This window comes from Glossina fuscipes, unplaced genomic scaffold (assembly GCF_014805625.2).
Source record: "Glossina fuscipes isolate IAEA_lab_2018 unplaced genomic scaffold, Yale_Gfus_2 113, whole genome shotgun sequence".
NCBI classification, from domain to species: domain Eukaryota; kingdom Metazoa; phylum Arthropoda; class Insecta; order Diptera; family Glossinidae; genus Glossina; species Glossina fuscipes.
The window spans coordinates 1,229,859-1,301,947 of record NW_023998456.1 but is presented as its reverse complement, the minus strand read 5'-3'; the positions used below and the strand labels follow the sequence as shown (position 1 = coordinate 1,301,947).

General features: G+C 34.3%; 1 protein-coding gene across 3 annotated transcripts; it reads left to right on the top strand.

The window, feature by feature from the left end:
* Nucleotides 1-16,095: 16,095 nt before the first annotated feature.
* LOC119639716 lies at nt 16,096-43,647 on the top strand. Of its 3 annotated transcripts, XM_038037324.1 has the most exons (8): nt 16,096-16,991; nt 17,142-17,410; nt 29,467-30,032; nt 33,892-33,993; nt 34,466-34,586; nt 39,207-39,383; nt 40,830-40,943; nt 43,438-43,647. In XM_038037324.1, exons 2-8 carry the CDS (start codon nt 17,314-17,316, stop codon nt 43,554-43,556), a joined length of 1,296 nt encoding a protein of 431 aa, XP_037893252.1. In that variant the 5' UTR covers nt 16,096-16,991; nt 17,142-17,313; the 3' UTR covers nt 43,557-43,647. The 3 variants fall into 3 exon arrangements, with proteins under 3 accessions (XP_037893252.1, XP_037893253.1, XP_037893251.1); XM_038037325.1 differs by having other exon boundaries at nt 16,096-17,410; nt 34,478-34,586; XM_038037323.1 differs by having other exon boundaries at nt 16,096-17,410.
* Nucleotides 43,648-72,089: the final 28,442 nt, after the last annotated feature.

Genomic DNA, 72,089 nt, shown 5'->3' with positions numbered 1-72,089 from the left:
TCATAAAAATAACGTCCAGTTAATATACTGGTTTTCCACTCACATCATAAGCTACACCCCATCCTTTCACGGCTTATCAATCGTTCAGTCAAAGCCATGGAACGACACAAGTGATCGTTAAACGAACGATGTTTGCGAAAGATATGTTAACTACACCCGAAATTAAACAAAGGGTAAACATTCGTAATAAAGTGGAAAAGTACGAATAGCAAAGTAGCTCGGATTCGCATGAACACTATTATTAAAATTTTTCATAAAATTATTTAGCGATCCATTTCACTATATGTTCTCAGTAATTTATATAGAAATTCCAATTCATACAGCTGTCGCATGTATAAAAATCGAATAGAGAATAAGCGTATAAAATTCGGTTGGGCGTATGTTATATACGAGCAGTCTTGCATAGTGTTTAAACTAGGAAGGTAAAACAGGTAGCTGAATTTATAAGGTTGCGACTAAGTTTATTTTCAATTTATAAACACAGCCGTTTGGTTGCGCCTAAGTTTTTTTCAATATGTAAACAACCATTTGGTTGTGCCTAAGTTTATTTTCAATATATAAGGTTGCGACTAAGTTTATTTTCAATTTATAAACACAACCATTTGGTTGCGCAATACCATAATCAGCTGTTTTCCCAAGAAAAAATTTTAAATTTTTTAAAAATGTAATATAAAGAACGTTTTCGGATTTATTGATTAAAACAAGCAGACAAAGGGCGAAATTATTAACATGATGGTGATCTCAAGAAATTAACCAAGTATATGTATTAAATTATTAAATGAGGATTAGATGAATACTTTCCGCAAAGTTAACCTGATTTTCAAGTTTCCTCGTGTGGAATTTGTAAGAGTGCGTTCGTGGAGATCCATCAATAATATAATAACACTACGACGTAAAAAATAACTCTGGAGTTTATAACGATTTTTCTAAAATTTTAAATCTTGATCAGGAGAAAGCGTCTGAAACTTTTGGACTGGATTCTGTTCTCACTCATCCATTTTTATAGTTTTAACGACTTTAAACGCGAATGGTATGAAAGGGTTTTTAACTGAATTTCGCTTTAAAAAGTTATAAATACCTCTATATATATATAGAACATTATCGTCGGGACGCTTATTTTTTTTTCATTTTCATTACTTCATATCTTATTGTAAAAGAGAGAATATGAAACGTCTACAAATTAATTGAAGCCTTTGAGCAAATACTGCCTACTCCCGCATAGAGTCGGAAACGCCGGAAACGACGGGGGAGTGTTTTTGTAAAGATTTAAATTAACAGAAGCTGTTTTCAGATATTAGGAAAACCTCTGCGTTGTTCTTCGAGCATCTTTGGAATAATTGAAACTTGAAATCGATTGCTAACCATTCAAACATATTGAGCACATATCTCATACCGTCAAAGATGAGTTATTGTCGATCATACTTTCTTATATGCCTTTTGAAATATGTTTGAAATTCTCTTTCTTGTTTCTCAAGTCGATCGATGATAATCAAGTTTTTAACTTAAAAGAAACCTTTTTAAATAAAAGTTTACCTCCAACACTTACTTGCTTATGAAAAACGAAGTTAGGGGGAGAAACTGCTTTAAGGAAAAGGGGACTCCACCTATTGGTTTGTCGTGTAACCACTTTCCTTTGTCAGCTACGATGGGTTTGTCATCATTCCTGTGTGTACTAACATGTGTATGATCAGCAAACAAACAGGAAGAAGAGTTCACAAAACTCAACTCAAGCCCAGACTTAACCTGTAAGGGACTTTTTCCCATCAAAAAGCAACATTTAATTGAAGAACACAAAATTCACGTCTTTTCATTGTTTGCAATCACTGTAGCTGTCAAGCAAATGATCGAATTTCAAAAATTAAATTGAAGTTTTATTAGGGATGAAGTTTATGTGCCAGATTCCGGAATGACTGATCGATGTGTTATGTATTTTTTATATGTGCGGTCTACGCATACGTTTTGTTATTACGAAATTCATGTTCGTAAAAGTTGAGATGAAAAGGTCAAATGATGAAAAATTTGAGTTTAAGAAGGCCGGGAAAAGGTTGGATATACTGAAACGGTGACGGTGGTTTCAAGATTCAAGATTTAGAGCGTTCGTTACTAACGGGGAAGCGGAAAAATGCGAAAAGAAGTTAACAGATGTTTGATCAGCGTTTCTGAAACTGGCATCTGTCAATAAGAAGATATTTAAAGGAATAAATATCGGAAAGTTTGTAAGTGCCTTTTAAAGGCTGGTCTGGAAATTCTAATAATGTCTCGGAACAAATTTTGTTCCAGGGTCTAGATTCCACGTCTTTTGCAAAGCTTTTTCAATTTTCTACTTTGATTGTTGTCGTACACTTGTGGGCATATTATGTTTAAACGTTCCCTCGAAAACCGTGCAAAAAAGAGAGTACAAAAATACATGCGACTTTGCAGATATGTAATAATGTAATAATGAAACCCATCTTACATATTTACAAAGTAGAAACAATGTTTATTAAAAAAAAAAAATTAATATTAGTGAAAATTCAATCCAGAAATTGGGAATAAAAATCAATTCGAAGCTATTCATCACTACTTGATGAGAGGCGTACACGTTAGTTACTGGCTGAACCAAAATTGAAGAATTCCAAATAAATTTTTTATTTTTGGAATTCGTCTTAGTCATGTATTTGTATTTATTAATGCAGGGGGTAAAAAGAGACCGTGTAAAATAGAGATCGGTATATTTAAAACGCTAACAGGCAGACGATTTCTTACCGTTATAAGAATTCACGTATAGCGTATGGAGGGTTATATGCCAAGATAGAATGCCAATAAAGGCTTTTGTTTGAGAAAATTAAAAGAATCTATGTACAAAGATCACTCCCATTTCTAGATCATCCACAAGGCGGTATGATTTTTTTTCACTTTGTCGTAACATGCACTTACTATCTTGTTGGACAGATTTTTAAATAAATATGTAAATATGTAAACATGTAATTAATAAGTAAAAACGTTAGAGTGGGACACGGTCCACCATTAAATACCCTTAACCGAGTTATTCCTATAAATATTTTTCAAAAGGCTTTATATTGGAAGTCTTCGGACAAGCGGTCTGATTTGAAACAGTTTGAATAGCGATCACCTTTAGACCAAAACATGGATATATATGAACAAGTATCATCAAAACATCTAGAAAATTGCAACCTGTAGGTTGAACACAAAAAAAAAGACACATAGACGAACGGACGGGCATACTGGCAGACAAGCTTCACAGCCCTTTTCTGAATCGATTGGCATGGTAGTAGATGGGTCTCTCTGAAGCGTGAGGTACAATATTGAAGTACACTTAGCTCTAGCTACGATTAGCATCTCATCGAATGTAAAATAATGCTGAAACGATTGGTTTACTTAAAATTGCGTGCATTTCAATTCTATTTATTTTTTGTGTTTTTTGTGTTTTTTTTTTGTTTTTTTATAACAAACATTTTTACTAAGTTAATATATTCTGCACTAACATGTTGTGGTTCCTAAACCGAGTTCCTATGCATGCAAATGTACACGTTTGTATAAATTTGTTTTGAAGAAAAACACGAACAACAAAGAAAACATATGTTTCTTTATGGAACACATCATCATAACAAAACATTCTGTTAAACTATGTCAATGTGTTAATAGTCTGCCAAAAATCTATTCTGCTTCATCTAGTGCTTGGTAACCCACATAAATATGTATGAACGTGTGTAACGCACAGCCGCATGCATGTAAGCATCGGAGCTGTGATCATGTGTGTAACGTAAGCAAATAAACATACATATGTAGGTAAAGAGCGGCAGCAAAAAAAAAAAAAAAAAAAAGGAAAAAGTAATAAAAAAATTCCATATATATTACGTTGCTATTAAGTGTGTAGGGATGTAATTGAAAGACTATTGAAATGATTACATTTTAATGAAGAAAAGAATAATCTTTGTATTATATACGTAGCTACGTGTGCCTTTATGTTTATTTATCTATAAAGCATGTACTGTTGAAATTGAAAAGAAACGAAGGAAAGAAAAAAAGAACACATACACACAGGCACACAACTTACAACTTTATAGTACTAAAGGAAGTCTGGGAGGATACCGTTTACTTACTGCTGCGTTATTATGCGCATGCCTTTTGTAAAACCCATTCAAATTAAAAATGGGACAATTTTCTCTTTCCTTAACTTTCCTATGTATTTGTGTGATTACGTTTTTTTTTTTTTTTTTTTCTATTTCAATAGCTGGGAAAAAAAGTGAAGAGAATAAAGAGAAGAAGACAATTTCAGTGCAATGTTGGTGAAATTGGTTTCCGTTGCATTTATTTGTCAATTAATCTGAAAAACCTCAGGTGTATTTGTTAAATTCGTTTATTGCTTTTGAAGACTTGATTTATTTTTGTGGTTTAACAGATTGTGACCTCGTCACTTATTCGTGTAATACATGTGCATTCATTTCATTCATTAAATTCACGTTCATTCTTAGCATTGTTTAGGAATAATTATTAATAGCAGCAATATATTTTAGACAAATTATACTTCAATTTATCAGGATATGAGTTTTTAGGCTGATTTACAGTTTAGCTTTCATTTATAATAATAGCCGGATTCTGAGCAACATCACAGACGCATCACAGTTAGAATAAAAATTGCAATCCTGCTCCCCCACAAACTGTAGCAGGAAACACATTGTTTTCTTTCATGACTAATGATCGATCGCAGCGTTAGAGTATATTCCTAAATGTACATTGATAGCCGGATTCTGAACAACATCGCAGAAGCATCACAAGGCATTTTTTGATACGATATTAAAACGACTGCAATACGAATACACATTACTTTCTTTAATGACTAGCGATCGCTCACAGTGCTACAGTACACCCGTAAATATTTCTATGGATCGAATTGGTTTACGGCTCTCGCTATTGAGCTACCAAGCGTCACGATACACAAAACGATACGATCGATTTTTGTGTCGACTGTACTCGATTGCTCTCTCGTAGTATGTTAGGTTTTTCATTCGTTGCGTTGCCAAAGGAACATTTGTGATATCACTGGTGAGCGAATAAAACGTAAATGCGAATAAGTGAAGGAGGAGAGAAGAAATGGAAACAATAATCCAAGCAAATTATTTTCAATTTATTTATATGTTAACTAAAACCAGTAAATAGTTAAAGGTTTAACTTTAATATAAAAAAAATGCAAATAAATAATTGAATCTCATGCAACAAAAGAAATGTGTCTCGTTATATTGTTCTTATCGCTGCGCACAAGTCTGCGTAGAGAAGCAAATACGGATGAAAGCCGCGTGAACATCCAAAGGAGAATGTTGAAAGATGAATGCAACCCTGTGTCATTGCCACCACAAGGGTAAATTTCTATAACGTTTCTATTTAACATACTTTTCCGCACACTATAAAATGTACAAAGGAGTAAACTTTATATTGAAAGTCTTAATAACAACTTTAAAAATTGGAAACTATATAAAATTAATTTTAATAAATTGAACTAAGTAGATATTGATTTGTTTAAATCGCAAGCTCTTTTTCTCTTAATATTTAAGAATTTCACATTAAATTTTCTTGTCAAAACAGACACCATATAGCACAGTCCTCGAATATTTCGTTAAGTAGTTCCTCGATATCCTATATTTCTTGTCTTTGTTGTTCGCAGAAATTTTTCACTTAATATCATTTTCACATATCCCTTAGTCATCACAATTTGTGACACGAACGGTTAAGAGCATTGAAAATGAATACAGGAGTCTGCCGTATAACGCGGAACTTATCAAACTCGTTTTCGATACCGCACGGTATAAAATTTATGAATATTGTAACACGGTATTGATGAAACGTCATATCCAAAAATCGAATCCATGATCCGCTGTAAGTCTTTTTCATTTGCTTTTGGCTTTCACTATTATTTAGAAGGGCTTCAATCAACTTTGATAACCAAAGCACGAAGTGATTGTCATCATTGTTTTTTGAATATGTATATTGTTATGAAAATCCAAAATTTGATGTTTCGAGCGTGCATGAAAGCTGACAAACCATACTCCAAGAAATGGCAGAATCAAATACGCCCCGTGCAGGTGCAGTAGAAAATTTCGCGGAAAGGCAATTCGATCAGAATCGATTGAAGCTTTGATTGATTTGAACATCAGCAGTGAGTGGCCAACCAGAACGAAAGGTATTCTTGTGAATATATTCCGTACAAGTAACTCCTTCTCTTGCGTAGCCTTTTGTCACTTTATGAAATATTTGGCCGTTTGGGAAATAAGGAAGCAAATTGGATCGAAAATAGGGCTTTTTTCCTTTGATGCGTTCAGAATATAATTAATCTCTGTCTATCTCAAACACGTTGAGCAATACATTCTTAAAATCTCTATACATAAGTTACCCTAACTTTAAAAATCATTTGTTTGGCGAATTTTCAAAAGGAAAAAAAAGTAAAACCACTGTACTGGGGCCGCAATTAAATATCCTACATAACTTTGCAAATATATAGTTAGTCAAATAACACCTTTGCAAAGTAAGGCTTTGAGTTGTCGAAAAGGTACCATTTTTAACAACTTTCGTCCGTAGGCTAAACCACGTCGGCATATAAAATTTTTATCAAAATATCGCAAAAATTACGATTTGTAAATGATACAAAAGACGGACAGATGGACGGACAAGTTTGGATCGAATCGATCGGTATAATAAAAAGTGGATTTATCCTTCTAGTTGTTGCATACATGCGTACAAATTTAATATATCGTTGACACAATAACTTATTTAATGTTAACATATTATGATAAAGATCTGTGGTGGCATAAAACGATTGAGTTCTGATCACAGTGGTCCTTCAGTTGGATTTAGTTGTTGTATACCTAAATTTTTTCTTTTTTTTTTTTGTAAAAAAATTGTACTTCGTATCATTGGTGAACCGTGTTATTTCAAAATTGTATAAAAAGAACCGTGTAGAAAAAGCTTTGGGTGTATTTGGCCAATCAAGCCAATGCCAGTCGCATTTATATAGCCGGAGCTGTCAAATTATGCTTTGTATTACTTAATTGGGGTTTCTATGCTCAATAATATATTGTTCGAGTTAATTTATTTGATCACTCCCCGAATTATATCCCGATTGACTTTATGATGTTCACATTATATTGTTAGGAAAATTTCACATTTGATAAATTGACTCTGCATGACACCTAGCCGATTGTCTAAGAAACTAAGATCTAAAAATCGTAACATCAAGTACACCTTTATGATGCTTTATCTGACGATAAACGATCTGGCGACTGGCGAAAAGCTTAATAACAATTCGCCAAACATTTGATGAATGAAGGGATTAACACAAAGTGAGATTAGACCAGCACCTAACTTTAGTTAGTCGGATTAAGAGAGTTGAATCGTAATATTTTAGCGGAAAAGACAAGAAAAAGCATTGTAACTACAAGTCCTGTTAAACAATTTAATATAAAATTATACTATCCTAAAACGCACAATGCAACGGTACGAACTTAATCTTAAATGTAATTTAATAAAATACGAGCATTGTCGATACACGCTTCGTTATCTTGGTTAAAATAAATCAGTAGAAAAATTTTGTATAACACGGTTTCGATGGTTCACGGTATGAATTAACCATGTTCTACGAGCGACACCTGTATTTGATTTTATTATTTTCTCAGGTTAAGTGGTCTTTCTATGTCCGCTAATTTGATCAAATATGTCCTCTCATAAGATTTCTTTTTGAAGACGAAGCTCGATAGCTATATTGAGTTAGAGCAAAAATGATGAATTTTACATTATATCGATATCCAGCTGAATTCATATGCTATTAACACACCGTTCGTTAACAGTTGAGGCGCGAATATTTGCTTGACATGATGTTACACTTATTTGATGGAGGTGCGATTAATCGGGTCTATGTACATATATAGTTATTTATAACAAGTGATCCTATCGTAGTCCTGAACCTTAAGCAAGGCCATTTAACAGTTGAGGCGCGAATATTTGCTTGATATGATGTTACACTTATTTGATGGAGGTGCGATTAATCGGGTCTATGTACATATATAGTTATTTATAACAAGTGATCCTATCGTAGTCCTGAACCTTAAGCAAGGCCATTTAAAGATGCTGGCAAAGTAAAAAAGCACGATACAACCCAAAAATACTCGTTGCAACATAAGGAAATATGGTTAGGAAGTACGAAACTCTATCACAAGGATTATATTATTAAAGATATGTCATGCTATTGATGAAGGATAATAAGATAATTAGCAAAGCTTTTATTTGCATTTGTCAGATTATATTGCAGGCAGAGATCCTAAAGACTAATTAAACTAAAACTCAATCTGGTAACCCATTGTCAATGTTATGAATGTTGCCCTTTTCCCTGCCCTGAAGTAAAATTCTGTTATTGAGTTTGCTTTTCCTGGCATAGTATCTTATTTAGACGCGTGCGATTGACAGCCGCACTTGACGCGTTCTGTAGTTCACAGAATATTTCCCAGGCAATATTTCCGAAAATGAAGCCTTTATGTACTTAATGGTTAAGACTGTCGGACATACGCAGAGTGTAAAAGCTTTAGTTGTAGTTAGTGGTTGATTACAAGAAATACTTTAAAAGCTTGCCCTGGGTTATTACAAATCGGATTCTCTTTCTTTAACGGTACCACATTGAAATCCTTGCACATTCTACAACAATTTATGATCGGCTAGCAAACGCTTTAAGGAACTTGTATTACATAATTCATCTAGAACGCCTGTATCATTTTTCAAGTATATGCCAAAAAACCCCTTTAGAGATATTTAAGATTTTGCGTGACTAAATGGCTAAATAATTGTGGATAACCGAATGAGTGAATATATTTTATACGAAGTTTGAGATGAAAATTTTCTCTTTCGCTCTTTTCACGGGAACTATCATTCGTACTATCGGAATAAAAACCGATGAGTACCTTCCCTTTTTCCTGTTTTTCCTTTACTTTTATGCTTAACCTTGTTATTAAGGAAAGTTCTAATGTTTAACTTTAAGTCATTGCCTAAATGGTTCACAATTTTGAAGCCTGCATTCAATAAAAATTCAAAAATTATTATTTTATTGAACATTTGTTTTTTTTCGGGGTCGTAATCGCGATTTTCATAGGACATAGTCGATTCGATCATTCATGGCGATCAGGAATATTGTTACGTAACACTCACTTATTATGTTTCCATTTCTGGGACGACGAATTTTACTTACAAACGTGAAGATATTTGCCTACAAATCTATTTACTCTGTTTAAAGGTTTTATCTATAAAAAAAATTTGGCTTCACAGCGCGAAGTTTAATCGACTTTTTTCTTCTAATGTCACGACTGAATAACTCTCGTTGCGCTTGATTGTGTCTCTTGTCTCGTGAATAGTAAAATTCGTATGCATTTGTGATCTAAATAAAAATGCATTGAAAGTTGGTATGTTATTCATTTTGTAACCTTATCAGGAAGAATTAAGGTTATGTGTAGCTGGAACGCCACTACAAATTTTTAAGGTAACCATTTTTTTTTCTAATAGTTTTATAGAAGCGCTGTCCCTTTCAGTAAACGTGGAAAAAATTCTTTGTACATTAGAAATTTTTCCTTTGGCACTTAGAGCTTTTCCATAAGCTCCTCGAAAGGGCCAGCTTTGTCAAACAAACTCCTCCTGAAAAGTTTCAGCACAATGCCTTTTCTGTCGGTTTCCAAGTTCAGTAAAAGTGTTCCCTTTCATTCAAATGTATTTCCAAAAGTAAGCTCATTAAGACGAGCCTTGTATAAATATGAAGCTGGAAGTAATTCCAGTGTCGTCCCTGGTAATAAATTGTAAGTTTGAGATGAAGTTGTTGGCATTAATGACTATTTCTTCTCGCTCTCTCTGTTATTACGTTATACGTTAAGTATATAAATTTGCGATCTCGATTTTAAAAGGTAACCGTTCCAGCTTTAGACAAAACCCCTCGAGAATGAAGAGAATAAAATGAATGAATGAGATGGGAAAGGCAATGAAAAAGACCACTTGAATTTGGAAAAGCATTTTTGTGATTCCACCAGTTACTTTGTTGACCTAGATGTAATGTGGGCGCACCTATATTCCGCGGCCTGGGGGAAAAATTAATTTGCATAGTTTATTTTATTATGAATCATTACATATTTGAATTTCAGTCCCTCAGCCCCCTTTCCAGCCGGACGCCGGTAAAAATCGTGTGCGCCTGGATGACACACTGGAAGGCATACTGGCGAAAACCAAGAATATAAAAAACGGAAAAAGGCTATCGTGGGAAGCGGGCCACCATCAAATACCCTACACTACTAAAGTGTTACATGGGAAGTGGTCCGACCTGAATCTTTTTCGACAGCGTTCGTCCATGGGATAGAACAAATTAAATGTCAATTAAATTTCATGAAAATGTCTCAAAAATTACGATCCGTACAGAGAACAACAAAAGAAAACAAGGCGGATAAGCGGACAGACGGGAGGCTTAGATCGATTCGGCAAAGCAATTTGAATTGGTGGCTGTACTGCATACATCCGAACTAACGTACTATTTTATTACAAGTGGTGTAAGGTATCGTATAACCTTGCACAAGCGCTTCTTATCTGCATATAATTATTTAGACTCTACGAAAAGGTGAAATAATCTTTCCCTCGTAAGACCCATAAGCATGCAGGTATTCTATAAAGCTTTTTTTATTTTTTTTTTTAAATTTCCATTAGCTTATGTCCATTTATCCATGCCCTGTTTGTCTTTTCTTTCTCTTTTGTTGCTACAAGTCAATTCAGCAAATGAAAATTTATTAGCTGCAGATCAAATCTGCAAATAGGACCGATCAGCTATTCTTACCTTAAGCAAACAGTTGTAGTGTGTAATCCATATGATTCCGTATTCATCTGGATCTTCACGAATACATTAATTGCTGTTATCGAAGAGTTCAGTGCAATTTTAGAGCACAGCAAGTAGAGGACTGCCACGTATATAATGTCATGTATACTAATAATCGAAAAAATACTTCCCAAGCGATCGGGTTAAAGTTTGTTTAACCGCTGAGTAACTCGACGGTACTCAGCATAATCAAGTGCACAATGACGTGAATAACGGGATCGTTTAATTGCCAACTCTAACAACTAGAAAACAAATACTGGCTGTTAAATGAGTGTAGTTTTCGTATTTATTTTCCGCTGTGGCCGCTCAAATATTCTTTCTCTAATAAAAATGGCCTTTACGTAGCAAATTGCAATCGCTTGTGTTTGTGGATTTAGTTGAGGTTAAAAGTGGTCAGTAAGTGAGTGAGAAACAAGAAAATCAAAAGCACTTGTGTTCGCAAAAGGCAAACGTATTGCTTAGGGTGAAAAAGCATTCAACAGTTATCCATAGATTGATTTGAATCGTTATCAGTGAATGCAATATACTCCTGCAATGTTATGAAGATTTAATGAATGGAAGGTTTTTTCTTTTTTGTACGTGTGGGATATTTTTGTTTTTAATTGTATCTTATAAATGAGAGAATGGTATGTCTTCTCTTAACCAAACTGAATAACTGAATAATTCTCTTAGTTAAGAGAATTTTCAAAAGCATATAAAGTTTTGCAGGATTTTTTGACTAGTCAGTGTAACGGTTTAATGGTGCTGCTGTCAGTTGCCCTTTTAAATGGGAAGGAAACAGATCAACTTTGTCCGCGACGCAATATGGTACGGATGATACGGAACGATTAAGTGTGAATTCCTTACAATATATATAAAAATCAACTGTAATCAGGATTAAAAAAAAAATTTCTTAAAAGTAAAATCATAAAAAAAAAATGAACCGCAATAAGAGCGACTAGGGCAGAGTTTAATCGACGGCATTTAACATAATAATATAAAAAAGAAAACAAACAAAAAAATAAATAAAAAATAAAAAAAACAAACGAAAAACATCGAACAAGTAAAAACTCGGTTTGTTTTAATTCACGGTAATATAATACGTGTGGTGTCTGTCGTCTGTCGTTTGTCGAATGTCAAACTAAAACTAATTTATTTCGTTGTTTTTTTTTCTTTTTTTTTTTTATGCCTTTATACCCACATTTGTTTGGATTATTCTGGCGCGTGTGCTCGTAACATGAAATATATATCTTGTTTTTGTCTACATACTTTGCGGAGACGACGTTGCTGCTGAACACGCACCTATACTAGCATATGTATAATATATATATATATATATATATGCTTATGAGAACACGTGGATAGCAGTCAATATATTAACATATTTGTGCATAAACACGTATGCAAGAATAAGTGGAAAGTATATAGTTTAAGTGGTTTGTGTTTAATCATTATTAGCAATACAGACAATGAGCTAAGGAAATTTTAAATTTAATTCAGGGTAGCTTTGTATATTCAAGTTGTGTATTAACTTAATCTCTGAGGTGTTATTGACACGGCTTCTGATTAACTTTCAATTTGTATTTCACTCCTTTTCTTTCTCTTTCTCTTTCTTGATATGTAAGCACCATGTACGCTAAAAAATGTTGGAGTTTACTGTGAGGAGAACAGCAGCTATTTATCTTAAATGTCAAGAATATGAGTATATTTAATAAAGGATCAGTATATTTTAGACTGTTAAATAAATATATATTCAATTTCAAATACAAAATCGTTTAACTGTTTTAGATGTCGCCAATATACCAAAGTATGTCAATTGTTAATGACTTTTACACTTTAAGTGAATTCTGTGTGGTTTGCATAAATGCCTCTGTTCGTTTGTTAAAAGATTTATTTTGTGCAAATTGAAACCTTGCTCTTGAAAATGATGAAAATCACTGAAAGGATTAAGTATCGTACGTTAATTATATCTTACCGCGGTCTTTGGTCGTCGTGCACGATAAAACTGATAGACTATGTAAATCCATATAAATGTTTTACTTTTTTAACTGCTCGCTAAGCTTTTAAATCGAAGCCTTTTGCGTGAAAGCCGATAAAATTGACATTTTCGATCGAAAGGTTAGATATTTTACATGGAACTATTTCGTTTTGTGGATGATACGAGATTTTTAAAACTTTGTTGCTAACAAATAAATAATCTACACCAACATACAGTTACTCATATACCAAATTTCAAAATAAGGCGTTACATGGGAAGTAGCTGATACAGTGCAATAGCCAACACGTCGGCGTGCGAAATTTTACCGAAATATCCCAAAAACGATAGCTTGTAGGTTGAATGCAATAAACTAACCCAGAGAGACGGACCGACGAGGGCTGAGGCTATGACAATCTATTTTTGTGAATGCTGAACACATTCGCACAAACTTAATATACCTTTGTAGAACAAGTGGCTTAGGGTGTAAAAGTCAAGAAATTAGATCTACCAAGCGAATCTTACTCTGATTGCCTGCACACTTGAACCTTATTATAGATCCAATTGGCATTTTGCGTGGATTTCATAATGCCTTAGGAGTCGCTTTAACGATTTTAGACGATTTCTCAAGACGCTGTAAAATCATACTTAGAAATAACCAAAGTCAACTCTACCCTGGCCTTTTATGTGTAGGAATTTGCTTTATAGAATTTGTGGCGTTCAGATTTGGTACTTCACAATTCATATTTTCAATGGGTATAACGGCGTGCGGACATCAAATTTTCTTCCTCAAAATTATCCTCTTAGGGTCAAGTTACAATAAATGTTGGATGAACATGTTGGAATATGAAAATCAAACATTTCTATGCTAAAAGTATGATATTATTAACACCGCTTACTTACTCTGTGACCATATTTTCTCTGCTGACTTTTAGATAATAATATCGACGATTGCTGTTTACATTCCCAGAGAATGGTATCAATTCGATGTAATATATAAGCAAGCAATTCTTTCGTGAAATCGCAAAGCAATTGAGTTTACCTAACGATTTGGTTTTTCTTTTATGTTACAATAACTGCTACACTGTGCCCTATGTCTCTATGCTGAAGTGGGGATTAATCGTGTTAGTTACGAAAATCTGAAGTACTGCAGTAGATGAAAAGTCGGGATAAATCCAGCAAAATATTGATATGGAGTATTCTCTGAAACAACCCAAAGCAAGTATTCAAAATCGGTAGTGCAAAGCTTAAACAACCGGACGAACGTTACAGTACAACACAGAAAATTTTTGAAAAGATTTTTAAAAAAAATATTTAAAAAAGACCCTGCCACAGATGACGGAATGTTTCGAAGCTTAGATAGAGAGGTATACCGTGTTAGACGCTTCACTTGATTTTTTGAATTGGACACACTCGGAAGAGCATACTAAGATATGTGAAGGGTAGTGTACATTTTACTTTGAGCTATGATACGAAAGGAAAGACAGAAAGAAGGTTTAGTTATCCATTCAGTCTGATACAAGGAGCAGATGAAACGTTGCGAAAAACCTCACATTAGAAATGAAAGACAGGCGAAAGGTATATTTGATATTGCATGAAAAGTTATATTTTACAAGCTCCACTTTGCTTTAATGTGAACACAATGTCTTGTTGAGATTTCCTCAGGTAGCTTGCTAGACCTTCTTTCGCCAGGGATTCTGATTTGCAAAAGGGAAGGCTGATGGTGAAAATCAATTTTAACACATTCACAACAACAACATGCGCCACCTTTCTTACACTAGATACCAATTGAAAATACATGCGTACACATGTAAATTTTCTTGATCAAGAAAAAAATTTAAGCGAGATAATATATGCATACTACGAGCGCATGTATATATATAGACACATACATATTACATATATGACCTTAATGGGTGTTGCAAACATTTCTATAGTCTATTATAAATATATATATATATATATAATGCACACACGGACATATGTATGCATAAATGTATATTTGTATACAAACATTTATATGTATGTATGCATTTTTTTGTATTTACTGAACCTATCAGACATTCTACAAGGTATATATAAATATCTGTACGCATATAAAGTACACTTATGTATTTAGGTGCACATCTACATCCATATGCACGTACGTACACCTCGTAAGGTGTAAGCAAGCGACAACGGCTTATAATGAACCGAAATCTTCGTATCACCGTCTAAGGCTAAGCTTTTTGTTTTCATCAATCCAAGAGGAGAGAAGGACTGGCTGTTTTGTCGTTAGATTAATGATTTTCTTTTTCTTCTTAACGCATATTGTTAAGCTTCTACATTAATTCTTGGCGAACCAAGGTCACGTCTGCTCTTCAGTGTAGATTATTTGTGCGTTAAAAGCAAACAAAAAGAATATTACACAAAACGAATTTCGGATACTTAGCATAATAGATAGCTCTTTGCTAATAGTGCAGGTGTTTGCGGGGCAAAGCAGTGCATACTTTATCTGAATTTTAAAAAACTGCAATAAATATCCGAAGGAAAATTTAAGTCAATATATTTTATTATTGGTGATCGTATCTGCTGGGCTATAAATTAAGTTTCAGTTTTATGCTAAGATTTAAGAATTTTAATATAGAATAAAGAAGCGAAGATATCGAAGATATGTAAAATAAAATTGACTTTGAATTTCAATGTCTGGCGTAATTAATATATGTCCCGACCAGTAATTTTAAGAGCTAAAATCAATATAACAAAATGACTACAGTGATGACGGTAAGTGTAAGCGAAAAGAAAAAGTCCTCGGGTTATCCACCACACCACACATAGAAGGTATAGAAATTGAAACATTGCATATTTTTAGGTAGGCTTTCCATATTTGGCCTTTTAAACCTTGGGATGACAATTGCCGATATCGTACGAAATTTTAATTGCATGCCTTCTAGAGGCTGTAGTTAGATCCAGGTTAGTTAAGATAAGTTTGTTAGTTTAGTTATGTCTTAGGATTTAAAAATAATGGTGAGGGAATGGGCGAACAGATTCGGCTGAATCTTACGCTGCTCAAGAACATATATGTATCTAAGGGGATATGTATACATATCTATACATACTAACGCATCCTCCTCTTTCTCCCCCTACACTCTTTCACACAAACATACACACGTACTTTGCACACACACATATATATATATATGACACCCACACACATATGTATATATGGACCCATATATTATAAGTTGAACCCACACACACACACACACACACACACACATGTATCCATATGTTATAAGTTAGATCATAAACATAATATGCTTTCATTTCGTAGGATGGCTACAAATATATTCATCTTGAAAGCAATTTTTCTTGCCTTTTACTTTTACATATGTTCAAAATCTCTGCCTACAGCATAACATATACATGTGTAAATTTAACGGCGGTGGTGTTTGGGCATGTTTTTATGTTTGTAAAATTTTGTTTGTTTGTAACGCTTTTTGCACTATATATATTATATATATAAGGGCAATATAATAATGGTTTATGTAAACGTAAAAGATTTCGTAACAGCAGCAAATATTCGTTCAGATGTAATAAATGAATGCATAAAAGCCAAGTAATGTCAAGTTTAAATATTTCGGTAAACATCTACTTAACAATAGGTTTAAAGAAGAATTTTATACATATATATGATATCTGCATGGAAGTGCTATGTAAATGAAAAGCGAGACATAATCTGCGGGTGTTCGATCAATGATAAAAATTCTGTTCTATTATTACTTATGTGGGACATAGAATGAACATAGAATTGATTAAATGAATCGTAATAATAAATAAAAACAAAAAAAAAAAAAAAAGAAGAAAAACATATTAAAGCCAAAGTGACATAGAATAATTACGTGCGCCTAGGGATAGATATCTCAAACTAATCTGTTGGCTGTTTTTATGCTATGACGACTCTCTCTCTCTGTATTTATTCTATAAAAATGCAATTTTAATTATATCGTACGCGAAATTGCTGCTTTGTTTGTCGCATGTGTGAAACTAAACAAAAATAAAATCACAAATAACTTTTTATTCAAATAAAAAAAAAAAGAAAAAAGCGATATAAACTTGATCTAAAATCTAAATAAATTCAAAATGTTAGTGCAAATAAGAGATGAGAATACGTAGGTAAATCCATATGCCTAAGCGGATAATTCCAATTTATGTTTTATATATGCGTGTGTGTATGTGTGTGTGTGTATGTGTTTGTGTCTCTGTGTTCTCTATGTATGTGCATACGAGCGTAAGCTATTAAAATATCAATAAATTATTCTCAAGTGCTTGCGCATTAGCTTTTAACTTAATTATTGGCGCCGTATGAAATACGAAAAATAATCGAAAATGTTTCTCATCATGCCTGGATAATTGATTAGAAGCAAAACTCTTAATCCAAGACAACTAAATCTATATTCATAATTAATAAAAATATCAGAATATTACCATCATCAACATGCATCTAAATGCTCGCATTCAGTTTCAAGGAATTTTACATAACCTCTTTCGTACGTCACTACTGATTGTATTCAGTTTGATGAGCTTCGACAGTGGTAAGTGAATGCAATTAAAAATCACAACAATTTATCTTTTATTTTTGACTTTGATTGAAGCATCAATTAAGTTTTAATTCTCATGTTTTCGTTTTTACTCTTTCTTTTTGTTTCCTTTTTGCTTTAACAATAGAAGCAAATAAGAAAGTTTTATTCGGCGGGGACCGAATCTCGCATACCCATACCCACTATGCTTTCCGCATTCCACTGTCCAAGTTCTTTTATTTGATACCCATATCGCGGGTATTACTAGGCAAACAATAATGGCGGTGTCCACCGTATTCCATTTTTCGGCAGATGATATATCTTCATTTAAAGATTGCACAAAATAGTTTTAAACATTCTGTCTTGTTTGCCTTATGATAAATAAGCAAAAGATCTCAAATTCAATTACTCGTAACTTTGGGTGGGCATGGTCGATTTCTCCCATTGTTGGATGTAAAGAGCATAGTGTTTCGTAAAGTGAACGTGGAAAATTTCAGCTTTTTTACCTTATTAACAAGCAAAAGTCCAGCAACTTTTGGTAAAAAAACCGGATCTACGTTTAATTTACGCTCAATTTCGGGCTTCTGCTCTGACCATTTTGGCCCGTCTTCAACACCAATCGGCGTGCAAGAACTTCCAATGTTCTATCAAATTCAAAGTTGATATCTTCATTTTTGCGACCAGAAGAGCGCAAACAACACACACCACACAGGCGGACAGACATGGCCAAATCAACCTAGAATTTCACGCTGATCAAGAATATATATACTTTATAGCGTCTCTTAAGCTTCCTTTTGAGCGTTACATACGTTATGGGAATAAACAAAATGAGCATGCCTCCATCTTATAGTGATGGGTATGGAAAGAAGTTATATTAAATCTGTCATAATGATTATAAGATCGATCAACTAGAAGAAGTTAAAAGTTGATAAAGCTGAGCTTTATTTGACACACGTTGGCTCGACGTTCCATTCAATGCAAATGAAAAGTAATAACTACTGGGGTGAAGGTATGTGCAACAGGCTATATAATATGTCTCTCAAAATTGTCCCCTGGGATTCAAGTGAAACCAAATACGTGACAATGCGTACTTTTCTCCGCTCTGTCTCTCGACGTCGAAATGAGATTTGTTGGTAGTTATGAAAAGACATACCACTGGAGCAGATGATTCTTGGATATATCTGCAAGTAATATGCGGAGTTGGAAAGTCGGGATAAGTTCAGTAAAATACAGATTTAGAGTATTTACTAAAAAAAACGAAAGCAAATACGGCGCACTGTTTGACTCCAACACGGGATATTTTCTCAAAAAGAACTTGCGATAGATGGCGGAGAGTGTGAAGCTGAGATAGAGTGGTATGCCATGATAGGCCTTTAAGTAAAATTGTAAAAGCTGAGAAAAACATGCTACGCTACGGTAGGTGAGGCCACTGCATGTCTCACTTTAAATTACGGTATTCTCTGAAAGAAAGTTGGGTTGCCCTCTTTTTCTCTTGCAAGTCCGCAAACCAACAACAGATGTGACTGCCCTGAGTGAAAAAAAGTCAAGTTGCAAACGATCTTACATTGAAAATGGCGGAAAGGGCAAAGATGTATGTGATGCTGCATGGATGATTGCACGTCGATATGAAAGTTCACTTTGCCTTTATGTGAAGAAAATGTGTATTCAGGAGGCCGTGAGGTACTTTATAAAGCATTCCTTTCGCTAAAAATTCTGATTTGGAGATGGAAGCACTGTATGTTGAAAACCTATCGATCTTAAGCCATTCCCAACAAGAGCATTCACACTATCTTTCGGGATAGGTCTTCGGCGAAATGTGTCGAAAGAGTCTTGTGAACTCGTCTTTTTTCCAAAATTATCTAAATTAACTTTATTGGTCGACAATGTCGTTAGCTGTTTGTCTAAGGAATAGGATCAACCATTGATCTCAATAAATAATCCATGGTGACCTTGCGTGAATGTAGCTGAAGAAGAAGAAAATCATCGTTATTATAGTGCCTCGAGAAGTGTCATAAAGCGTGAAATAACATATTCTCTCTTCTATTTGAATATTATTTCATGGTTTTATGATTATTTAAATATATTCAAAAATGTGTTTATTTATATATTTGCTTGTATATGCAATATTTTTGGAAACTAACTTAAAAGAAAAGAAGGAAATCCATCATTTCATATATCTTTCTTGTTTATAAATTTTCTTATGAATAGATTTTAATGATTAAAATAACAAAAGAATGGAATAAATTTTGAATTCTCTTATGCGAAGCGTACATATGATGCCACACTGGCAATTTTCACTAGACGTCGACAAGGATTTGAAAACTGAAATCAAAGCGATATAGAAATGAAGATATTCCCCAACCTGCTGCCAAGAACTTGTTTGTTATTATACGTACACACAAGTGCCTTGAATTTCCAAATCAAGTCGTACACTCATTCCAGTGCAAATAGTTTGAATATCAATTTCATGAGACCGAGTATAATTGTTAATAGCACAAGGAATAGATGCATTCGCACGGAGATCTTTACATATATAATTGTTTAAAGCTTTCATTTGTGTGTGTATATATATATATATATATATATATGCATGAATACAAACCATGATTGTGGGTATAAATGCGTTTATGGCTTTTGAACTTTCACAAGTACTTTTTCCTGCCTCTTATGTGGAAAAACAATTTTGTTAAGTTGATTTTTCGCCTTAAGTGTTCCATTGATCCGAATGGTACAATATTTCTTCTTCGTTTCGCTCAAAGAAAGAGTGAATATAATAAAATCATATACTGTCATGTAAAAAATGAAAAAAATTTAATTAAAATCTTAAAAGTATTTAATTTTATTGCTTTTCTTTTCATTTCAATAACTGCAAGAAAGCATTTGCTCATAACATACAAAAATGTATTTGCGTCACAACCACTGCCAAGAACAACCCATCAGATGTTGGTTTTTTACTACATCATTTTAAATTGTAAAAGGAAAAAGAAATCCCATTTTGTAAAAGCAAGCATAACAAAAAAAATTATGTTCGGTGTGAAACGAATCTTTCATTGAGCCCTATTTGCATTCGCATCTTATAAAAAAAAATAAAAATTATATATTAGTAAATATGTAGTGGTAACTTACTTGGTAAGCGTAAGCATTTTCTCGTATAAATTTGCATATTAGCACGGCCCCATATGGGAGGATATGGGAGGCGATAAATATAGCTATGGCAGCGAAAGTATACACTCAAAGGATAACCCACCCTAGGCTTACTTAAGACGGCATATTTGAAGAGTAGCACATGCCTAATGAAATCTAGGTGCACTAGGTGCTAGCTGAAGTTGCAGCAGGTCTTGTTGAAACCATTTGTTGAAGGCTTTAAATATTTGTCACTTCAAAGCCATTTCTCCTCTAGTACCACATTGTTGCTTGAGAATATGTTTAAGAGTAAGTTAAGTACGTTTAGAAATGTCTTCACGTGAATTCGGCTAAGCGGCTGGCAACGCCGCCGGCTTCGGAAAGGATATTGCGATTATTCAATTTCTTTCGACCTTAGCTTTTGACCTGAGCGCATGTGTGCTGACCTCCGCCCGCGGATAGTAACAATTAATACTCTCAAAAGGATTAGTAACGCGTGTTGTCAGTTATGATAATTGACTAAAAGATATCGTGTAAATCTACAACAAACTGAAATGAATATTAGAAGCGATGGTGTAGAGAAATGACAGCGTTGTGGAGACAAATTCTAATCGAACTTGACCTAAAAGAATAAATTGGCATTTCAGCAAAGAAACTAACTCACTCTGGCTAACTCACAGGGTGTTATCCAAGTCATGCTAGATGCACGGTTAGGTGAAATTTAATATCAAAACCGAAATTGCAGGGTTTTATAATCGTAACTTAATTGCAAAGGAACTCAAGGTCGACAAAGCAAACTTTTTATTTTTCATGTTCAACTCTAAAAACTGCTATCTATTGGCGGCGACTGCTAGACAAATCCATTTTATACACGTCTGCGCCAAAATTTCCCGTACGCCTGCAATATTTGCTTCAGGCTTTCTGCTTAGACATCCCACTAGTACGAGAACGCCCCTGTAAATTGTTTTCAATTTGGGTCTAAGCATTTTTGGCGGCGGTCAGCCATGCAACATTTATTTACTTCAGTTAAACCTCTAGAGAGTCGCACTGAAGTAACCATTATAACCATTGTATGTTTCGGTTGCAACGATTTCTTTTTATTTGTTGTACATCGCAAAAAAAAAAACACATTAATGCGAATTTTAATAAAAACTGCAAAAATTTTCACATATATTAAAGCTTGTAAACGTTCATCCGATAAATTGTAAAAGGTTAAAATGTTAAAAACAATGTTACGACATAACTTCAAAAAAAAAAAGGGAAATGGAAATTAATTGATTTTAACTGTCAGTAAAAAACACACAAGCCCAACAGTCACTTGCCGGCCAGTTTTAAAGGGTAAGCAAATTCTTTTTGTTTTTTGCTTATTTGATTGATTGATTTTCATTGAGATTTACTTTGACATTTCAACATAACCTAACAAAGAAACAAAAAAAAAAAAAAAAAAAAAAAATTAGAAAGGAAACCCTCAACCTATTCTTTACAAACCTTATTATCTCTCATCTTATCATTAAATTATGTTATTATTTTTAGAGATTGATAGCTAAATCAATTCCGAGTAGATTGTATACAAGATCGTCGTTGCATATTTCTACGCTTTGAAAACTTGTGATAACTTGTGATAAACATAATATACCTGCTGAAGGTAGTTTAGTACGGAAAACAAATTGAAAATAGGACGCAATGTATGTAAAAATGAACAAACAAAAGTCTTGAGTACCACTCAAGGCGTTTTTATTTCGGCAATTTTATCGAAGATGTTTGCAATCTTCAGACAAATATTTACAATAATTTTCATATTGATTTCCAATGTAACTAACAGTTTAATAGTAATAATGCATACAAAAAAGGTTCCCTCTTTTGAATCTTTTCACTTGCGGAAATGGTCTCTAGCTTAAAGTCGAGCTTAAACTAATAATCTATCGGGTTTGATTATGAATGTAAGGGCTGTGCTGATTTATATGCGCCTTCAAAATTTCTATAATAATATCTCTTCAGTTAGTCTCTATATATTTGCGGCATGAATGATTGATGTTTGATTGCTTTTTAAAGGGTGGGAATTAAAGTTGAATACATTTTTTTTTTTGTCTACTTCCGCCCGCTCAGCCACCGACCGCCACTTTGAACATATGTTCTGTCGAACAAAAAAGGTTTTGTGTTTTCATGTCTAGGACATCAAGGTTAACCGATTCTTCCTTATTAACGCCATCAAAATGTTAGCGATTGTTTATAGCTCTTCTTGCGCTGTAGGAGACTGCTTTGAGTTTGGCAACGTCAAAGCTTGCCTTATTTGCCTGATCCCATTCAGATATTTTTATGAGGTCCCTCTTAAGCGTGTACCTCATTTTACTTATCTGCAAAGGGTTTCCTGTTACCCAACTAGAGCGAAGGAGAGGGAACTTAAGACGCTGGAAAACGCCATCAAGCCATCATTTTGTTTAGGCCGTAAGTAACCTTGATAATATTATTGAGATTATTTATCCATTGTATACTTTACGGCTTCTATAGCTCTTATTGTATTGTGTATGTTACAAACCTAATGATAGAATAAGTTGACCTCATTCATCCGGTAAAGGAGGTAAAAATTAATTATAGCAACTTCTTTACGCTAATAATATTTGAATGGACGTAAAACGCCAAACCGACAAATGAAGGGAAAAGTGTGTTTTAAGTTGAAAGCGCTATAAAATCAGGGTAAATTAACCTAAATATTTTGTTTACAACTTATTGAAATTGCTTATAAAGCGAATGCTTTTAGTGCTTACAGGTATATATTGTATCAATTTTCTCGGAAATATTTCTGACGTACGCAAGGCATTGGTTTTACTGCAGAATTACGTAAGGAAAATGGCAGGAAGGGAATAGTGTTGGTGTTTGTAAACTTTTCTCTCTAAAAAAAATCTTTAGAGGAAAAGTTTTCATATTATGGCCAAGTGCTTGTATGTACAGGAGGCAGCTTTCATTATTTTTACAATCTAAAGTAAAGTAAAATAAAATAAACGAAATTGTTAAAACATTTTCTTTTACCTTACTTGCGCATAATTCATGTCATTTATTTTAGTTTACAATAGAGATGGCGTTAAGTGGTCAATGATGTATCGAACACGAAGAAATGTATGGAAGACAATTTCAAAGAAGAGCAAAAAGGACGGCAGGAGGCAAATTTTCCTTCTTATAGCAAGATATAGATAAATGCTTCAAGCAATCGCTTGTTAGTCGACCAAAAGACAAAAAAAAAAAAAAAGGAAAAGGAAAAAAACGAACCGATGTTTCTACGACAGCAATCATAAACTTTTCCCTACAAACATACATACACGTAGTTATGCAATATTGCTTTTTGCTTATGTGCTGTCCTTTAAATTAAGTACGCATCACCGGTTTGCACATTCCCAGTAGCGTAGAACTTAGTTACAAAATTAGAAAAAATTGTTGACACAGTTACAAGAACTTAATTTCAACAGGGCTTTGCTTTCCAAGCATTAAATTTTTCGTTTTGATATTTCCCTCATCGAACATCACGATTTAACTAACTCGGTTTTAGCAAATGCTTTACTTACGACTCTGCTGCTGCTAAAGCAACTCACGATGATGTGGTACACGTTTGGATTCTTACTCGTTCGATTTCACTTTGTTTTTTGTTTTCGTGATCAGGCAATTTCTCTTAATCTCCTTACGCGCTGGATGTCATCTTTCCTTCCTTATTCGGGAGCTTTCCTTTATGTCCTTAGCTGCACAATGGACCTTTACTCTATTGCAGCGACATGTACGGATTGAAAATCTTTATTTGCTTCAATTAGTTTCCTAACGCAGGGGCATCCATTTTATGGCTTCGAAAAGAAAAGTAAAAAAACGCTATTTCTGACCGAGATTTGGATCAATTTTTTTTTCAAGACATTGTTTGAACATTGTTTGGCACTACCATGCATAGTCATATAGCATTTTGAAATTGTTAAAACTCTTTACGAAAGGAATGAAGCCACGGTTATGCTTCGTGGATAAGGGATTACAATGACTTCTATAAATAGGAATTATTACCTCTTTGGTGTAAAGGAGACCTCTCTGATGTTCCTAAAGAACTTTGATGTTTCTAAAAACAAATTTTGGGCATGGTTGGTGGGCTGAAATTGTCATTTTTTAACAAGAAAATGAGTTTACCGTTATCAATGGAGAATGCTAGAGAAACATGATAATTGATTCGTTGGGGCAAAAGTTCCATGATTTTGGTGTGGATAATATGCGGATTCAGCAACATGTCATACCTTACGTGAGAAAATCGGTTTATTGGGGGAAACGTTTAATGATCGTGTAATCTCCAAAATGGCTTATGTAAGCATGCCACAGCGATCAAATCACATAACTCTATTGGGAATCATTGGCTTACTCCAATCAATCATGAACTCTCAATGATGTGATTCACCTAGATTATCCGTGTTTTTGATGAGTGTAGAGCACGTTTACATGGAAAAGTTACAAAAATTGATGTTGCGTAGACCATTTTTAGATAAAAATGCATGCGTCAATAACTAAATTAAAAGAAAGCTCATGTTGACATCTTTTACCGTTAAAAAGAAAAAAGAAGAAAGATAGCACTTTTTTTCATGCTCTTCTATGGGAATCAGTTTTTATGTACATATGTTTTCTTTTTATTACATATATGATCTGTATCTGTGCAAAAGTATACTGGAAGAAGAACCTTTGCCCTCGTACATAAGGATAGATTTTTCCTATTAAGTTTCTTAATGTACTTTAAAGAAGACGTGTTAAGTTGTATAATATTCGTCTATGAATGTTTTCAAAACACATGTTCTTCAAAGATAAGGGATATTATTCTGTCATCTTAGATATTCCGCGTAAACTGTGTTCTCATTTATTTATTCTTCAGGTGAATATAATGCCATAAATTTAAAAGGAATTCATTCTGTAGTCATTTTACAAGCACTACTTTTCGCAGAAGAGAAAATGTTAAATGATTTTCACTTACTTTTATTTCAACATTTGCGTGTGAAATCACTTAAATGAATCTTTTTCTAGTAAATGCGAAATTTGTTGCCGACATACTGAATTCATTATGTCGTTTGTAACCGTGTGTCGTATCATTAAAGTTTTGTAAGCCATTTTCTATTTAAAGTGTCTGTCAATCACTCAGGGAATGTTCCTTATCTGTGTAAGGCGGCGACGACCAGAAAGAAGGCAAGAGAAGGAGAGAGGACGGGCGTAGCCGAAGGTTAGTGGATGTGCCCAATCGATGGGTGTTACGCTTTTGCCGACTGAGCATTCATTACACAATCTACGATCAAAGTTAATTCCACCGCCGTTCGGGTATGGAACCGAGGACATTGACTTGGTAGTCGCCATTCTACTCGGCTAATCCTGCAGGTGTCCTTATGTCTCAATCGAAAAATGCGTCCAAATTAATTTGTTATTCTCTTTACAACGTACAATTATTTCAGTGACGATACCTCGGTTTTCTAAAACAATGGAAGAGTCTGGATTTCGTCCGTAACGTCAGACAGGCACTTAGACCACTGTAGTATAGGAACTTATGGTTGAATTACAATGAAATGGACAGTACACGGAAATGAACAGTCAGGGAGAAAAAAGCATGCAAGAAGCAATAGAAAGTGGCGGCAACTTTGTAGGTGTGTACCTCTACCTATCGAGCATTCACTGCAATTGCTTTCTGGTCGTGCCTTCGTTACAGCATTGCAGCATTTAAGCTACGGTCTAATATGCTAGGTACTGAACCCGACCCCAATTGAATTCGATCGTCTCGCTTCTTATCTGTTATGCAATGAGACAGCTATGTTATGATTATGAGCAGTGTTAGATAAGTCGAAATGCCTGTGTTTCTTATATTTTTGATTGAGCTGACGGCAAGTATGATTGCCATGTCGCTTGTAACATCTAAATGAATGGATTACGCTAAAGCAGAATACCGCAAGGCCCTGTTTGAATACCTCTTCCAAAGGCATATTATATGTCGCAGAAAAGTTTAAGCTTTTCTTGAGTGTTACTTTGCTATTAAAAAGAAAATTTAAAATAAAATTTTTTAAATCAATTTATTGCATTTATAAAACAATTCCTTAATCTTAACTCTACGGTTCGCAATTCAATGCTCGCTGTTTACCCGTTGTTCTAATATAGGAGTTGCCAACTCTCTTGTTTACATTTTTTCCGATTTTTTTAAAATGTTTTTTGCAAGAACCGCCATTACGATCAATTCTGTCGTTTGGTAATAAGAAACTCTCTTCGCTTTAGCATGAATATATCTTCAAAATCAAATCATTTTCATTTTAAATTTCGAGAGTTTATAGATCATATTGCACTTCCCTGATTATTTGTAGTCTCGATTATAATAGTAAATGAAAAGAAGGCAGATAGGCAGAACGACGGGATAGAAGAATTCAGATGATGATTGGATCGACTTATAATCTAACGCCTATCTGAGTAATAGTAATACATATAGAGAAAGTGGAAGAGACTCAGACATCTTGAACGTGGAAAATGGATTTAGTATGTAAAAATATTATCCTGAAATTAATGGCTCAACCAAATTCGACTAAAGCAAACGTGCTTTTATTACTTTATAACAAACAAGACAGTAATTTATTTACATACACATACACACACAACATACACACGCACACCCAAAACACTTGCATACATACTTTATATTATGTAATCGTATGTTTACGTACATGAGTACATTTACCATTCATTGCGCGTTTGCATGTAAAAAAATGTTTTCTGGTAAAATAAATCATCGTACAGCATATATAAAGAAATCGCATTTCCGATATAAAGAATTTTACACTTTTGAGTTTTACGAGAAGCATACCAGCATAGCTGTTTAACGAATAAGAAAATCCCCTTTCTTTTTTTTGTCTGTTTTGTTCTGTGTGTTGTTGTTGCGTGAAATTTACGAAGCAATAAAATGAAACCGTGCTGCATAAGTAATTCAAAAGTTTTATATAAGAATATAAATGTATATATATATATATATACATAAAACATCTTTGAATGTATGAATGAGTGGATGCGAACCTATAAAGATGATAAGCACATAATTTTAAGTAGAAATTATATTAAATTATGTTAATGTTGACCACACTACCAAAAGCAATCTCAATATAATTGTTATTGATTGATGGCTTTATTAAATGCATTAATTCAATACTTTTTACATTTTATCAACGCATTTATTGCATTCCTTTGATGCTTCATTCCTTCATTGCATTTACTAAGCTAAAAACGTGCAGAAATTTTGAAAAGCGCATATATATGCATCGTATACAAATAGATAGTGAAAAATACAATGAAGAGAAAAGTAACAAAAAAAAAAAAAAAAGAAAACGTAAATGAAGACGAGATGATTGGCAGAGCAGCTGTTCTAGTTGAGTTAGTAAACATACAAGAAAATAAACATTCTTTTTTGTGCAGCTATGGTAATAAATGAAATATTGATAAGTAAGAAGTAACAACTACAAGCTGCTTGCTACATATCGCGCGCATTTCTTTGCTATTTTCAAGCACGTTTTTAATAGAAATTCTCAAATTCATTGTGCTGTTGTCAAAAATATTTTATTAAAGACGCTCTTCAACAAGATTGACTTTAAATTACAAGATTCTTTCGCCAGTGATACGCCAAGCTGCGATCTCTTTAAATCGACACTTCATTCTTTCAATTCGTGCGAGAAGTACTTTGTAAACCACTGGCAGATAAATTTGAATCTTCAACCGTCCTCTCTGGTATGGTGCACTACTTTTCGTTTTATAGACATTATCACGGAAAGAAGAAATCAACGGAAGGGAAGAGAAAAAGTTACGAAAAAAGGCAAGTGGGAGGAAGAAGCAAAAAAAAAAAAAAAGAACAAGATTACAAAATTTATAAAAATGTTTCGTCGCTGCTTTTGCCGGAACGAGTACAAGAAATGCAAATTGACGGTAACCCGCCTAAAACACGTTTGAACGACACGCTTTGGTTTTTTAATAAAATTTTTAGATAATTGTGAACAATTGCTGAATTGGATACGTGAGAAAAGACTAAAATAAAGATGTCACGACGTAAATCCGATTCATGTTTTCAAATTTTCAATTGGATTACTAAACGGTAACAATATTTGTAAACTATTTTCAAATATTTTTCTTAGAAATATATTGCAGCCGCCCGAACCTCCCCGAAATTAAGTTGCCACTACTGAGCATAGACTTTATTTAAAATTCTTAGGAAGATATATTAACAACTTGTTTACTGAAACTTATATTTACAATGGCTTGCCTAGCCTTGTCAGCATGAAGATTGACTTTGGTTTCCGGAAACATTCTGCTTTTATACGCTAGTACAAGTATGCTGGATATAAGCGTAACTTTGATATTTCCTCAAATGTTTTTCTTTTTGGAAATTCGGCAACCAATTGATTTATGGTACAATACGTGTCAAGATTTTAAGAAAATATTACTCAAGGTCTTTGACCTAGGGAAAGATTTATTATATTCTGATCTTAATAAAGCAAAATATTCCATCTTCTATTCAGTTCACTTTTATGTTTTCAAAAACGTCACACATGACAAGCGAGTATTTGCAAGAAAAATATTCGTAAGAACGATTCTCGGTCTGGTTGGTCAGCTTCTAATAATGTTGATCAAATTAAGGCTTTAAAGGATGCTAATCTACTTTTGATGACTTTAGGGTGTGCAAATAACCTTCGGCTACCTATTGGTCAATGAACTGTTTTTGCGAGCTTAACGGACGTTTTAAGTGATAAGTTAAGTGTTTAAAATTTAACGAATTTAATAAAAGTAAATGCGCGAAGTTTCTTCTTCGCCAATTTTTTTTATTTGATCTTATATCTTTTACTATCCTGACTTTTAAAGCAATTATAATTGCTTAATTGCAAGTAAACACCCAATTAATTATGTTTTTTTTTATTTCGTTTTCTCTTTTTAAGGATATTCATCTTATGTTCGCTTAGATGCCAAGAAAAATGAAGAGATGAGTTGGAACGTAAAGAAAGACATGATAATGATACCTGACGAACGTTTTACGGCAAATTTTCCCAGTTCAATGGCATTAGTGTCTACATTGCCCAGAGGTCATCATCGAATATCGACATATACAACCAGTCTTCCAGTATCGTTGCAACAAGAGCAACTACATCACCTCCCTCAGTCTGAATACGAACAACCGTTTCAACCAAACAGTGCAAGCAGCATAACAAGCTTTGATTCTTCAACGATGGATGATAGCAAACAATCAAAACAAATTATTGAAACTCAAAGATCAAACAATCGTATATTGACTAGAAGTACACATATTGTAGCCCATAAAGTGATAGGAATAGGATTGCCAAGTGTTCAAGAAAGGATTGATGTGAATTCATCGGCCGAAGATTCTAATGATATCATTTTTAATGAACCCATGCATTTTGGTACCGAAAATTCAACAGTGGTAACAACACAAATTGGTGCCGCTGCCCATATACCATGCACAGTACATCATATTGGAGACGGTGTGGTAAGTGAAAATTAAATACGAATTTTATTTAAAGGCACTTTTTATTCTTAAGGGGGAAAAACCAATGAAAACATTCGAATGACCATTCAAGCCAATAAAAAGAAGGTCGCCTAAGAGGATTGCTTTGATATCTCATTTTACATAATTTAATATTATGCCCATACTCCCAACTAAATATTGGATGAAAAATTTACGTTCATACTGGTGTGCAGGGATGTAGGCGGCACCGCAGGCAGTCGTTTTTTCGTCTGTTCTTGCAATACAAAGTGCGTTCTTATGCCTATCACCGAAGGATGGGGTTATATTGATTTTGTAAGCATAATGTTTGCAACATCCAAAGGGAAGTTTCAGAGACCCGATAAAGTATAGGCACTCTTGATTAGCGTCCCTCTGTGTGTCTGAGTTTTGTGAATTGTTGACATTATCATGATCGCAAAAATGAAAACATCGACGTCAAATTTGGCAGAAATAGTGGATGTTTTTGCGCGCAGTTTGGTGTTGAATATGGGCCAAAGAGGGCAGAGAACAAGTCCGCATAACGCAACTGCATTTTTCTAAACACAAATTTATGGATTTTTGATCATGGCTGAAAATTATAGAAGATAGAAGGCTGATTCTAGTCGTTATGTGGAAAAATGAAAAAAGTCGTCCATGGCGAAGCGATTCAAGTTTTGTTTTTCACTTTTTCGGGATTGTGTGCTTATTAATCGTAAGATAAGCCCGCCACGATGCTCAATGAAGTTATATTATCTGCCTAAAAATATGTTAATTCTAGGAAAAAAATGGTGGATACCACGACGTGGTGGTTTAATTTCTTCTTAAAAGTACCGTGCATATGGGTACTAAATAAAAGGACTTGTAGAGTACAATGCGACAAGCCAAGCATGTCGATTCTAAATTAATTGCGATGGACGTCACGACATAGTTTATTGACTCTTGCTGAACAATATCTTCCAGCGAATTAAGAGGTGGAAGATAAATTTTATGCACTCCCTTTTTATAAGTCCCAGTCGAATATAACTTTCTTACTTGTTTTTTTTTTATTTTGATTATTAGCAATCACTCAGAGAATGTGCTCTATAGCGAAGGTAAAGTTCTAAAGTAAGCAAGACTTTTTCAAAATAGCACATTGTACATGCGTCATCCACTGATTGATTTATGATAATTCAAGCTTCCGTGAAAGCTTTCGGTGAAATTATAAAAGGTCAATCGCAAAAAGCAATTTAAACGAACTTTCGTCGAACATGTAGACCTTTGAAAGGTCCTTCCCTCCTTTGCCTCGCATAAATTGATTGATGATCAAAGTTTGCATAAAACAGTTGCATCAATTGCCGATGTTTTAAAATTGCAATTTAAGCAATTACTTGTCGAATTAGCTCCTTTATCACCGTCTACTTTTTATCTGCTTGACAGAAAAAAAAAAAAAACATCTTTTAACGGATGAAAAGCGTGGAGACCATCCACAACGTGAATCCTTTAATATAAATTAAAAAAAAAAAATCATTGTTTGTGGAAGAACATTTGCACAGAAGTTAAAAAGAATATTGAACGTTTAAAGACGAGTCCAACAGAGCGAACGCGAAGTTGCAATGCACCACGTATCTAGTTTTTAAGACAGTGATTAACGTGTACAAGAAAACTTTGTTTATATACGAAGCTGCTTGAATCCTCTGACCTGTGCAATTCGCAAGAACTTCAAAACTATCGACGATCGATAGCGTTTTTACGCGATTTCTTTTTTTTTATCTAAGCATTGGCCGGCTCTTTACTAGAATATGTTCATGTTGGCCAGATTTTATTTATATATTGTTTATTTCCGCAACTAAGAAGCAGCTAAAATGTGAACGATGACCGCCGTATTTGGAAATCGAAATTAGAGGTGACTGAAGATGTCGAATCAAGCGCGGGAATAAAAATACTATTAAATATCTCTGAAAGATTAATATATTGAGCCGTGATAAAAAACACAGTGAGAAATTGGCAAAATGAAGCTTGTAATCAATATATTTGAACTAAAAATCGTATTTTAACCATCAATCACGCGCCGAATATATCTGATTCCTTACTTCTTTACACTTGCTTTTTTTTTTAATTTGGCCAATCAGGTGTTGTTTCCCATCCGTTTTGAGCGTGTGCCCAATCGGTAAGTATTACAATTAAGTACAGTGCCGACTAAATCAAAAACCCTTCCATGTCGAGATTTGCGGATAAAAGAAAAATTTGTGCCAACTCGGAGATCGTTCGAAAGGTTTGCACCGATGCAAAAAGCGTGCTGCCGTCTACACTTCTGCTTTTTACGCGTGTTTGGCAAAATGTCTGAATGCTTCAAGTTCAGACAGCCTTTCCTACGCAGCGCCACTAGAATACACTATTTTGAAAAAATCCTTTGTACCTTACAAGGCACCCTTGACAGTCTGAAGAATTGGAATTTCTGCTCGTCAGGTTGGATCGATCGATTTCGAGTAATGATTGAGGGGGCATTTAATTCTTCACCATTTTGTTCTTGTTTAACGTGCATCATCTTTGTCAGGGAACAGAAAGAAAAATTCAAATTCGCGAAATAATTAAATCAGTGCGACATATATCGATGATGCATCCATTAAGCGGTTGAAAAGTCAAAATCTCTTCTCTGCGAATAGTTTTTCCAATCATCAATAACACAGTGACATATATAGTTGTTGTTTCTACAGCCACAAAGGGGGGTGAGAGAAGGCTCATTCATTGCTTTTTCATATGCAATTAGTTATGAAAGCTGTGTATGGACGGTATGCACATTTAACTTTTAAGGCGTGAACGAAATTTGGTTACGTTAGCATCTTTAAACTATTTTTGTGGTGATCCAAACTAATCGATAGGTCAATGGATGTTATGCTATGCACATTGGCATTCTGTGAAAAAGTGCAAAAAGTCGTTACATGCAACTGCGAGTAAAAGTTTTTAATCCGCTTTAATTAACTGACAGCATAAGTTCATTAAAGAAGTAAAATATTTTATTGCTTTTAGAGGAAAACGCACTAATACTCAAATAGATTTTTTTTTTTTGTTTTTTTTAAAGACTTTTTTCATTATTTAATTTCTCCTTTGGGAAGTTGTAACGTAATGCATTTAAAACAGTTCGGGAAGTATAACCGCCTAAGCATTTAACGGAGTCCTTGTTATTAAGTGCACGCTATTCAATCGTAAATCGTATTGTCTTTAGTAACTTTTGATTGCTAATGAACTCTCACTCAGCTTTACTGTCAGCTAATGTCAATCTTATTTCTCGAAATCAAGCACAAATTATGTGAATGGTTCAATCTGCAGTCAATGTTATTTCCTCTTCATATATATATATATATATATGTATATATATGCTATGTAGATATAATTTTTTTTTCTTCTACTTTGATTTGCTTCACTAGTGTGCTTAGATAGATTTATTTATGGTGGTAAAGATCTACGCAAAATGTGCATAGCTGTGATGTTAAGTAGACAGGGTAGAGGGTGCGTCATCGAAAAAGTGTTGAGCCTATGAAAATTATAATAAAGATTACATTTACATTATTAGCAGAGGAAAGGATTACACCTTATCTTTTTCGATGTGACCTTTTGGCTGAACGGTTCCGTTCTATTGGCAAATGGTTTCAAGCTGAAATAGCCATGTTATTCGATAAACATCTCTGCTTTGCTACCAGTCTGTATTCACCATTGAACAGCAGAACGTTGAATAGCGTAAACTAAAAGCAAAGCAAAAGTTTTAGCATATGAAAAATGAATTTAGAACAAAAGGGCTCAATACTTTTTAGACAGAAGTGTTATAAACCAAGTGCCTCTTACATAACTTTTCTTTTTTTTTTTTTTTTTTTTGATTTTTGTTTAGGTTTCTTGGATAAGGAAAAAGGACTATCATCTGTTAACGGTGGGATTAACGACCTACAGCAGTGATGAACGATTTAGTGCCACACATCTCAAGCATTCAGAGGTAATAATAAAGCAATTTTCTTTTTGTCTTAAGTTATCTAGAAAAGGTATTTTAAAGTTAATGATTCTTGGAGAAGGCGGATATTATGCAATTACTTACCAGCAACTAACTTATGATCACACACTGGCCTCTTCTATTGTGTTTTGCGCATAAACCATAATATACAAGTGATTTCTTTTTAGTTTCGTTATTACTATTTTGCACATAACTCATACGTCACGTTTCTCAGTCATGTATGCGCATGATGCTCTAAAAAATATGCTATAAATTATAATTTGATGCGTTATGCGTTTGACACGAGGTGACGGGGGTTAACCAAGTTTTTTCCTTTAAGCGAATATATAGTTTATTTTATTATGTCGTCGTGCGTGTTCATAAATTGTGTTAAAAACGTATGTTAGCATATAGTTGTATATATATATATATATATAAGTGATTGAACGAATCCATAAATATTTGTGTTAAAACAAAGTGTGCGTTACAGGATTGGACGCTGCAAATAAAATATGTGCAATCACGTGATGCTGGTATTTATGAATGTCAAGTATCAACTCATCCACCAACATCGATTTTCCTACACTTGAATGTTGTCGGTAAGTTTTATTGATTTAATATAAGAATTGCTTCACTTAAATATTGACTCATACTCATGGCTAACGATATGTATGCAAGATCATGTCTGCAAACTTCCAGACATGTTCTGCTCTTTATTTACACTTCACTTTGGCAAACAAATTTTATCCCCAATACTTCACAAAGATAAGGATATATAAGTTTATTGCATTGTTTGCATCGTTCAGATATACTTATCGGTTAATTCAAAGTGATTATATATATTTTGAAAATTTTCCATTGCCATTGTTTTCTTGCCGTGCTTTAATTACGGTGACCTACTCATTCATCTTTAAATGCTTCTGAACAAAAGCAAGTGCAAATTTAAATGCCAGTGTGTCCGAATGGGTAGATCGCCGGTCAATAATATATGCAAGATTGCGAAATCGCTAGAAATCTCGCCCGGACTAGGCCTTATATATGAATATGCAAGAAGAAGATTGAAAGGTTTTTGAAATGATCGAAGATCTATTGCTGAGCCAAAAAAACTTGGTTTCTGTGCAAATCTCTTTATTATCCCAAATTTATTTGGTCGCCTTAGAAGTAATCGTCAAACTCAAATAGTATTCCTTAGTAACGGTTGGGCCCGTTGGAAGGTATTTATAAAGCACAACACCACGATAATCGAACACAATTTTTTAACTTCACTTTAATTTTTGGGCGACTTTGGCGCGGTTTTTTCGAACTTGGCTGATCTTTTCCACCATATTTGCTCGATTGATCGGTTGTTTCCTTGATATATAGTCAGAAACATTGTAGAAATCGGCAAAAATACTTCTTGTGTCGTACAAAAACTCAGTGCACCCTTTTTTTTTTAATGTGAACCCTGTACGCACAATGCAACGACTATCGGAAAGAAGTAGGGAAAGAGGGCAGAGAAGTGGCCGCAAGCTTCGTGAGTGTATGCCAATTGGTCCGTCTTATGCCTTAACCGATTTGAGCACTCACTCTAACTATGACCCAAACTAAACTATTTCGCATTGAGACTTGAAACCCGAGACCACAGACATGGTAGTCTCCGCTTTTACCTACTCGGCCACTCATGCTGAACGTTCAATGGCATTTATGAGGTGGAATTTAAAACTGATATCTGTCACAGTGCTACCAATTTAAAAAAAAAAAAATCTTATATTCGATATACCCGAACAATTTAACTTGAGTATGGGGTTTTACTTTTTGGTCACAGTATTACTTGGCTTTTATCAGCATTTAAAGCAATCTATTAAGGAACATATTATTAAAATTGAAAAAATGCTGCTTAGCAGGTCTTTTTATCTTAAAGCTATCGTTAAAAATATCTATTTGGGAAATTTTGTTTTTCCTTTTGGGATTTCAAATTTGCGTTGTTTCGAAAGAATGCAGTTTTCTTCGAGAGCTGGAAACACTGTCTAAAAACTTTGTAACGCATAAAAAATCATAAATATTTCTTAATCACTGTGTGTAGAGGAATTTACATGACAGTTCTCCTGTCTGTAAGGAAATCCCCATCATCCCGTTTTCCCGGGATTTTCTCCAAAAGAAAAAGTTTGGTTGCAACTGTTTCGCTCTTATGCACAATGATTAAACATATGATAAGCAAAAGCACAATTTACGATTCATAAAATACAATATTTGTACGCGTTCACTTTATTGGGAATGATATCTCTCATGTATAAGTTTGGTAATTTTATTCATTTATTGACGATGAAATATATATACGATATAAATGTGATAAATTACTGAAGGTTTTCCTCGTTTCAACGCAAATTTTCAGTTAACGAGATATGATGGTATGATGGTATGATTGTTAATTGCGGCGGGAGAGGGGAGACGAGTATTTTATTTTTATAGTTGCACGCCTAGTTGGGAGTAACAGGAGCAGAAATAATAGAAATAAAGAGATTCAAATTACTTGTGTGTGTTCGAGAACGCACCTTCCATAGTGGGCATTGTAAAATCCGCACTAAGCCGACTGCGAATTCTTTTTGTTGTTACTGTAACAACTTTGCCTTTGTATGTTTCGTATGTTTCTTAGTCGAGTTTCTAAAATTGAAATTTTCTTTTATCGGTATCAAGGTGAACACTACTATAACATAAATCAACATAAGCTCAAATTCGTTTTTAAATCCCTCAAAGCAAGGAGAAGCTGTCCAGGGTGTTAATTTACCTAATAGAAGATGAGGTTAACCTGTAACATTTTTATGGGTGCATTTTGCTTTAATGTTACACTTTTTTTAAACTTGTGCAAGATGTTTTTTTTCCTTGCTTGAATTGAGAAAATTTATTCGACCGAATTCTTTAAAAACATTTAGTGTGTTGTACTTTCAATTTTTTAGTGTCCACTATGGTGTTGTGCACGACATTGGGTGGCAACATAAAACGTAATTGCATTTGTCAGATGTACCTTGTATATCAGATCACGTATACTGAACAAGCGATGTATATCAAATCATATTTTTATATACGGCCGCGTCATTTCACAGCTGATTGTGGAAAGCAAAAACAAAAGAAAAGATATTTTGATCTTTTGGTAACCGCCACCAAATGGTGTACGATATGTCCGGTCTGAGAGTTTGCAAAATGCTGTGCAATGCATTCAATCGGTATATGGACAGGGTAATCTATATTTTCCAATACATATTGTTTAGTGCCTATAAAGGGTGCCCCAAGGATAGGGTTATGGATGGAATAGAACATCGGGCAATGCATGAATGGTTCTTTGCTAGTTGGAATGTACCTTTGACTTCATAAAACCCCATAGAAAGAAATCCAGTGTTGTTAAATAACATGGTTCAGTTAAATCTGTATTCCGATCATATTTTGCAAAACATTTGCGAATTGTAGGCGCGCAACTTTCATTAAATTTTGAAATATTGCTCAACAATGAAAACGCATTGCTCTCTCGGGCAATGTGTTTACTGTTACTAACCCTGAAAACAATTTGGCAGCAAATTCAAATCATGTGTAAATTTTGGGACACACTACACTTTAAAAGACAATTCTACACGATTGGAAGGACTTTCTGGACAGTTGTATAAGTTACATATATTTACATACTTCGCAACATGTACGTGTGGCCCAATTCTTGATCCGATTTCTCCTATGTTTGATATGCACCCGCAGTTTTTTGTTACCCCAAAAATTTAAGATTTGATTTAAAGTTCTGACCTAAACACTCTACAATTTCGACAGAGTAACTTAGAAAGTGAAAGAAAAATACTAGAAGAAATGTGGCGACTGTGATGGGCTTCAAACTTCGGCGCTTAAGAATGATAAGAATAAATGTGTGAGACTTGGTTTGTGTCTGTCGTTGATTTTCGACTTTGTCTAGATAAATTCAAGAATTATATGCATACTATATGCGATGTCTTCTGCATATTTCTGCATATTCGTTACGAAATTCTGGCAAATTTAATATACTTTTCATGGTTTTATTTTTAAATTTAATTTTACTTCCGACAGATCATATCACAGCAGCTCAAGGGTTATTTGGCAAAGGGTTTGTAATGTTGATTCATATAATAATATCATATGTAAACCATAAAATGATATAAAAAAATATACTTGAAAATAAATATAAAAATTAAAGTAAAATGGAAAGAATAAAAATTGAAATAAATAAATAAATAATAAAAAAAAAACAAGGAAATTTTTATTTTTAATTAAAATAGCAAAAAGCAAACGATAACCAGTAGTAAAGTTACAATTGGTCACCCACAACCACAACCTTAAAAAAAAGTTAGAAAAAGAAACAAATAAAAACATTATAATCGGCAACGGCCTACCATTAAATACCTTACACCATTGCGCTCATTACGTTTGTTCATATAAGGTTCGAAAACTTATGAAGTCCGTTCTTGAGCTAAAGCACATGGGTATGTCAAATTTCATCAAAATATCTCAAAAACTCCCATCCATTGAACCCAAAAAAAAAAAACAGGATGGACAAACGGACAGACGGGCGGACAGACAAGCTTAGATCGATCAAGAAAGTGATTCTTAATCGATTGGTATAATAATAGGTCAACGTAGGCAATATGGAATAGTGTACACATGGAAAAGCTAGCATCTTCTCGCTGTCGCACACACAAAAGAGTACAGCTGTTCAAAATAACGCGCCATATGGGGGTTGGTCGAAAAGTTGGTCCGATTGGAACCCTTGTCAATAGCGTTTTTCCTTGAGTCAGAACGGGTCAGTGTGCCAAATTTCATCATATTATCTCAGTGTGAATACAAGAGAGAGACGGACAGGTGCATAGGCAGATAAACTTAGGATCCAGGAAGTGTTTCTTAATCCATTTCAAGTTCTTTTGGGTATGGTGTACATCTCCACAAACTTAATATATTCTTGCACATGAACTGGTGTAGGGCATAATAAAGAGAAAGAACAGCATTTCGGAGTTCGGATCTGAAAAGAGTGACATTCGAGAGATACATTCAGATAGCGACTTGAGATTACAATCGTAACTTAAATTAAGGCGAGCAAACAAGCACGAATAAAAATCGGTTCTGCTACTCACGCTGGCAGAGAATGTCCATCTCACCCTATCCTGCGTACTTAAATGCAAGAAATAAACGAGTAAAACGTTATTTAACTCTTTTAAAAATAATCTCTCTTTTAGAAGCTCGTGCGGAAATTTCAGGACCATCGATACGCTACCTCACACCGGGATCGACATTAAGATTATTATGTCGAGTTGTTCAGAACACGGAAATATCTGAATATATTTTTTGGTATCACGATAATCGCATGATTAATTATGATATCGATCGTGGTATAAATGTTTCAACAGAGCCAGGTAAGTTTTAGAAGCGTGACAAACGATCTTAAAAAAAGACAATTTTTCAGGAACATTTTTGAAATCTTCTGCTTGTAAGGCAAACAAAATTATCTCACTCCGTATAGATTGAATAGCAATGTGCGCGTGGAATACCTCCAAAAAATTGAAAAAATTGAATGAAACAACGGTTGTGAACAAACAACTGTGCTCATTACATTTTTGCTCTTGTGCAAAAGTTTCTAAGCAAATGCTAACATCGAACTAAACGAAAAGTGAACAAAATTGCTACTTGTTGAACAAAAGAAGAACAAGCAAGAGCGCTGCATCGTTGAATGCCTTACACCATGCTGCAGGCATTGTAACGCTTTTCCAACTAAGTTGTTCCATGAGAAATGTTTGAAAAAGTAGTCTAATCCGGACCATTCTCAGCAGCGTTCATCCTTGGGCCAAACTACGCCACAAAGCATACCGATTTTCCTAAAGATATTTCAAAAATTGCGACTTTGACATTGAATACAAGAAGACAAGATCGGGAGACAGACAGTTAAGTTTAGCGATCGGTGTATTAGAGGATGGTTTTTCGCAAGCTCTTCTGGATGTTGCATAGCTTCGCACAAACTTAATATACCCAATATGCACCATAAGTAATGTAGAGAATAAAAAGGGCTATAGGATGAACGGGCCTATTTATTGGCTATTATGTTAACCCTCCAACCAAATTCAGCTTCCGAAAGATTGCTGCCTGGTGGCTTGTTGCCGAGAGTCAAACCTCTTTAAGTGGCATTCAAAAAAATGTTGACTCCTTTGTTCTGGAATACAGATGGTATTGCGCTCAATGATACGCTGAGTTCACAATTCAAAAAATTACAGTTCTAAACGAGTTCGGCCATCATTAATATATACATAAAAAAAAAAAAAAAAATTTAAGCAAAAACAATTGCACACGCACTTGCCATTCAACCTCTATATATCATCGCCAATGCGATTCTTCTAATATTAGAGTGCGGAGCCCGTGGAGTATTTTTGCTTTTGTTTGTGAAAAGAAAAAGATTCCTAGCGTTGCTTGAACGAATTTTCACTTAAAAAAAAAAAAAAAAATACTTCGTTAGTGTTCCTTTAAGGAAAAGTTTATGAAAATATTTTCCCAATTTTTCGGCGGGCGAGCTATGTCATGTGACTTTTACAAAAACTATAAAGTATGTATACGAGATATGTTCACCCTGCGTGTGACCATCCCGGCCATCCCGGCCATCCCATACTTAACTCAGCTTGCGAGTATCTATGAATAGCTCGAAGGCAAATGTAATTGTTTGCTTACTTTATGCTATTTATTTTTATACAATATTAACATTTTTCTATGAGGAAAAAATGTAAAAAATATATATTACTTTGCTTTCATTTAAGTGAAATTGTTATTAAATTTTTAAAAATTTATTAATAAAAATTTATACATTTGCAATTTAGATTTTCAATCTTCAGAGTTAATGATTTCGAGAACGCGAAGGGAGCATTCAGGAAATTATACTTGCGTAGCGAGCAATACGCAACCGGCTAGTGTTTTGGTGCACATCTTTAAAGGTAAGATTCAATTCCTTTTTATTGTGTTGTTTATATCGAGAGCCAAAGTTTGTTTTTTTTTTTTGCGTTTATATCACTTTATCTCACCTATTTACCTGGATTTATTTCAAATTGTTTATGGATGATTCATCGTTTTATATAATTGTTTTAGAATGACTATGGGATAAAAGTTAAACCTGGTCTTAAAGAAATTCTTTAGACAAATGCAGAGATGCTTGTAAATTGCAAACAATAAAAAGTACTTTTACAACTGAGAGCAATAGTGACAGAGAAAGAATAAGTAGTAGTGTTTTCATTCCCTTTGAGAGTAAAGGTGCAGGACACAATTAGCCTGTGCATTTTTATATCTAGCGAAAGGCATGACGCGTATATTTGATAAGAAAAGATTCTAAACTAGACTAAACGAGAGATTATGACTTACGGGTTGCGCTTCGTATTTCATAGTGCCTTCAGGAATGTGTCCTCACATGCATTTACCTGGCATTCTTTTTTCTGATTAACATTGGTGTCAATCGAACAGTTATGATCTGTTCCGAAAGGGGCTACTTTCTTATGGCGATATTCCGAAAACCGGTTTTTGCGGATAGCCGCAAAAGACTTAAAGTGTTTTCAACGGAATTCATGAAACGTGACCTTGACGATTGCCCAACTATTGCCGATTATTTAACGCTGTATAATATATTGTTTTTGTTACTACGCCTTATGCTTGCGCCTATATGTAGGTTGATATCACGTTTCCGCCATCAGAAGTGCAAAGTTAGCACAGAGCATTTTTTTTGTCGCTTTCGTCTGTTGAAATTGGAATGTCAATAATATGGACGCGCGAGCTTGCCCACAGTTATCAAAAAATTGCCAGCTTCCCCTTTTGCCTCTTTTTGGGTTTTAAAGAGAAGTCGAACTGAGACTCCCGAAAATATTTTATATAAATAAAGAACACTGTATGCCTTGCATTTCGTGCAATTACTAACAGGAATCTGCAAAATTATGTAAAACTATAATTTCATATATATATGACATGGTATATAACACAAGCTGAGTAAACGACTGATGAATGGCGGGTATTTTATGTAAAAAATCCCTACCATGACAAATATAACTTTATGTTTATTTTTTTCATTTCTTAGAACGTTTATGTAAACGTCTCTTGGCGTACAAAAAGCTATTTTAGACAAACGTTAAGTCTGGTAAAAAACATGACGATTTTTCAATGACTAAATATTATAGTAGACTTTAAAACAAAAAACATAGTTTAAAGAAAAATGTTGATGTAACTATAAGCGAAGCAATCAAAAATGGCGCGTTTGCATGGAAAACCTGTGCAGGTTTTAAAATCTACGAGCTGCATTGGTATTTGTAACAGGCTGGCAGATTAGCGTATCGTATTTTTGATGCGATATAGAACAAGTAAAAATATTGTAGTCTGAAAACGCCGACTATTAAATACCCTACATCAGTTCGTTTAATATGACTCTTCATTTAATTAAGCCCTTATATGCGAGAGAGGTCAGAACGTGAATTGACCTCAAGCTCCAAAAACCTGTTGTTTTTTATCTAAGGTACCAAAACCTAGAATTTGGTTGCCATATAAAGACTTATTTTTTATCAGAATTCTTATATGACCTGTGATTCAAAAAATACAACCCTGTAGTCCAAGGTTGGCAAAGTCAATTTTTATGTGGTAAACTAATAAAAATTTTATTTTTCGCCATTATTAAGGCTTGTTTTTCGTAAATAGAAAGGGGTTCAAAAAATTTGTCTATGTAATAGACATTTTTCGCATTAATTTAGTATGTTGAGATACTTGAAGTCAGCGACTTCCGTTCAGATGTTCTGCAACATGAAATGATTTCCTAAAATAAAGTTTTATATGGGCGCGGTCAAAAAAATAGCCAGCGTACGTCCTTGGGCCAAAACATGTCTAAAATAGTTGATAAATCGCGACTATTTACAGATAGCAGAGAGACAGACAGACAGACAGATAGGCGGACAGACGGACGGACGTTACGATGGACGGACACGTGATGGGAGGATGGATGAGCAGACGGACCGGAAATTTGGCGGGCAACAGATAGAAGAAAAAAGTAAACTTAAGTCATATCAGATAATGATTCTAAACCAATTGAATTGAGAAATAGATTTGCCTTCATTTGAGCGCTATATGCACCGGAACAAATCTACTAAACACTTTACCGCAAGTGTTGTAGCGTCTGACAATGGCAAAATGAGTGCAATGACTTCCATTTCAATGTAATCTGATGATATCTCTAATATAACTTGATTTAATTTTATGCAACAATACGTAGTGTTATCTTTGGGAGATAAAATTTTTCGTTATGATGTAAGAAAAAAAAAATTTTTTATTTAATCACTTGCCGTCATCCAGGGATTTTTACCTTTGAAAAATATTAATGCATATAATTTTTTTGTTTTTACAAATTGCGTCAACTGCCATTGTTACAAATAGTGTTTTTTTTTCTTCTTTTATTTTTTGCAGGTGATAATCCGGCAGCAATGTATCATGGTCACGTTGGATCCTCAACAAAGTCTTGTCAAAATGTTGTGACGTTTTTCGTTATCATCGGTTTTAGAATATTTCATATGAAAATTGTATAATTGCTGTATAATTTAAGTGAAACCGCAACTAAAGCGTTATTACTATTACAAAAGAGAATAAGTAAATAGTGTTTTTTTTTTTTTTTTTTTGTTCTTTTACAAAATATGCTGTATGTACATAAATGCATAAATATATAGATAAAGGGAGTTAACATATGCATATAAACGGAATATAGGTTAATTTGGTAGATGCCTGAAATAAGTGTTTTCAGAAAACTGTTACAATGTTCTTGAAGTACCCAACGCAGCCAAATAATACACTAGTAGGCTGAATTTCAGTGAAAATGCATATTTGCAATTGCAAGCGCGGTAGATAGGTAGTTCACTGTTTATTTAATAAAGATCTACAAGCGTGACGAGTTTTTGTGTGTTAAAGACTCTTTTTTATCCCTGGGGCATATTCACTTTGTTATTTTTTAGTTGCCACCTAAAAGTAGACTTTGGAGGCTTTAAAAAATGCATGAATTTCGGTTAGTTTAAAAAGAATCCGCATTTACCTAATAGCGTTCAGTAAAGAATGCAATGGCAAAAATAATTTACATTCAGCTGTCTTTTGAAACTTGACAATCGGGTATAGACGAAGTTAATTTACCTTAACACGATTACGATATACATTTTCAGCTTTTGCTGTATCTTAAATGTCTTTTATCTTGAGCAGATTCTAATAAGAAAAATTAAAAAACGAAAAAATTTTTTTAATTAATATGGAAGTGCGTCATTTAACAAACACAAAAAAAATCGTAGGAATCTGGTTTTTGATATTCTAGTCGTGGAGCCCATATATATGTAGCACTAATCTGCTAATTTTTGATATACTTGACTTTGGAAAAGTACATGTTGAAGTCCCACGTCAACTTTGACATCTAATCGGCCCAATGATATCAACAATGTACATAATAAGTAATGTATTTCCATGTTTTTGACTTTAAGAATATGAAAAAAAAAATTGGATCAAGAAATAAGAAATAATGAAATGATTTGACTATGAATATCTTATGTTACGAAAGCAATGACACATTTACTATACCAGCACTCTTGGAGAGTAAATGCAAACATTTGCAAATTTTTCGGACAGCGTTATATGGAAATGAAACTCTATAGTGTAGTGTAACAGCACCAAGTACGTGAGTTGGAACCAAATCTCTGACAACTGCAGTTATATTACACTCTACGAACGTAATATTTTAGTTGGGTTTTAAGGGATCACATGAAATGATAAAATTTCGTTTTTTCCTTGCGCACTTAAACACTCGCAAATCCATATCTGTATAGAATGGCAGCAAGAATCCAACCACTACATGATATTAAAGTTTTTTTTCAATGCTTAACAACTTGCAACGCGAAAAGTTTCTTATGTAACTATGTCAACGATAACTTGCATAAGATTAAATTTAAACCTTATTTGACTTCGCAAGAGTTACTCGATATATCAGTAACAAAAATATTTATTTATTTATTCTCCCTGACAATCGATACATTTTACACACTCTGAAGTCAATTTTGAAAGCATTTTTCCACGCAAAAATATGAAGTGTGTTTGTGTAGCATCAATGAATCGTTTGTTTTTCACTTATGGAAGAAGGAAAAAAGCTCTTGCTGCCGAATCAAGACTATATGACAAACGATTCATTAGTTCGACTCATTCGTTTGTTAAGTAGAGAATATGTCGTCGTTTTGCTCTTAATCGTCGAACAAATTGCTTTAATGCAAATTAATTTACGAAGCACTACATTTTTCGCTTTGTTGTTTATTTTCCAAGAGTTCGGATAAACAACTAATTGCTTTGTAGACGGGATTCAACTTTCCATGTCCTTCTAAAATCATTTGGCTAGAGCGCAAATGCTCTTCACTTCGTCACGGATCCCTAATAAGTACTTTACGCCACTTCGGTTAATACAGTTACTCATAATAAGACTTTTCAAAATAACGCATTATAAGGGAAGTGGTCCAAAAGGGGTCCCAAAAAGTCGGATCGAAAGCATTTTTAATAGCTTTCGTCTTTGAACCTTGGAACAACTCGGTGCATTAAATTTTATCAAAAAATACTTTGAAAATCGCGATCTGCGAGTAGAACGTAAAGAAACAAGACGCACACATGGACATATATACTTAGATTTGTTCAGGAAGTGATTCTATAATAGATGGGGTTTATATTAATTATTTCTGGGTGCTACATACATCTGCACAAGCTTGACATATCTTTGTACCACTTGTGTGTCTAAAAACAAACAAATTCTAGTCACGAACGCTTGTTGCATAAAAATTGCATAAACACCTTGGTCTGTTCTAATTAAGAGCGTGTTTAAATATTTATGTAATATTCGTTAATTTTGCTTAAAACTAAAAATTATCTCAAACCAAACTCGCTTTAATACAGCAGTGATGTGTATTCAGGATAATGCTCTCCCACACACGCGTAATGCGGCCGCGATTGCATCAACTAATGGGTTATTATAACTAGTTAACGATATACGATAGTTTACGTATTATTGTTGGATTAATTTTCCCCAAAGTTTGTAAATATTCAATGGAGCTTTGTATGGGAGAATATTCGGAAAGTGAATGAAGTGAATATAAAATATAAGACTACGTTAGGTGCGTTAAAGGGATTTTGTAAATACGAGTTTTGCATTATCTGGCACATATCGACTTACTATGTATTATTCAACAACAACTTTTTTTTCTAAATAAAACCCTCGATTAAATTGCCGTTACTCAAAGCAGGCTGTTGAAGCTAACAACAAATCATCAATTGTTCTTCCAAGTACATTGAAATCAAAAACTTTTTCATATTGATCACAGTTGTGAATATAAATGAATGAACAAATGAAAAAAAAAAAAAAATTTCTTCCATTGTTACTTTGTACTAAATTGCATACGTGCGATGATGGCATTCCCATTAGTTGTATTCATGCAAATAAAAAATTGTATTACTTTAAGCATTTGCTTTAAATTTTTTTTTTTTTTTTTTTTTTTTTTTTTTTTTTTTTTTTAATGACTTTTTTCACATATTCTCGTTTTGGTCATGCAAATAAATTACTAATAAATATTCATTTATTAAAGCCTAAGGAAGTTGGGAATAATCTACCGAAATATAGATTAAAAAAAAAAAAAAAAAGAAGAGGAAAAGCAAGAAAAACAAGTAAAATAACGTTTACGTTTTAATTGAGTGAGAATATTCAGACCAGGCAGACCACATTACATGTTCTGCATAATAATAATAAAAACTTTTGATTTATTAATGTCATAAAGAGATACTTTGGAAAAGCATTTTAATACACATACACATAGGCACATACGTTTATTTATTCGTCACTATTGTACAAATGTACGCATACATCACACAGACACACAAAAACTTCATTGTAAAATTGCAAACAACGTAAAAATAAACAAAAAAGAAAAAAATAAATAAAACAATAGAAAACGATTAAATCAAAAATTAATTAATTACCGGTGCTTGTGAAGTAACGTAATTGGAAAATATTCTTACAAATGACAACAACAAAAAAAAAAGAAATAGGAAATATAAGTAAAAGAACTATAGTGCCATTAATTACCCTACACCACTTCGCTTAGTACATTTATTCATATGCAGAGTTTTCAAAATAATGCTTTGTAGGGGAAGTGGTCAAGAAAGCGGTCCGATCCGAAACATTTTCGAAAGCCTTCACACCTTGGGTGACAGCACGTCATAGTACCAAATTTCATTCAAATAACTTAAGAGTTTTGATTTGTAGGGTGGATGCCAAACAACAAGACACACAGACGGACAGAAAAAAGCTAAATAGATTAAGCAAATGAATCTGAGTTTATCGCAAATCCTTCTGCAGATAGCCGAACAAATTTAACCGCAAGTGTTGTAGGGTATGAAAAAATACTGAAAATGATGCACCTATAAGAGGAATGATCTACTTTGACCCCTGTCGACATCTGACATGAAATGAATGTAAATGAAATATTCTAAACGTAACTTTGTATATATCGAAGAGCCATTAAAACAAAAAAAAAAAAAAGAAAAGAACAAAAGAATACATTTTAATTAAATATGTTGTACATGGATAAGTATACATTTAAGTATATTTATTTGTATGTAAAATGAAATAATTTGTAAATATTGTTTTAAACATTTATGTCCTACAAATTATCTTGTTGACGTTTTTCTTTTTTTTTTTTTTTGGTATTGTTGTCTTGTTATTAATCAAGCAAAATGTGTAAACTAATTTAATTACATATATACATATCACTTGGGATATGGTAATTTGCGTAGTCTGTAATAAATGTTTAAAGTCCTTGGCATTTGTTTAATCATTGCCTTGTCTCTTGTTCACTAGAGTGGGAGCACATTAGACCTATCATTACGTTTGCAACACTTCAACGAAAAAATTCGAAAGATCTTAACATTTACGTATGTACGTACGCACTTTTGATCGGTGTAAAATTGTGATTAGATTTGAAGCATTCTGTCCGTCCGTCTATTCATTTGCAAAGCGAAAGACAACTAATGTCTAATGCTTCATATGTATATTCATAATTGACGATCGTACATATATGGGCATAATTACCAAGTGGTTGTCGCTCATAAGGGGCAGTAGGCCACTTTCTATAACTTAGATTATGCGCTCTACGCAAGTTTATTGAAATAGCAAAATAGCAAAACACTTTGAATTTTTTTCTAATTTCGCTTATAGAAGGTAGGGACCAAGGAGGCTATATCTTCCGAGCACACACGATAACTCACAAATTTGTAAACTGAGTAAGGTTTTATACTGTTTTACTGTTTTACTCAGGTGTTTTCGCCCGTCTGTTGTTCTTCTCCTTTTTTCCACACTGTTGGAGGTGGCGGAAATGGGGTTCAAGAAGTCTCTCTTAAAGGGACGGTTGTGTGAAATCCAAGTCCTAAGAGGTCAGAATTTGTCGAGTCGTCTTCTTACAGGTCCATCCTAAGCCTCAGAGAATTCACAAATTTTTCAAAATAAGAAGATTCCGAACTGTTTCAAACACACTTGCCAGTTGGTTCGGCTCATCTGCCTTCTTTCTTTCGAACGCCAATATCATCGAAAAGAGGTGTAGAAACAGATAGAAGATCTTCGAGGGGCTTATTAAAATAACTTCTATTGAAAGCGATGACGTTGCTTAATTGGAATTATCTGTACAATGAAGCGGAACTGCTTGTTTTTCATTGTTATAAGTACATTAATACCGATGATGGCCTTCCAACTAAATACATGTCTATAACGAAAGGCGCGCCCGCATTTGCGCGAAAAAATCAAGATCGCTTAAGAATTTTATTAGGTCGGTGGATTAACAGATTAACAAACGCAATATAGCTCGAGGTGGTAGGTGTAGATATGTAATTTTTTAGGATAAATATTATTTTGTGTGTAAAGCAAAGCAAAACTTTTACCTTCGGTCAATCAACATTAACGACTTTGTGTGCAAAAAGAAAATAATCTTAATGAACTCGTTCTTGTTTGTATTTATTTGCAGAGTTTTGTTCAGATGCGGGCAAATCAATTTTAATTATTTCACACGTACCCGCCGGTAATGCACTATCAGTCGCAAATAGTATTGCGAAAGTCGAATTGAGATTTCGAATCAATAAATCAGCTGAGAATATGGCTATTCAGTCAGCAGCCCTTCATATGTTCCTTTATCCGCTCATTTGTCGGTTCAATCGGTTGTTAGTATATATCTTTATAAAGCTTGTTTGTCCGCTTATCTCCCAATTGGCGAACTTGTGCTTGACTCCTCGTGCACATTCCGGCTCGTGTACTTCTTTTCGTGCAAGCCCAAGAGACTGTACCGACGTATGTCCATCCAATTATCTATCCGCTTGTTCGCTTTTTTACCTGTCCGGTTTTATATGCTTCGATCTCTCTTTATTTTACGCTTACTTGTTTTGATTTGTGTTCATCGATCAGTCCCTCTATCCATTTGCCCATGTGATCATCTTTCCATATCGGTCTCTTCGCTCATACATTTACTCTTCTTTCTCTTTACTCATCCATCGATTTGTCCATCCCTCTATTCGTTTATTAATAGGGCTAAGTTCGCCAATTTCTATTTTTGGCTTCGCCCCCGTTTGTATATTCCTCATTTTGGTTGCTCCTCGGAAAGTTTAACTGTGTATCCGTCCTCTCGTATGTTTCTATCCGTTCAGCACTTTATCTACAAGGAAAAAGGACAGCATTTGCATTTTTAATTCACTGCTACAAGTCAGGAACCAAATGTTTTCGACCATTTCACAGTTAATTATTTTAAATAATTGGAATTTTGTTACATAGCTGAACAAAACTATTAAAATTAAATAAGAACATTATAGTCGGATTAGGCCGACAGTTAGACACTTTACTCCACTTTGTCGGATAGTGACTTTTCAAAATAAAACTTCTCATGATATCTCTTACATAGGACAACGCTCAGAACGCCAACTAACGGAAGATGTTGTCCAAAAAATAGGCCGAATTTTTCATCATAAAATATCAAAAATTGGAACTATTTGCCATGCAGAGGTTAATTTTTCATTAGAATCTTTATATATTGCTCATTCCAAAAAATAGGCCTACTTAGTCCAACTTCGATAGGCATACCCTTTATAGTAGACAAATTTTTATCCCGAAATATTGAAAATTATACTTTTTTACACCGCTCTAGAAGGTCGACGTACTATTACTCATCGATTTTTGTAGCGATATTCTGAAAATTACAATATTTTTCATATAACGTTTTAAAATTTGTGGCCTGTAGGTTGAACTCACGAGTACATGGACAAGCATAAGAAAGACAGACGGGCAGATAGCCTTAGAATCACTTTTGAATCGATCAGTATAGTAAAAGGTGAGTGAGTCTCAAATCCTTCTGGGTGTTGTTCTTCTCGCACAAACTTAATACACCACGAATGGTATAGGGTTTAAAAAGCGAAAATAATTACAAATTAAGTTAATTCGCTTGAGGACCATCGTAGGCGCGCACCTAACGAGATAATGATTTAAAGCTATTTTATGTATTCATTGCACGATTTGAATTTTTGCCACAGAACGAATATCGTTGTTGTATTTTTTTTTTTTTTTTTTTTTTATGGTAATGTTCAAAAAGAAGGCAATCTCTTTTCTCTTTATTCGATACGTTGCGAACAACGCTTTGCATTGCTTACGGTCCCGTCGATAGTTACACCTAGAGTCCTACGTCTTATAAAAATACCTAAGTTCTAATTAAATGTGTGAACTAGTGTTGCAACTCATTGACTTTTCAGAATAAGCTTTGATTCGGTTTATAAGGGATGGGTGCGGAAAGTTCGGCTTAAATCGAATTTAATGCATTTCCCTCCTATTGTATATCAATTCCGGTGATTGATTCTGTTGAAAATACTTACCTAATGTAAATATAAATATATACATACATATACGAGTATAGATACATATAAATATATATATATATAATGAATTAATAATACGAGTAAATATTATATATAAAGAATGAATGATTGAATAATTTTTATTTAAAAATAAATGAAATTAAAAATATTCATAAACCAACGCATTTTTATTTCATGCGACTCTTCTTAAATATTCGTTTCGAAAAGTGTAATCGTCGCTGTATGGTAGACGTGGCCTGCGAGGATTTTTATAATGAATGGTACTACGGTGTGCCTCACAGGCTTACAGTCGGTAAGGAATCTTGTGTCTTGAATAGGCAGTCGTTGGAACCTATGCATAAACATATAACATTAGAATGACGGGTTTGAAAATATATGGTTGGCTCATTTGTTCCAAACGTTTGCAGCGCCCTGAAGGAATCCTTAGAGACCACACAAAGTACATATATTCTTGATCACCATCAAATTCTGAATCGATTTAAGTACGTCCGTTTGTCCGTATGTCTGTACGTCCATAAGTCCGTTTTGTCCGCTTGTGGAATGTTCGTTGTGAACATTCTCCTCACCACAAAAATGAGGCAAACGATTACAAATTTGGCAGAAACATCGGAAATTCTCGCACGTAGGTTGCTATTGAAAATGAGCCAAATCGCCTATCATACTACGTAAAGTATGGACAACTCTCTTTTTCAAAAGGGATCAAAAATGTTTTTTTGCTCATTACTCATAAACTACGGCAGATAAGTCTACAAAAATTTCAACATATATTCTATGGATGATGCTGTACGAACATGTACAAGTATGGGAATAATTAATTTTTCAAAACGTTTATAACGTACAGAAAGAAGTAAGCTTCAAAAGCGACACGTGGGTAGTTGCGCTGCCAACTCTTATAGACTACGTTCTTGGATAGTTGAAACAAGCAATCGATGAAATATGTGATCTTTTAGAATTCGAAATGGATCAAATTCTTGGTGCTCGGCTAATGGGAGTACCCACCGAGTAATGGCAGCGTACGAGAGACGACACTAACATATCATTGGCGAAAAAGAATAGTGGGCGAAACCCAAAGTGAACTGACAGAGGCTGACCAACAATAAAAAGGATTGCGGCTACTGCAAGAAATTGCAAGATTCATTTGAGTAAAGCAATTTCGACAAAAACGTATATATATATATATATATGCATATATATAATGCCTTTATATATATTATGTTTGTGTTTCTGCGTTATGTTCGCGGATTTACGTTAAAAACTAGTATAGGGCAATGCGACTGTGTTTCAGTGTACGTAATTAACCGGTGATTTTCTGAGCTTAACGCTAATAAGGGAGTACATAATGATGAAAAAGAATATTAATGCAAAGGAGATAATAAAAATTAATAAATGAAAAAAATGCTTGAAAATAAAAGTAAAATTTAAAAAGCCTCAAACCCATAATATAAGCAAGGAATATAATAACTACTATGTAGCAATAATGAAGCAAAGTGAAATTATCATGAAATTCCGTGAGGCAAAAAAGTTTCAAGGGACTTTATCTTCCACCGCTTTTGTGATATCTTTTAGTTGTTCAAGGGTGAAAATAGAGAATGTAAGCTAAAGTTATAATTTTAACCATTGAAAAAGCTGCAGAAGCTTCGGATACTTAAGACAAAATTGCAAAAGTCAATGCTATTTAATTTTGAAAACACGTGGGAGGAAAAACTCTCATAACGACTTTAGGTGCAACAACACGTTCATGTATTTGTTCCGTAATCAAAAGGAAAAGGATCATAAACCTATCCTTGGGTTTGTTTTTTAAAACTGTACATAATCCACTCTCTATTGTCACCAATCTTAAAATAGTATTGAAATAGCTGTAAAAGCTGCGTAGAATAATTTCGCTGAAGGACGATGATAAACTACTTTCGTTCTGTATCTCATTTAGCATTTTCAGAAATTCATATCACGATTTTGATGTAGTAAAATATTCCCAATCGAGTCATTGATATAGTATAGAGCTCTAGCTCGATAATTTTCTTTTTTTTGCACACGGGCAAGTGCTGGCTATTCCGGATCCGTTTACGCGCTATCCTTTTTGTATAGTTCTACATGCACTTCCTTGAATGAGATTAGGGTTTCGGATGTCGTACTTCCTCCGACTTTCGATGTCTCTCAGCCGAACTATTAACAAATTGCAATTAATTGAAATTTCGATTTCCAGAGACGTGAAAAGCATATTTTTCCCAGCTGCCCCGCCTGAATGTCTATGCTTTGACACAAGGCACATGCGTTGTCTGCTCGCAGGTTGAAACGGCACAGATAACTTGCGAAGGGCTTCCGTGACAAGAAGGAAATTCCGTGATAGGAAGAAATTTATTCCTGCACGCATCCCACTCAGCCATTGTCATACATTTGGGTTCATTGCAGTAGGTCCGCCTACCTTTCGAGTCAGTTTCCCATCGTTGCTGCCGTGTTGCATAGCACGTTGTAGTTTGCAGAAATGTTTGTAGCTTCCTTCGACAGTTGTTCTTTCTGCTAACTGCTGCTTCAATAGTAGTTGTACAGGTAACACACCTGCCAAGGATGCTAGTGCTGATGTTAAAAGTATACGGTGTCGTTGTGATGTCGTTCTCAACGTACACAGCCTCTAAAGTGCTCCTCGTTTTCAGGGGAAAATGATTACTTTGTAGTACTTTTTCTGCCCAAATGGGTGGGGGTACGTTGTTTGTGTATAGTCTAAGCCACGTATAAGATTTCGTCTCGCCTGTTTTGATCAATTCGCGTTCGGTTGACTAGCTAATCGAGCTTATTATACTTTGCTTAGTCGCTTAGGGTAGCTCTACGAAATTCTTTAAGGAAAATCGATAATTTTCAAATTCTCAGCCCATTTCTTCTATTTCCTGGCTTTAATTGCATTAAAAGAATAAAGTTTATGAGATTAATTATATAATATTACGTGATTCCTGGAATTGCAGAAAATCTTTGTGACTTAACTCTTCAATGAGATGGTGCCTTAAGTCATTGTGATAATGCAAACGAATTTATGGTTTTCTTCAACACATAACTGTTTATAACGAGTACCGTTATAGATGATGATAGGCAGTAGATTCTGTTAACAAATCTTGGCTTTTTTTCTTGAAAGCCTATACGAGTATCGGAAAATCTACTTACATGAGCTTAAGCAAGTTTACGAGTACAACTCGTTATCTTTTGTGTTATATGAATAGGCGCTGTATGTGCGTGTATGAACTGCCAGTAATTACACTAAAATTTTAGATACGCTTTCACAAAACTAAACCAGCTTACACGTATATATTCAAGTTAACAACGTACACCTATTGTTTATAGCACCGTTACCGTTCACTAGTGATATGCAACGGCCATTAAATTTGAACAAAAGTTTAGGCGACCATAACGTCGTTATAAATGGTATTAAAAATAAATTATATTCATATGCGCACAAATATATGCAAACATATACATACGCATACATGCATACACGTTTTTGCGTACGTTTACTCGTTGGTTATTGATGCTGCATTTTGTCCGGCGTAACGAAAGATTGACCGGTGGGAGATGTTTTCATGCGATTGTTCATAAACACTGCGAGATTAGTATTAATTTGATAAAATATTAAAACGGTACATAAAACCTTAACAACAATTCAGAAGAATGCAATTATGCGGAAATAAAATATTTGAATTAATCCAAATGGCTGTAACGAGGCTACAGATTTGCATGCATGTCGATGTAGAAATATTTGTGCATAGCGCACATTAGATATGTTGTTATTTGTATCGAAGCAAATACGAGGGTAAACTTAAAAGTTTACAACTCTCGCAGTGACTAAATTCCGTCCTTGATGTGCGATAATGCATTCGAAATGCATTCGAGGCCCATATTTCTTTCGATATAGGATTCGATAGGGGCTCACTAAAAGGGAAATCTAATAGTGTGCTCTTAACGTGCTGGTTCAAACGTCTTAATTTCTTATTATAGGCAATCAATCAATGGGTTCTAAGCCTTGCTGCTACATCTTCAAATTATTGTTTGCATCTTTCAAAAATGGAAATAGAAAAACAACAATAAGCATTAGTTTTTTTTACAAATTCAACTAGTGCAAGCAGTATAGACGGCTACGGTCCGCTATTAAATAATTTACTTCACCCCGCAGTTGTTTATACAGCGATTTTTCAAAGCTTGGCATTATATGAGAAGTGGCAGGAGAAATGGTCCGATACGAACAAATTTCCGTAGTGTTCGCCCTTCGGACAGAACGCGTCAGTATATCGAATTTCGTCAAAACATTTCAAGAACTGCAGCTTGCAGGCTGAACAGAAGAAAATAAGATAAATAGATAGACAGACAAACAGAGATGATGGACAGACAAGATTAAATCGGTTCAGAAAGTGATTCTCTTGCATCTTTAGTTTGTTTTTCACTTATATTTTGCTCTAGCATTAGAATTATCAGATCCCTATGGAATTTTAAGCTTTTCCTTAGGCATCTCTTAGTCAATTTACTTGCGATGAACAAGTCATTCTTTTTTATTTTATTTTTAGCTTTACATCTCCTCAATCTCTGTTGTACTTGCATTTTTTAGATATAAGTAATCAATAAGTAGGGTTCTCCAAGTCTACTTGTCCCGTAGTCTTAGTGAGAGAAACCAGGAAAACAATCGAAATAAAAACACACTGCGTCCGACGTAGGCGCATCATCATTCCAGATTCCTTAATATATATGCCAACGATTTTGAAAAAAAGATTCGAGAGGTCGTTAAATAATAAGCATCTTGAGATTATCGTATGTGAATTTTTGTTGAAACGGTGTAGACAGTCGGCTTAGCTTGGGTAATAAATATGTTTGCACGGATGCTTATGTCGTTGTAATAAATGCTAGTGCTCTACAATCGAAGGTACGAAGAGCTATCGAAGCTCTGCTTGGGTGCATCCAAAGTTCCCCCCTTGCTTTTGCAAGGACGGTTGCTTATGTAAAAGGCCTGTTATTCGGGTGCGTTGGCCAATGTGTTATTTTATATGAGACTTAGAAAAGATTCTATTTAAGCAAAATCCCGAAGTGCCTGCTTAGAATTTATTACTATTTCATTAGGTCGAAGTTGATCGCAAAAGGTGCTTTGCCTTCTTGTCTTCCGAACGTTGTCGAATCCCTAAGAAAACCAGATGCAACATAACTTGAAATAAGTTTAGAAAAAATCCTTTAGAAGAGTTCGGTGCAGAGCCATTGGGCTTATTGTGGCTGTTTTTCTTCTTTTTTTTTTTTTACGTACAGTAGTCGACCAGATGCAGCAGTAAGGTAAGCTTTAAAATGATGAAAAATCTTTATCTTTTTCTTCGTATTGGTTTCATCTCTTTCTAGAATCGAAAGAATATGTTTTAACTATAGTTTTCATTTTTAAACCTTTATGTAAAATATTCTATACACGTTCTCCAGAATAATGACAGACAGTCCACGTAAACTTAATTGCCGCTTAATGAACGCTTGACTCTCTCTGTTCATCCTGTCCTCGTACACACAACGAATAAATTCATTTTTGCTTTTTGCAGTGCATTCGGATTACAATATCGAACGTTGGAATTTCATTACGTTGAACAAGTATTGTAGGTTTTTGGGGTATAAGTTGAAATATTTAATACATTCGGAAGATATGTATAAACCTAAATGCTCCAAATATTTTTTGCTTAATTTAAATTTCAAATATTGAAACTTTGAAAACTATCGAAAAACGAAGTATTCTTCACAATATTTTGAGGTCGTATTTATGCGGAGATAATAAAATTGCAACAAAAGCAAAATAGTGATTTTCTCGATAGAAATTATTTATCGAACAATTGAACAATGTAAGTGGATGTTTAAAACGTTTAGGTAAAATAATCAAGAAATTTATATTCACGACAGAATGAAAGTATGAATTGTCTTAGATCAATACTAATAACAAACGCAGAATGTTTTACTCCGTTACCAACTGCTGAATCGCTCGAAACGGTTTTTATGCTGATTTTAAGAGGCTCTACGAGATATTTATCCCAAGTCTGTCCACGTGTGTCCGTCCACTATTATTGTGTTCAGCCCATAGGACGAAAATTTTTGAAATATTTTGATGAAGTCTGGTACTTTGACTTGTTTTGGGTGAAGTACCAACGCTATTGAAAATGGTTCGAATCCAACCATTTTTTCGACCACCTCCCCCATAAAGCCTCAATTTGAAAAGTAGACCGTGGCATACTATGGTGCTTTCATCGTATTTGTTTGCATAATATAGGTGTGTGTGGAATGAAGATTTTTTCCAAATTGGAATTATCGGCATTATCGAAAAGATCTGATTTTCGGTTTCTAGGTCAGTTTTTGGGTCGTGAGCATTCGAAAAATAGATGACAGACGGACAAACTGATGGACGAATAGTTAGATACCCAGGATTCTGATACTGTTCAAGAATATATGCGTGCATGTATATATGTATGTATGTACATACATGTATAATAACAACGGCTGTTGTATGCATTTCTGCATTTTATGAACGAAAGAGTGAATTCTTCATCGTTTGATGCGGCGTTTGATATAAAAAGTAAAATACACTGAATCAACCCAGAAATCAAAAATTATTGTTAAGCGTGCGTGTTTTTTTGGGAGCTCGAAACTCAATGGTATTTAGTTGTTTATTAGTACGACATGCTATCGCTTGCTTTGCGACACACGAAGCAACAGTGGTCTTTTCAAAATATATTTTTAGAAAATGTCCCCATTCATGTAGCAATTTGTTTAAAATGATCACATAGCAACTATCAGCTAAGAGGTATTTATGTAAGTACGGGAATCCTGCGGAAGGATTATAGGTGAAGCGACAGGAAGCAGTCAGATGTGCTATGAGATGTATCACTGGTTTAATGCGGCCATGATGAAGTGTTCTGCTTTTCTAAGACGCTTTCTTCTATAAGCGATTACAAGTGCACATGTGATGGATTCATTTCAACATTTATCTATCTGATTATATCAACTCCGATTCAGGACACTACAAGTTGTATTATTGTTGTGTGTGTGGAATTATTCTTAGTCTCATTGATAAAGTAAGAATTTTATTTTTTTAGCGAAATTATTTTTACCAGTAAATAAATAAATAAAAAAATAAATGATATTTATTTGAATTAAGAGAAAGCGTGCAACGTGTATTGTGTTATTCGTGAAATGACGAGTGAAAATAGTTATTGTAATGTAGTCAAAAAATCTTACAACCTCTTGTATTGCATTAAAGAATTACTAAACAAGTCTTAACTCATACAAGAATTTATTCCATTCATCATTCTAGCATATAATGCAGGTCATATGCATAGGCGCTAACAGTTGAGTAGAGGGAAAGGTAAGAAACCGACCGAATTGAACACTTGAGGTAAATAAATGAAATTTAAAGCGCACTAATAACTTACGATTAATGGGCAATTATAGAATTTAAGAAATATGTAAACATACGGACGTGTGCGCGTATGTATATGTGTGTGGTAGCTGCAAACACAAAAGCTCTTAGCCAATGAAGCTTACTTTTAACCATCAAAAATTAAACATAAACCGAAGAAAATTTTCAATTAATCGCTACCTAAGCCAATAGCTATTGTGCATGCTATACATGTAGAAAGGAAATTTGCCATCATGGAAAGGACAGACCACGACGATCGTGCTCACATGTATAGAAGACATCTCCGGATAAATGGGTTAAATATGAAAGAAAAATAGATCAAGTCAAGGCGGTTCAGCATCCGAAAATTTGGTTTCATTGTTCCAACAGAAAAGGAACCTAACAGATTGGTAAGCTCTCTGCGTAATTCTTTCGATAAGTTCGTATAGAGGCCAATCAAATGAAGTTGTCAGAAGTATTCAATTAACTATATTGTATAATTTTTGATATCGCGAAAGGTTTATATTTATCATAGGTTTCTCATATACTCTCAAAATATGATATAGGTTTGATTGTGAGTGTAGAAAAATATTATTATTATTATTATTATTAATTTAGCCAGAGAATATTATTCTAAGACTAAAGTCTTAAATCAGTAGCATCTAAGGCTTTTGGCTTTATTAAAAACTCTACCACACTTGAGATTTGAACCCACGACCACTGAGTTGCAAGTCGAGACTCTTGTCTACTCGACCACTCAGGCGGATTGTAGAAAAATAAAACTCAAGTTTAATCATGAATTAGAGTTTTGTGCTCGTTAAGTACAGACAGACGTTCTTCTATGTGAATCTTTAATAATTCAATATTTAAAAATTCATATGACTTGACTTTTTTGACAATAATATAAGAATTATTCCACTTCGCTTCTACATAATCGCAGTTATTTAGCATGCACAAGTTCTTGGTAAGTTAACCAAACTACTACTACTATGGTTCATAGGATGATATAACAATTGATTTACTTTACTTTTGCATTAATTGTAATCACTCTGGTTGCAATAATCGAAACATTCCTTGAATTTCGCTCTTTCATTGTTTCGTTTTGTATATATATATATATATATATGAAAGGAGTACACCATTCCAATCATAAACAAAGCCTTTGGTTATTACAACTTAAAAGCTTCCAATCAATTATAGTCGCAGTAATTGATTTTATCGTTTACAAATGATATAAAATTGTAAAGGGAAGGCTTCAATGCCTGATGCGGAGCCTTTTTTAATTGTGTGACTTCAAAAATTCAATTTTAATGAAAAAGGCTTGGCATCCAGTCCATAGCTTTATTGAAATCAATTGTAAGCGAAAGCAAGATGAAGCGAAAAAGGAAAGGTAATGTAATGGAATTGCAGGGTTGTATTTAATATTTTTTATTAATTACTTTCATATCCGTCACCGAAAGACAATTCTGTTCAATTTGCCAAAACATTTGCAACGCCCGGACGGAATCTTCGGGGACCCCATAAAGTATATAGATTCTTGATCAGCGTCAAATTCTGAATCGAAACCGTTTGTCCGTCTGCCCGGTTATATTATGTCTGCTGTAACCATTCTCCTGGCTACAAGAAATAAGTTATCGATTTCAAATTTGGCAGAAATATTGAAAGTTTTTGCACGTAGGTCAGCCTTAAAAATGGGGCCAAATCGGTAGAAGGACACGGCCACTGCAGCAGGTAAATTGAAAACTCCTCTGCTCTTAAAAAGCATACAGCAGGTATATGTGGAAAAATCTCAATGCATATTCTATGGGCGATGCTGCAGTATCTGTACAAAAATGGAAAATATTGATCACTTCTGCCCAATATAACAGTATACCAATATTTAATTTTCTTCTCAATACCGTTATAAAGCGCAGACAAAATCTTCTGTTGAAGGGGTTGTTAACCCATTAAGTGCAAAGTGCATGTACATCTATCTGTTCGTCTGTCAATCTCTCCGTCTGCTTAACTGTGTAATATTTATGGCAAACACGCTTGCAACGCCCACACGCCCATGCGCCAAAAGCTTTTATTTTAAGAATTAAAAAACTTATCTGCGCCCATTCTTTATTGTAGAGCATGTGAAGGTAGATCTTTTAGAAGAACGGTGGTGGGTACAAAAGATTTAGTCACAACTGAATATGATTTTCCTACTTGTTATAATCTATGCGATATGATTTAAAAATGAAAGATTTAAGTTATCTAAATATGAAGGTTATTAAGTTTCCTAATTCATATTTTAATGATTGCAAAAATCATTTGCCTTGAATGACGGCAAGCGTTCATATATCCTGGTAAGATATAAACTAAAATTAACTATTTGAACTTGTGGTTAAATAAGCAAAGTTTGAAATTAGTTAAATTTTATTCACTCACATGTTTACCTTATGCTTGCTTAATAGAGATTTATGGTTGAAATATGCTTGAATCAAATCGTGTTAGATAACATTTTTTTGAACGCTATAACTGCAATTTGTTACGAGTTTCAAAATTAATTAGGAGCTCTACGTTGACTTAGTTTTATATAATATGTAAATGATATTTTTCACAATTATAAAGATTTAAATAATAAATAAATTAATTTTTTTTACATGACAATATGAGAGAACGACACCATAATGGCTTAAATAAACCATTTTTTTTTTTAAACGAAAAAAATAGTCGGATAATAATATTCTAGGAAGTTATTAAACGAAAAAAGTAAAAATGTTATAGTCGTCCGCCGACGACCATTAAATACAGAACACCACATGGCTTACTAATGACGTCTTTTATTTTCGCATATAATATTTCAAAAATAGCCTTTGTATGGGAAATGGTCGAATGGTTTTGCGCTTTAGACTAAAGATACCGGCCTAGACCATTCAACCATCAAAACATCTCAAACACTGGGACCTGTAGGTTGAACACACGAATACAAAACGGGCAGACTAATTGCTGAGCGAATTTGTTATGTATACATAGATATATGCCCTTCTCTTTTTTTACGCGGTAGATGCGTTTTTAAGAAATCCGTGCAAAAAAAATGGTTTACAAAAATACATGGGACACATGATAAATTCGGGGATATGGTTCATAACTTTAAAAAGTCGCGTAAGGTGAAGAATCTCTAAATATTTTCTCAAAAAATCGTGCAAAAAAAGTTATAATGAAATCCATGTTACATATTTATAAAATTAAAACCATTTATATTTACTACAAAAAACAGAGTAAACTTAGTGTACAAACGTCTTTGGTGGTTTAACGTGGGTACATACCTTAATCTCACGCTGCCTGATGCGACACGGGTTAATTTAGCCTAACCGGCGTCTTCCATGAATTAGACAATCCCTAAAAGGTAAGGGCCTAAACTACATTGGAGCATCCATATATGTTTATGGCTCAATAGACCCACTCTGGTAAATGTTGAGGCCTATCATTACATCTAATTATTCGTCTTTGGAACGATAGAAACCACAGACATCGTGGTACCCCCCGAAGAGCGGTACCAAGCAGTCAGGTTTCATACATTGGTTAACCGCTGCATTCAAACTGGCACTTGGTCTTACCTAATGCGACATAGTCACGTCCGGCTAGCCAGCGCCGAACCATCCTTCTTGAAGATATATTAGCATCGAGTGGTGCTATTATCCATAGATATATCAGATATGTCTAGCCCAACTGCCGGATTTGATTCAAGTAAAGAATTTCGTTCCTTATTGACGGCCAAGCTGCGGTAGAGCAAGTCACCAACATATGTGTGGGCATAGAGCGACTGACTTCTGATCACAGTATTCCCTTAGTTGCTTTTTTGGTGCTGTATACATAAGTTTCTGTGAGGCACTGTCAAAATTAGAATTAAAAAAACATATTTTTTTTGGATTCGCGGTAGAACAAAAAATTTATGGGAAAAAAGTGCATTTGCTCTCATTGGTGAACCGTGCCATTGAAAAATCATGTAGAAAAAGACCCTGTGAAAAAAGAGTTGGATATGTACGTTACTTACATAAAATATTGAAAAAGTAGTAATACCAGAGTCATTCTTCCGAATTATCTTCAATATAAGACGTTCGGGCCACCATTACGAAGCTGGCGCAAATTTTAATTTAAACAAAAAAAAATAAATAAAAATATATTAAAGCATTATAATTGGCCAAGGACTGTCATTAAATACTTCGCATCTCATCGCGTAAGACAATTCTTTGACTATTTTCGTGACGAAATATCAAAAATTATGCTTTGTTTCCACGTGAAGGCATACTTTTCATGGCAGTGTACATAAAACATGGCGTGACGCAATTGACAATCATTTGCTGGTTGAGTGAGCTAACGCGGACTATTTTATGCTTTTTGTTTTTTGAATGTATTTTAAGTGAATTTTATTAAAAATGAAATATTTTCCTATTACTAATTATTTTTAATTAACTGTAAACTTAATATTCGTCATTTGGATGCGGTCGTGATTAAGCATCTGTTCAACTTTAACTACAACAATGTCTGAAAAAAAATCTTTTTTTTTTATTGTGGAAATTTGGTGCAATATAATTAATTAAAATAGTTTCCTTCATTTTCTACAACATTTTACGATACGGCGATATCATATGGAAAGATACACCCGCCGATCTTCAACAGATTTTATTAAGCTTTGCCGACCCGCGTGCCAGCCAAGCCATGCTGCAGCGATCTGAACAAGTAGTAACCGGGAGGCGTCTTGTCTAGTGAGTACGATGGGTGTGGCAGAACTTCTCTTTCGAGCTGCAACAGTGTGTCCTACGCAACTCTTGCAACAAGTGGCCAAAAAGTGGCATTTTCTGTGAATTCGTGTCGTCGCCTAACCTTAAACTGACAATAGGTATATGATGGAGCAGTATTATCGCCTCTGGATGTGTTTTGTGGGTTTCGGCAGCAGATTTCTTCAAGTATACAACAAAAGTAATGAATTTGGAAGAAGAAGAATTTTAAGCGTTCCGTGATTAGCGTCGGCGCACGCCGCATGCATCAATAATATTGAACGGAAAGCTGATATTTTATGTCGAAGAAGATCAAAGCCATAGAATTCAACCGTTATGTACACTGATATTTCGCATTTTCTTTACCTACAGAATTCGCTGATCAAAATTCTTGCAAACAGCTGGAGAATGTGTGAAAAAAATTAAATTATTTTTCGTCTCTTGGACAATTTCTTCTAAATTTTAATAAAAATGTAATATGTCACGACGATAACTGGTTTTAGTTACCTATCCACGTAATGGTTCTCATCTGGAAGCGGTTGTGATTGTGCGTCTATTTCACTTTAACCGAAATAACAATTCAAACTCTGCGTTGATAAAATCATTTCTATGGAACATTATATTAAACCTTACAATGACCGCATAATTAACAATATCAGCAGCTATGATAATGACATCGTTTTAACCATCAATAAATAATGCTACAGTAATAATAAAACTGCTTCAACCGGAATGTTTTATACTTTTCGTTTCTTTTGAAAATTCTACAAAATTTTAATAAGCATAGTATTTTTAATTAACTGCTAAAATAATACTTGCATCTGGATGCGGTTATGATTGGCCTTTTATCAACTGCAACTATATTAATTGACAAAGCAACAACACTACACGGCAAGATCAACACTTAAATATTATGTGAAAATTGAACTGAAGGTCTGGAGTCATCTTCCGTTTGTTTATTTATTGTTTATTTTATTGTATTCTCCTTAGAGAATACATCCCTCGCTCATGATGAGTAGGCGAGTAGATAAGAATCGTAACTGCCACCAAGTCAGAGTTCGCGATCCCAAATCCCAGAGCAGTGGAGAGAGCACACTTACTCGAAGTTTATAGTTATAGATTGTTCTCGATAGGTAAAGGCGTTAGACTAGTTTACTGTCACTCTCTCTATCTCTCTCTTTTTCCCCACATCTTTCTGAACGTCACCGTGTTACACGTATGGGCATCATATCAAAAAAAAAAAAAAATGTTAAACCCGCTACCTAAGAATTAAATATTGTAACAGTAAACTTCCTTGCTTCTGTGCGTCTACGCTTTTATACCCACCACTGATGAAAGTATATTCATTTTGATTTTTCATAATGTATGTAACGACCAAAAAGGAAGCTTCAATGACCCTATAATGTCTATACACTTTCGTGATCAGCGTGAAATTGTGAATTGATTTAGCTATATCTGTCCATATGTGAGTCTGCGTGGTGTTTGTTATCTTCGTCAAGAAAATAAAGATATCGACTTTATATTTGATAGAAGCATTGGAAGTTTTTGGACACAGGTTGGTTTTGAAAATGGCCCAAATTGGGCAGAGTAGAAGCCCGCAGTGGCAGCATAAACTGAACGCAACTCCGTTTTTTCTTAGCAAAAAGTTATGGGTGTTTGCTCCTTACTCAAGCCGATATATTCCACATTTACTTTAGGAGACGCTCTACTCTTTAATGAAAAAAACGGCTACGCCCACACAAAGTTCCAAATGATTAAATTTTATTTTTATTTCACTTTTTTGAGTTTTTTTTTGTGTTTATTTGCCATAAGGCAAACAAGACAGAATGTTTAAAACTATTTTATACATTCTTCAAATGAAGATATATTATCTGCCTTAAAATGGCTTAACTCTAAATAGAATATGGTACACACGGCGACCTGGTGGATTAATTTTTCCTAATAATACCAGCGATATGGCTATCGAGTAAAAGCACTTGGAAAGTGGAATGCGGGAAACATAGCGGTGGGTATGCTCGATTCGGGCCCCATCGAATATAGCTTTCTTACTTATTTACTTTCATAGACTTGCGTAAACGCATAATATGGACGAAAGTGTATGAATGTGTACATTGATGTACACTGAGTGGTACTAATTGTATCATGACTTGATTATATTTAAATTTTAAGTTTATCATTACAAGATTTATAATTATTATCCGCTTTGCAATTTAGTTAATTTCTTAGCTCCATACATTTGCAAAGAATATGATAGCGAACATTTTGTTGTTTTTTTTTTGTTTTTCAATATAACCAAGCACTCAGGCGATGTACTCTCTATAGGTGAAATACGGTGACGGTCAAAAGGGAATGGGGAAAGAGAAGCAGAGCTAGAGAGCGGCCACAGGTAAATGTTATATAATACCTTTACTGACGGAATATTCACTATAGCTATGACCAAGCAGCCGTCAAAGAGTGCTGGGGCTTGAACTCGTGAACATCGACTCAGTGGTCACGGCTATGGAAATCAAATCACATCTAATCAAAAGGAAAAGAGCAAATTAACTTTCCTATTAAAATCTTATTATTCCCATAGGCCCCGGTTCTTCTTCGAGCGAATGTATGTAATACCCACAATACCTTGAGATAAACACACCTTTTTATTATAACCTTTGATTCAGAGTCACTTTTTGTATCAATATAAGTTTGTCTGTCCATCTGTCCTTTTGTCCACCTGCCTGCTGGTCGCAATTTTGAAGTTATTAATAGGCCTAAACCATTTTTTCAAGCACCTAAAGAAAATTTATGTGGTCTAACAGATTTTAAAAACGATTTTTTCCTTTTCTTTCCATCACCACCAGTGGACCTGCTTATCTGTTAGTCCGTCCGTCAGTGCATATTGAATTCTTGTGTTCAGCTTACTGAAATTATAGAAATATTTTGATGAAATTTGGTACACCGGACACCTTTTTTTTAATCCAAGGACGAACGGTATTGAAAATGGTTCGGATCGATCACTCCCCATATAAGGTCTTATTTCGAAAAGTCGGTGTACAAATAACCGTATTAAACAAAGCGATATAGGGCATTTAATGGTGGACTGCGCTCCACTAAAATGGTTTTAAGTCCGGTATTTTTAGCTAACGTATATAGAGGACATAAAAAGTGGTTATCCCACATTCAATAGAAATGCACACGCATATATATTATTTACCTCAACTAGTGCTGAGGATTTGAATTTTTATAGATGTAGGCTTAACACGGAATTTACCATTCCTTTAAAACGTAAAAAGAATTAGGATAAAACTAAACGTAAAAGTAATATTTTTTCTTAAAATAGAGAAAAGTCAAATCAATTCCTAAGCAAGAATTTTCTTACATTGTCTCTCAAGTCGTTTGCCTTAAAATAAAAGTTTAGTAACCCGATTATCTTGCTTCCTTCCAAAAAGAAAAAAAAAAAAAAAGTGTAAATAAATAAAGAAAAAATAAAAGAAAAGAAAAAAAAAAAAAAAAAAAAAACAAACGAAATGGCCCATGATGTCGGTATGATGTGCTAGATAACTTTAAGAGAAAACTCTAAATCCTTATGCTCTAATTCTACTTAGTTACAAAATATACCAAGAATGGTATGTAAAATAAACAGTACGGGTAATAAAATGAATAAAAAGTCTATCGCTTTGTAAATAAAAAATGTTTACTTAGAGGACAAATTGAATTGAAGTCTGTAGAGTTAAACGAAAATATAAAAAAAAGTGAAAATAAAATAAAAAAGAGAAAAATAAATAATAAGAAAAAAAAAAAAAAAAAAAGTAAATAAATAAATAAAAAGAAAAAGTTAACATTTTGCATTTTAAATCAAAGGCTTCAAAAGCATTTTGCCTAAGCATGGCAAGTATAACTAAGGGCATAACATTTATAAGTACGGACACATGTGTACACATATGTTTGTTTAACTTTAAACACGTTAAAGTTTATTTGTCCCCTATGTCGTCCACGTAAGTGTATAGTTATGTATGTGTACATAGAACAACATTATGTACCTTTCTCTATAGGTATAGATATAAATTTTTTATGAGAGCAAAAAAAAAAAAAGGAAGAAAGTATATGTAGTTGGTCGTTACCAAAAAGGATTATTACATACTAGGAATGAATGGCTTTCAATTTCGGTATGTTGCGATAACCAAAGTGAAAAAATCGGAAGATGAAAATTAAAAATCTCTTATCGGCCTTTATGGATTCACTGCAGAACTAAAGTATGGCGACCACATTTCGCACAAAATCACAGCAATGTTTGTTAAATATTTCCTCATACTAAGTCTTTCTTCGAGACTTCGGACATTATGACGTTATAGATTGATTTTGTCTTTCCTTTTTAATATGATCTCAGGACACGTCTCTCGACGTGACGCGATGATGTTCAAAAAGAAATGGGGAAATAGAGAAAGAGATACCAAGTAGCCGCAGCTCAGTGGTCCAGTGGGCAATTTACTATTTGCTATGCCCAAGTATGGCCAAACTGAGTTAAGACTTGAACCCGCGAACACCAACTTTGTAGTCGCGACACTTATCCAATCAGCTATGCAGCCTGAAACCCAACACTTTTTCCATGCAGTTCTGATAACGTCATCGCCAGAGAAACGGTCAAAATCCTTAATTGCTTCAACTTTATCATTAACTTTTTCATTAATGATGAGCATTTTTTGATTGATGGCGAAAGTCAGAGGCAGCCACATCTATATTATATTTGGCAACTGCAAAAGCACTCTTACTATTAAGCAAAATTTCCTTTTTTCTTGTATCTGCGACCAAAGTAAACTTTACCGCACGTGCGATTTGAACACCGCCGAACATTACTTTATTAGACTGGATTCTTATCTACTCGGATGCTCTCGCGGGCAAATATGTAAAATTTTGATTCAGCGATTGACGTGGAACACCAAGGACTTCGTCTGACTCAATCATAGTTAAAGGAAAGGAAACCAAGCCATAGGCGTAATTAATCATTTCTGAAGAAATCTTATTCCGTTGATGAGTTGAACGGGGACATGGAAAGTAGTGCGTGCAATCTCATTCTTAAAGCAATTAAATCTTACATCAGCTTTATACGTATTAGGAACATAAATAAGGTTCTGCCGAGTTTTTAGTAAAACTTAATATTTTTATTAAGGTATAGGTGGGAAAGTATTCACTTAATTTTTGTGGCACTATTCGAATTTCATGGCAAAGAGACTGCTGCGTTTTTCATTTTGTCTATCTCTTTTCCCTTTTCTCTTCTTACTCAGCATAGTGACGCATCTGTTGTTGATTTTCTGAATCCAAGAAGAAGAGGAAGAAGGTATCGTTTATATTACGGTTTAAAGTTTTTACTCGAGAAATATTATAAATTTATTCAGTGTCTGTAGGATCAGTTGACAGCTTTGGAAAAAAGTTAATTAAAGTTAGAGGAATGATAGAAAACAGTTTATTCGAAGTGTAGCCTATAGCTAATCGCACATTGTTCTCACCTTTTGGGCAGTTTCCCCATCTCACACCAGCCATTTTTTCGTATATTCATGCGAACCAAAGCCTTGATTAACAACTGTGTGAAGCACACGAGATGCGAGGAAGTAATAGTTGGAATAAGCCAAGTCTCATGTGTAAGCTGCATGGACTAGCACTTTCAACGCGTCCCGAATCAGTTTTGGCACATGCGAGGGGGCATTGAGCCTATCTTGCCTTCTTTGATCTTCTGGTCTTTTCTGTGAGCAGCGAATGGTAAAAATCGATAAATTGCACCTGATAGCCTATGGTGCTATTAATCGTTTCGCCATCGCCTATCGGAGATGACATTTTTCTCGCTCCAACGAACGAACATAAAGCATCGCCTTTCTAGCAAAGCAATTCAGCGTTGCGGTTGAAGTGGATGACGTGCGTGAATTTACCCTATTGCAGCATGCTTTTGTGTCGCGAATACACTTCATTTTGCACAAATTTTCTGCATATGGTACAAAGTAAAAGCACTTTTTCAATTCATCATTTATGTGCATTAGACACTTGTTGATGGCGGCAGAAAATGCCGTGTATGTCAAGCCTTTATACTGCGCACTGCATTGTTGCGCCATTTGTTTGTTAAATCGCTATTTCCTACTTGGACATCTCCATGTACATACTGCGTCATTATGAAAAAAGCCGCCATAACCTCATTTGTTTGATGCCATGCAAACAATCTTTGGAAAATGTGGTTACTGCCTCTATTTCTCCCAAAAAAACTTAATATCGTAACGGTCTTGATGTGGCGTAAGTGAACCCTGCCTCGTAGCTGTTTTTCTCTTCATTATACCCCATACCTTTTATGGTTCAAGGATATATTAGGTTTGTGCGAATGATGCCACATCCAGAAGGACTTGAGAGATCGGGTTTTTATTTTACTAATTGAGTTGAAATAATTTTCTAAATCTATCTAAGCTTGTCTGTCTGTCCACCTTTCCCTCTGTCACTCTTGTTCTCTTGCGTTCAAATTGAAGGCCGCAATTTTCGAGATATTTTGATGAAAATTGCTACACTAATATGTTTTGGCCCGAGGAAGAACGCTGTTGAAAAGGATTCCGATCGGAACATTCCGATCAGCTCTCATATGATGCCTTATCTTGGTCTTTATGCGCCTTTATTGAATGACAAATGGGTGGTTTAAGGTATTTAATAGTAGGCCATGGCCCACTAAAATCACTTCTCTTGTTTTAAATTAACCTTGAGTTAGAAAATCTATTCGATTTGAAGGCAATATTTCCGATTAGCTTTATATTTGTAAATTTGTAAATAAATTTCGATTTTTCAATATGCCGTTATAAAGGCTGACCGAAGTTTTGTTTGCGTGTGTGTGTGTGTGTTTGTGTGTGTGTGTGTGTGTGTGTGTGTATGTAGCAAGGACAAGATGTAAACTTTTAGATGTGTAAACTATTCCATATTGCCTACGCTGGCCTGGATGGATGTTATTAATGTATTCAAAAGTGTACACAAATAAGTCGTAAAGTTTTTTTTTTTTTAATTTTTCCAACTTGATACAAAAAAGAAAAGATGAGATAAAACAAAAAGTGAGCGTTTATGTAACAAATTTACATCAGGGATTTGCTTGGTTATAAGAAATAGATCCTTCTGCATAATCTTAATTGCAACAGAAAACTTATCTTCTACAACAGGGTCAAATGAAAAATTTTCATGACTACATCGCATGTACACATGCAGATGTATACGTGCATACGTTTGCGTTCGCATATATTTTCAGCCTATTTTGATTTCGTGCAGTTATATCACGTATTTCCTAAATGGCAAGAATGGCAAGATAACTGATAGCGAACAAATGCGAATTTTTCATCCTGCCTGTCGCAATACAAAATATACGATTTGAATTTATGTATCTATATATGTATACATGCGTTTGTGTATACACGTATACATATGTGTATTTGATGGGAAAAAGGCAATAGTAGCTAACTTTTCGTTCGTTTGTCTTTCAAGGCATTAACTACAACCCTCTGAACCGAAATGTATGAAATTTTTACAGCAGCAGTGAATTTTTGTATATATTTATCTACGTATCGCGTGTGTATGTGTGTGTGTGTGTGTGTGTGTACATTTATTAATGCATATGTGCTTATGAACTCTATATGTGCACATTCCTCCTTGCAACGTATTGTACGTCATAAGTTATTTTGTATTTCTTATGGTATATCCCCATCCGAATATGGTGGCGCATTAAAGCCTCAATTTCAAAAATACTTACAAATGAAAAGTCATCGTAAATATGTGTAATTTTATGAATGAATGAAGTCTTCTATTATTGCATTTCGCAAAGTAAAAAATATCAGATGAAAGTTTATCAGAGCAATCATATAAGCTGTTTGTACGTATCACGGGATCATAATAAGCATTTGCATAGAAAGGTTAATAAATAGCAGAAAGCGCGATTGATGAATACCGTAATGAATACAATCAAAGTAAACAAACAACTCTTTGTTTCTCTTTAAGCAAACATTAAAATAAACTTGGTTTTTATAGACGACATTCAAGGATGGCAGTGTGATAGTGTGATAGGCTTTTACTTCCATTACGCATCTGAGGAAGTAGGTATGCATTCTTCATGATCACAAAATTTCGAAGTAATTAAGCTAAGTCAAGCTGACTCGGCACGGCACGGCAAAAGAACTTTTTTATTATTTCCATACCCGTTCGAGGTATATTCAGTTTGTCAAAACGTTTGCAATAACCAGAACGGAAGATGCCTCTGAGTTACTATCATATTTTTAATCGATTTAGGCCTATCCATCTGCTTATCGGTGTAACCATTCCCCTAGTCGTAGAAATTAAGATATCGTCTCCGTTCTCAAAGGCCGAGAATTGAGTTTTTCGCTCATAATTCATCAAGAACAACGAATACAACGACGCAAAGTTCCTATCTATTCCATTCGATTTACATTCAAGATCGGTCACGCCCACTCGATAGTCTAGAAAACAAGTTTGTCACTTCTTATACCCACTATCGAACGTGTGGCGTATATTCATTTTGTTGAAACTTTGTCGTTGCCACTCCATTTATCCGTCTGTTAATCTGTCTGTGTGCAACGTCTGCGGCCTGCGGTCTGCGGTCTCTTGGTCGTAGAAATGAAGTTGTAGCTTTCAAATTTGGCACAAAGATTAAAAGTTCCTGCACGCAGATCGGTATTGAAATTGAGCCAAATCAGTTGAAGAATATGACCACAGTATAACATAACATGCGCCTACCTATTTTTTCAAAAACAAATTTTGTTTCTTTCTTTCTTTTGTGAAAGCATTTGACCGAGGCTTAACAAGGTGTATGTATGTATGTTTTGTTGAGCACTACTGAATACTGAGCCTATATAGGCATAGGCATGTTTGCTTCACCGTCTCTCCTGATTGCGAACGTTAAAATATCGGCTCGGGAAGCTATTTCAGGCGGGCTTCTTTCAAAAATCGGAGAAATCGCGTTGTATTCAAAAGCAAAAAGATTGGGCTTTTAATTCATTATTTATATCCTAAAGTGAACGTAG

Bases quoted from the DNA above. Each gene is read 5' to 3' on its own strand.
- LOC119639716 (XM_038037324.1), top strand. From the start codon at position 17,314: ATGCATCTAAATGCTCGCATTCAGTTTCAAGGAATTTTACATAACCTC. The intron at 33,994-34,465 runs GTAATAATAAAG...GTTAAAACAAAG, and splicing joins CACATCTCAAGCATTCAGAG to TGTGCGTTACAGGATTGGAC. The intron at 34,587-39,206 runs GTAAGTTTTATT...TCTCTCTTTTAG, and splicing joins CCTACACTTGAATGTTGTCG to AAGCTCGTGCGGAAATTTCA.